At 38.4% G+C, this 72,089-nt stretch overlaps 1 protein-coding gene and 1 long non-coding RNA gene across 3 annotated transcripts in view; one reads left to right on the top strand and one right to left on the bottom strand.

Moving 5' to 3' along the window:
• Window positions 1–4,979, bottom strand: part of CA1 (carbonic anhydrase 1) — a 9,051-nt gene extending 4,072 nt beyond the window's left edge. The window contains exons 1-4 of one of the 2 annotated variants that reach the window (XM_036080480.2): window positions 4,767–4,979; window positions 3,884–4,081; window positions 2,951–3,069; window positions 984–1,079 (exon numbers count right to left, since the gene is read on the bottom strand). In XM_036080480.2, coding sequence (XP_035936373.1) covers window positions 984–1,079; window positions 2,951–3,069; window positions 3,884–4,081; window positions 4,767–4,803 — 450 coding nt within the window. In that variant the 5' untranslated portion in view covers window positions 4,804–4,979. Of the gene's footprint in view, window positions 1–983; window positions 1,080–2,950; window positions 3,070–3,883; window positions 4,082–4,766 lie in introns of those variants that run through there. The other variant, XM_036080482.2, reaches the window with a different exon arrangement.
• A 31,383-nt stretch (window positions 4,980–36,362) lies between these two features.
• LOC144381726 (uncharacterized) lies at window positions 36,363–39,593 on the top strand. The gene is made up of 3 exons (XR_013447500.1): window positions 36,363–36,473; window positions 36,721–36,833; window positions 38,602–39,593. It is a non-coding gene; the product is annotated as an uncharacterized LOC144381726 (long non-coding RNA).
• The last annotated feature ends 32,496 nt before the right edge of the window (window positions 39,594–72,089 follow it).

Raw genomic sequence — 72,089 nt, 5'->3', positions numbered from 1 at the left:
AAACCCAAAAGGACTGGGTATAGAGAGTTTCCAGATTGGTGGATTCAGGGAGATACAGGGAAAACAGTGTGTCTCCACAGGGCAAGGAAGTTCTTTGCCTTTCCCCATACCTTGCCCTATGCATCTTTTCCATCTGTCTAGCCCTGAGTTATATCCTTGTATAATTAACTGATAAGTAGAATGTTTCTCTGGGTTCTGTGAGCTATGCTAGCAAATTAATCAAACCTCTTCAAACCCAAGGAAGAGGTCAGGGGAACCTCTGATTTATAGTTAGTCAGGCAGAAGCCCAGCTAACAACCTGGGCTTGAGACTGACATCTGAAGTAGGGTGGGGGAATTGTAATCTTGCAAGTCTGAACCCTTAGACTGTGGAACCTGATGCTATCTCTGCATAAACAGTGTCAGAATTGAGGTGAATTCCTGGACACCCTGCTTGTGTTTAAGAGTTGCTTGTTAGAGGTGGGGGGGCGGGTCACTGCACATTGGAATTTGGTGGGTAGAACCCAAAAGACGCAAGTATACCCAATTTAATAATAACTTCCCTACAGAACTTTTCAGGGACACTCATAGAGGATTTAAGCAACGTCTGCCATTATAAACATTAACTGAACTTTTTTCATGGAGCAACAATCTTCTTAATATTTTTCCCTGATGATACATTAAATTGATAAATTCCTGAACCTATGAAGTAGGAAGTTTAGAGGAAAAGCAATTTGGAAGATCTGGAAAATAGAAATTCCCTCCCCCTCCAACACCTTCCCATTCTATCCCTACCTCAAACTTAATTCTCTCTTAAAAAGGGAAAAGCCTAGAGAAAACAGCAGCAAAGTACTAGGGAACTGTTTGCTCACCTGTAGCCATTAGTAGAATGGAAAATTTTCAAAAAGAAAGACTCAAATATCTTTTTGCCTTATTTTATACTATTTTGGTGTTTGATTGGTAAGAAGTAGTGTTAGCCCAGCTCTGTAACTCTCTGTAACTCACCTTCATCAAAACACCGATAATTGCCAAACCATCAGCCTGTGGGACAGCTTCAGCAAAGCTGGAGTACTTCGCAGAATTCCAGTGAACCAGGTGAAGCTGACAATGATAATGTGGTCAATTAGTTATTTATACCATTGTGAAGACAAAAAGCTATACGTTAACTTGTTAATATTAGAAGATGTATCTTGGCTTAGGTAACATTTATATGAACTTTATCCAGTGGATAAGAAAGACTATGTTCTCACTCTTAAGAAGGATTATGTACATTGGGTAGAGCAGGCCATTTGCAATTTCCATGGAACCAGTGAGTAAAATTTCTTTTCCCAAAATATCACAACTATTTAATATTACTCCTTTTTAAAAATTGCTTTGGTATGAAAAGATCAGGAATTCCAACTAACTAGTTTTCAACAAAACTGAAATAACTTCTGTCAGGTGAGGTCCTTTTTAGTAACTTTATAGGAAGGGGTTCATGGACAGTCTAGGAGTCTTGGCCAAGAACACATTTTCTCAAGCACATCTAGGCATCTGTCAAATCACTATGTCTAGCCTAATCTCCCTATGGAACTCTAGATCTGAATATCCGATATGTATGTAAGTCATCTTGATACCTTCTTGATGTCCCCACATGGATGTCTCACAGGTATCTCAAACCTAACATGGCCAAAGTACAACTCTTGATTTCCTCCTTGCCAAACCTGTTTTATTTTCCCATCTTTGGAAAAGGTACCACCATCTACCTAATTGCTCAATCAAAAAGTACAATAGTTATCATTAATTTCTTACTTTCCCCACTTATCAACAGCCATCTCTCAGCATATGTCATAGATTATACCTCCTTACTTGGTTCACAACTTCAAGTCTTTGCATTAGTTGCTGATTTTCTTTGGAATGTCCTTCCCCATAATCTGTCAATGGCAGCCTTTTGTCTTGAATTAGGGCTGAACACAAATGCCACTACAGAAAGAATACTTTTCTGACCTCCAATGTAAAGTGATCATCTGGTCAATCACATCACTTTAAAGTAATTAATTCTCTGCATACCACTTACTTAATCTCTCTTGCTTGCTCTCTCTCACTTTTCCTTCTCTCTCTTCCTCCTCCCTTCGCCCCAACTCCTGCTCTCCCCCCAATCCTCCCTCCTGTCCTCAATTGCATGTTGAACTTTGTGGCTAAGTGCCTCTCATCTCTAGCCTGGATTGTATTTATTTTTCTTAAATTAGATGAGGAGATCACTGACTTAGATTTCTTAGATGCAACAAGATCTGCCTCTAAAAAGATAGTATTAATTTAGGCTCCCAGCCCATTTGACTTTAGTCTACTTTCAATTTTTTGAGGGAGGAATGGGAAGAAACATTTAATGGGTTTCTGTAGTATTAAAAGTTATTAGCCAAGCTTTACAATGTAACATAAAGCTGATTATATTTGTGTAAAATTCCTAAATCTTCTATTAAAATAAAAAATGCACATACCCTGTAACCTAGCAGTCCCTCTTATAAAAACATCTGCCCCACTTATGTGCTTTCACTAGTGCATAAGGTGTATGTACAGATGTACTTGTTGAAGAACATTTTGGTAAAAGTAAAAAACCAATGGAACAAAAAGCAAAGGGCATTGTAATTGTCCATCAGTAGGGGCCAGTTAAATAAATTCTGATATATTCATACATTGAAATAAATTAAAAGAATGAGAATTAAAAGAATGAGGTAGAATTGATGTTAAGGTAACAGTTTTTGAGCCTTGGGCTCAAGAGCTCAACTCCAAGTTGCCTTTTTCACATGAAAAATTTCGTTCTATTACCCCACTTGGTATGTATGTGTTTGATTTTAATGGGGCCTGAGAGTTCCTTATAGGGATGAGAATGCTCATTCCTTTGGAGCCATTATAAGGGTGACTTATGTAATAAAGCAGCTGCTCCTGAAAATAATTCTCAGTGTAATTATCTCTCGCTTACTGAGTTACATTACCTCTGCAGAATATTTGACTCCATCCACTGTGTGTTCAGAACCATAGTCATTTGTGCTACCCCAGTGAAAATGGAACTGATAGAGCCTATAGCTTTCAGAAAGAGGACCACCTTTCAGCACTAGAAGAAAAAAGGAACTACTATTAGTTTTATGATCGTAAGCTCCTGCTTATCTTTGCATTTAACATAAGCCAACACTAAATTGGATTAAGTAGAACTGAAAACAAACACTAGTGCCAAAGTTTTTTTCTTGTTGGATTTCCGCCCCCACATCCCTGATGATGGTATTCATTGTATGGTGTGTCTCTGACCATTGCACTGAGTTATATACAGTTCTTAGCACATGACCTGTAATTTTATCTTTTTCTTTTTTTAAGTGGACTCCATGTCCACTGTGGAGCCCAACATGGGGCTTGAACTCACCACCCTGAGATCAAGACCTGAGCCGAAATCAAGAGTCGAATGCTTAACCGACTGTCCCACCCAGGAGCCCCTAATTTTACCTTTGCCTTTGGCTCAGGTCATGATCCCAGGGTCCTGGGATCGAGTCCTGCATGGGGCTCCTTGCTCAGCGGGGAGTCTGCTTCTCCCTCTGCCTGCCACTCCCCCTGCTTGTGCTCTCTCTCTCTCTGGTAAATAAATAAATAAATTAAATATTTAAAAAAAAAAGATATTAGAGACCAGAAGAGATAGGATGGTGTCATGGATGAGAAGGGTTGAAAAAAGACGGAGCTGGGGGTTCCAAAAATCATCTTTACCACATGGGGGCTTTCCAGAAGTCCAAGATGCTTCACCAGATTGCAGCAAATTTATACACGTGCACTACACATGTGCACAAAAGACTGAGGATGGCATTTGTGTTTCTTAAAGTCCTATTGTTTAAATTTTCCTAGTAGAGTCAAAGAAAATAAATCCAAAGGGTCTTTTGGCTCACCTGATCGGTTATCATTGTCCTCATAGTTTACATGGAAAGAATGCCCCACGTTGATAATTTCTTTGGCTGTGGCTGGATCATAGGAGACACTGATAGGTTTAAGAGAACTGTCATGTTTCGTTTCACTGGTTTTAATATCAATGGGAGATTGCTTATTTCCATTTGCAATGGGGTACAGCTTGCCCCATTGTTCAGGACCTACCAAGGCAAACACATGCATACAATCAAAACTTCATCAAATGTTTGACCCCCAGTTTTAGGAGTATAACCATCTCTTTGCTTACTAGACTATGATTTATTTAGGTATCTTAAATGGTATTCTGTTTAACTTAATGAAAATTCAGCATTTGAGAATGCACCTTTTCTATACTATCCTATAAAATAATATATTTGTCAACACAACTATAAATATTTTCTATTAGTACTAGATTTCTTATATATAACATATATATGTTATATACAAATATATATGTACATATATACATATATGTTATATACTACAGATATATATATTAGTACCCTCTCTGTATATTATATACTACATATATATCTACATATATATTTTAGTACTCTCTCTCTCTCTATATATATATAGAAACCCACACACACACACATATATATATATAGAGAGAGAGAGAGAGAGAGATTGAGAAAGAGGAAAAGACAGAGAACACATTTTGTAGACAACTGTATCCCAAAGGACAAGTGCTAAGAGTACATGCAAAGTTATTATGATTATTCAAGTCAGGCAATTCAAACCATTAACCTATGACTGTACAGTTACTCTATTTTGTTTCATTTATTTTTTAAATGCTCAATACCCCTTTTATTGGAAAAGGCAATGAGCTGTTATTTTGGTCTACACGAGCAGAAGAACTCTTACCGTTTTTGTCATCATATCCCCAGTTGGAACTTGCCATGATCTTCTACTTAGTTTTCTTTTCTACAAAGATAATACCTGGAATAACTGACTGCAAGCCAGCATGCAGTAAACAACAGAAACCGCCACTTGTGGGTTTTTATAGGAACTTCTCTGCCTTTGATAGGCCACTATTTCATCATCTCTGCCTATCAGGATGTATAGATAAGTAAAAAAAAAAAAAAAAAGCTGTTGTAAAAAAAGCCCACAAAGGCCAGTTCAGTTCCAATTGTTTTATTTTCTTATATTATAAGAGAGAAATATCAAAATTGTAGGTTTTATAAATCCAAGCCCTGTTTCTCTCATGTTAGTAGATGATATGGCTGAATATTATCGTATATAAGTCTTTGGGTTTCCTAAATTTAAAACGGATTTGTGCACTTGATATTTCCAATGTTACCCTTGCTGGAACTTAAGCAGTACTACCAACAGTATTTTAGTAAAGAGAATAATTCGTACGTTTACAGGATGATTGTAACTAGTATCATGATGTTAATTTAAAATCAGATAAACTAATTCTTTGTAATGTATGTTATCCATAAGTACATTTCATAGACACACAGAATGAGAATAAAGTCCTTCATTTTAGAGCAATATTGGAATTCATAAGTGGAGACAGTTTTATTAATATTGAAATTGAATAGAGCCCAATATTTATTTTACACATCAAGTTCAGCTCTACTGGAATAGAAACCTTTCTTTTGTACACTTCTTCATGACTTTTAAAGCAATTTCACGACCACCACACACACAAAAATCCTATCGAGTAAGAATTATCATTTTGTAGTTGAGAGATATTGAGGGACTTCTCCACAACTAGTAAGAAGTCAAGAAGCCGAGACTTCATCAGGACCTTGTCCAGTTGCTTTCTTCACTATACCCACTGTGCGAGCTATGAGCTGGTGATCCCCTAATTCTCCTCTTACACCTACAATTCTCTTGAGCCCAATTTAAGCCTGAACCAAGGTGAGAATTGCCACCTGGTGAGTGATGAGAAGATCTATCGGGCTTTCCATGTAAGCAAAGAAAACCAACCAGGATGTGTCTGACTCTGGCTAGGTCCACATATCCAAGGCTCTAAACATGCTCAAAGAAAATACGAGGAGAAAAATGTGCTTCCATACTATTGCTTTTTCATACCACGGTAGTCATTGTCTCCTTCCACGTTCTACAGTAGTCTGGGGTGCCTGGGCTCTCTGAAGGACGAGGAAGATTAGGTGCAATTTTTAGCAAGGCTGACTAGAGACACAATGTTTGTCCCTTTTTGGCTAATAATGGCCAACTGCCCCAGATACAGAGTGGACTATGGCTCATGAACTTTGTGGGGAGAGGTCCAAGCTTCCATTCTACGCTCTGGTAGGCAGAAGGAACTATTACTTAAAGGGAACTTTTTTTTAAGGTACCATTTATTGAGGGCCCAGTATGTCTCAAATGCTGTGCTGAAAACTTTACATGTATTAATTCATTTAATTCCCACAATAACCAAATTAGGCATTAAAATCTGTATTCTGCATAAGAAGAAGGCTTTATAAAGGTGAAGACACCTCCTAGGGTTACAAAGCTTGTAATTGGCTGCTTTTATCCCATAAGCCTAGAGTTTAAATCTAGACCTGTCTAACTCCAGAGCTTATCCTCTTTCTTTACCGTCCACTGTAAATTAATGCCCAATGACCTTCACTTGATTCTATTTTCTGGAGGATTGGATTAGTTGATCTGTTCTGGTCTGGCTCAAGATGACCATTAGCCAGACTTGATTGTTGGGCTTACTTCATTCCAGGCTTAGAGTCTCAGTTTAGCCAAAAGCTCATGGAGTAGAAGGTACACTTTGCTTCACACTTGCTTCCTAATATTTGCTATTTTGCTAAAGATAACTAAAAACAGAACTACTATATTGATCAACATATTTGAAAAACATATTTGAAAAAGACGACCTCTTTTCATTATATGATTATGTGATGATTCATCACAAGAATATTTTAACATTCATATGGGATGGTAATTCATTTAAAGTTTTTGGCACAAAATTACTTTGAGCCCTAACTATTATGACCTTTTATTCCAATACATACCTGGGTGTGTTTTTGTACAAGCAGAAAACTATATAGAGAAAGGATATAAAATTTAATGAATACCTATGGCTTGAGTCCTAACACCCCACCCATTTACTTTTATCCCTCTTTTTCTGCCTACAAACTTTGCCTCTTTCAGCTTAATATCCCTACTCAATCCAAGATGTCTCATTTTGCACTCACTTCACTTTCACCTACAGCCTCCCTCTCCCATGTCCCGTTTCAGGGCTGTGATCTTTGGACTGCTTTTGCATACCAAGGAGTTCAATCTACTCAGTCTCTGCTCTTCTAAACTAACACTTTATTTCCTAAGGCCATCAAATATTGATGAAGACTATTTGTTTTTCCTGATAAAATATTCCAAATAAGTCTAAACATACTTGAGAATGAATCAGAAGCAACAAGGCTGATGGAAAAATCTATTTTTTAAAAAAGTAATGCAAAAGTACATAAATAATTTTGGTAGAGAATTGCTTAACTAATAACATTAAGAAATACCAAGTTATATGTCAATTATATCTTAATAAAGCTGAGAAAAATAAAAATAAAAAAGATTTTAGCACTTTAGAGATTATTAAATGTTGAAAGTATGATGCACAGAAGGTTTAACTTTGATAATTACATTGGTTCAGTTCGAAAATTTGGTAAAAATGTACTAATGGGCCAAGGGGGAGAAAAGAAAGGTTTCCTTTGTTACCTTATGTAATGGAATCAGAGGCCAGATATTACAGAAAAAAATGTAAAGATGAAATGTTGATTATCTTAAGGAGATAGCCATTACCCTAAGGGGATCCACCCTTAAACTCTATGCCACAGTTTTGTCTCTTGACCTTCATAATAAATGAAATTCATGCAACAAACAAACAGAAATATCAAGAATGCTGAGAGATTGACTATTACTGGAAGAAGTGTTTCCCCGCGCACTCATGCTAGGGGGTGGTAGGCTGGCTAGAAAAGGCTACTGTTTATAGAGCAATTTTCTTCTGTCAAGTCTTTAAAATAATGACCTCTTTCAATCCTCACAGGGGTTAAGTAAGTCTCACCTCACTCTTTTTTTTTTTTTAAAGATTTTATTTATTTATGAGAGAAAGAGAGAGAGAGAGAACGAGAAGTGGAAGGGGCAAGGGGAGAGGGACAAGCAGAGAGCCCTACAGGGCTCGATCCCATGAGGGGCTCTATCCCAGGACCCTGAGATCATGACCTGAGCTGAAGGCAGATGCTTAACCCACTAAGCCACCCAGGCGCCCCCCGCCTCCACCTCACTCTTAAAGAGAAATAACTGAGGCTCACAAAATTCAAGAAGAACCAGGATTTTAACCCCTTTCTGGTTACCTTGAGTGCCTGTGTGTGCTTCCTCTTCTCTATACCATCATGCTTTTAAGAGGCTGTCTATAAAACATTTGCTTTAAAGTCAGCTAATATTTATTACAATTATTTATTGAGTAACATCAATTAACTTTGCTGAAGATTTTTCAGTGCCCTGAAATGTTTTCCAAAAAAGTGACATTTCCTCAGTGTTTTGCAAAATTTAGAAACCATAATTAGCTGATTTTACATTATATTTAAAAGTCTTAGCATTTCTTATTTGAACTTTTCCCTTCTAGTTTCTTAAATGAACATTATTCTCTGATTGCTCCTTTAACATTTTAAAGTTAAAAACCTGAACTCTTATGTAGATGAAGAAATTACAGGGAGTCTCGAACTTAAGGTTGTGATTAAAAAGAATTCTCTGGTGTAGAAGGATGTAAATGTGGGAAAGAGGGCTGTGCCTCGTTATGGTAGAGATCTACTAAATGCCACTGGAAAGAAATTCCAAAAGGAAATAGCTGTTCTCTAAAGCTTAGAGTTCCACAAGGACAAGTGGCTTCCCTGGGATCCATATTTTCCCCCAAATAAGGAAATCAAGTGTCATTTTTATTTTTTATTTTAAAGATTTTATTTATTTATTTTTTATTTGAGAGAGAGTGAGAGCATGGAGGGGGAGGGGATCCTGGAATCATGACCTGAGCAGAAGGCAGATGCTTAACTGACTGAACCACCCAGGCGCCCCTCAAATTTGGCATGACTTTTCACATTGCTCGCTAACTTCCCTGCCCCTCCAGAAGAGGTACTGTGCAGGGTGGCAAGATAAACCTTATATCTGGTGGAGAAGAGGGTCATGGAAAATGGTGATACTCGTTCAGACGTTTCTGCAGTAAGACAACTGGAAATTCTGATGAATTGATTTAAATGGCAGAATGGTTTATCTGGATCTCACAGCTATCATTTTCCCCAAATTGGTTTTCTCTCCTCTTATAATGAAATGTCTTACCAACTTTATTCTTTCCAGCAGATGTCTTTATTTTCATCCATATTAAGCTTGTTTGCCTGTTTAAAAATTTTTGCTTCTGCTGTCCCCTCTGGATGGCTCTGCATCTAGACTTTTGCACAAGATCATCTCCTCAGAGACAATATTTCCCGACCTCCAAATGCAACATATCTCCCCTCTTCCCAGTCACTCTGTTCTATCATTCTGTCTTCTTTCTTTCGTATTTGTTGCAGCCTGACATTGTTTGCATTCTGAAATTAATTTCTTTATGTCCCTAATGTCTATAACCATCTTTATAATGACACCTCCATTATGATAGGTCCGTTTTATTTTTTAAAACCCACTGAGTTCACTTGCAACATGCCTGGAAAACAGTGGTGCTCAATAATATTTCACTAAAGTGAGAGAGGGTGATTAAATGATCATTTTAACTTCAGTTATTGTATTTTTATAAAGACTTAGAAGGGCAGAATGCTTAGCAGGGACTGTGTCTTCCCAAATGCACAGATCTGAATTCAGGGGTGTATGCCACCCAACTCGTGTTCATATTTAGAACTAAGGGAAAGGGGCTTTTCCCCTCTCAGTTTTGTTAATAGGAGGAAGTAAGTGACTTGTCTGTGTCTGCCAGTCATTGCCGGGAGAGTGAGAATGTTGGTCTTTATAAGTGTCAAAATTTTTGACACTTTATATATGTCAAAATTTAACTCTTCAAATGTGGTTTGAACTTTTGATGTAAAAATTTCAAAGATCCATACTCTCTTGGATCTATAATTAAAGAAAATTATTACCGTAATTAAAGAAAAAACTTTCAACCTTATATTTCCTGTCTTGGAACATATTTTTGAATGCAATTTTTTAATGCACTAATGAATATTTTTTATTAACAACTAAGTCAACTCTACATAGGTAACTATTATAATTCACAGCACACAGCATTTATAGTTTCTTACAATTTCATGTTTTTAAAAACATTAAATTTTAAATACATCTAGTTGACCGTCATCCTTATTGAAATTACAGGTTGGAAAGATATACTGTATATACTAAGAACATAGGCTAGTGCATTTTTAAGCTAATGGTTAGGAAGCTCTTTTACTGGATGAGTGGGTAACCTGAGCAGGTTAATTGTACCATCCTTATATTTATTTTTATAGCTGACAAAATATTATTTGTATTTTTTTAAAAAATTTTTTATTGTTATGTTAATCACCATACATTACATCATCAGTTTTTGATGTAGTGTTCCATGATTCATTGTTTGTGCATAACACCCAGTGCTCCATGCAGAACGTGCCCTCTTTAATACCCATCACGAGGCTAACCCATCCTCCCACCCCCCTCCCTTCTAGAACCCTCAGTTTGTTTCAGAGTCCATCGTCTCTCATGGTTCATCTCCCCCTCCGATATCCCCCGCTTCATTCTTCCCCTCCTGCTATCTTCTTTTTCTTTTTTTTTTTTCTTAACATATATTGCATTATTTGTTTCAGAGGTACAGATCTGTGATTCAACAGTCTTGCACAATGCACAGCACTCACCATAGCACATACCCTCCCCAATGTCTATCACCCAGCCACCCCATCCCTCCCACCCCACCCCCCACTCCAGCAACCCTCAGTTTGTTTCCTGAGATTAAGAATTCCTCATATCAGTGAGGTCATATGATACATGTCTTTCTCTGATTGACTTATTTAATTCAGTATAACACCCTCCAGTTCCATCCAAGTCATTGCAAATGGCAAGATTTCATTCTTTTTGATGGCTGCATAATATTCCATTGTATATATATATACCACATCTTCTTTATCCATTCATCTGTCGATGGACATCTTGGCTCTTTCCACAGTTTGGCTATTGTGGACATTGCTGCTATAAACATCGGGGTGCACATACCCCTTCGGATCCTTACATTTGTAACTTTGGGGTAAATACCCAGTAGTGCAATTGCTGGATCATATGGTAGCTCTATTTTCAACTTTTTGAGGAACCTCCATACTGTTTCCAGAGTGGTTGCACCAGCTTACATTCCCACCAACAGTGTAGGAGGGTTCCCCTTCTCCGCATCCCCGCCAACATCTGTCGTTTCCTGACTTGTTAATTTTAGCCATTCTGACTGGTGTGAGGTGGTATCTCATTGACGTTTTGATTTGGATTTCCCTGATGCTGAGTGATGTTGAGCACTTTTTCATGTGTCTGTTGGCCATTTGGATGTCTTCTTTGGAAAAATGTCTGTTCATGTCTTCTGCCCATTTCTTGATTGGATTAGTTGTTCTTTGGGTGTTGAGTTTGATAAGTTCTTTATAGATTTTGGATACTAGCCCTTTATCTGATATGTCATTTGCAAATATCTTCTCCCATTCTGTCAGTTGTCTTTTGGTTTTGTTGACTGTTTCTTTTGCTGTGCAAGAGCTTTTTATCTTGATGAAGTCCCAATAGTTCATTTTTGCCCTTGCTTCCCTTGCCTTTGGTGATGTTTCTAGGAAGAAGTTGCTGCGGCTGAGGTCGAAGAGGTTGCTGCCTGTGTTCTCCTTTAGGATTTTGATGGACTCCTGCCTCACATTTAGGTCTTTCACCATTTAGAGTCTATTTTTGTGTGTGGTGTAAGGAAACGGTCCAGTTTCATTCTTCTGCATGTGGCTGTCCAATTTTCCCAACACCATTTGTTGAAGAGACTGTCTTTTTTCCATTGGACATTCTTTCCTGCTTTGTCAAAGATTGGTTGACCATAGAGTTGAGGGTCCATTTCTGGGCTCTCTGTTCTGTTCCATTGATCTATGTGTCTGTTTTTGTGCCAGTACCATACTGTCTTGATGATGACAGCTTTGTAATAGAGCTGGAAGTCCGGAATTGTGATGCCGCCAGCTTTGCTTTTCTTTTTCAACATTCCTCTGGCTATTCGGGGTCTTTTCTGGTTCCATACAAATTTTAGGATTATTTGTTCCATTTCTTTGAAAAAAGTGGATGGTATTTTGTTGGGGATTGCATTGAATGTGTAGATTGCTCTAGGTAGCATTGACATCTTCACAATATTTGTTCTTCCAATCCATGAGCATGGAACATTTTTCCATTTCTTTGTGTCTTCCTCAATTTCTTTCATGAGTATTTTATAGTTTTCTGAGTCCAGATCCTTTGCCTCTTTGGTTAGATTTATTCCTAGGTATCTTATGGTTTTGGGTGCAATTGTAAATGGGATCGACTCCTTAATTTCTCTTTCTTCTGTCTTGTTGTTGGTGTATAGGAATGCCACTGACTTCTGTGCATTGATTTTATATCCTGCCACTTTACTGAATTCCTGTATGAGTTCTAGCAGTTTTGGGGTGGAGTCTTTGGGGTTTTCCACATAAAGTATCATATCATCTGCAAAGAGTGAGAGTTTGACTTCTTCTTTGCCAATTCGGATGCCTTTTATTTCTTTTTGTTGTCTGATTGCTGTGGCTAGGACTTCTAATACTATGTTGAATAGCAGTGGTGATAGTGGACATCCCTGCCGTGTTCCTGACCTTAGGGGGAAAGCTCTCAGTTTTTCCCCATTGAGAATGATATTCACTGTAGGTTTTTCATAGATGGCTTTTACGATATTGAGGTATGTACCCTCTATGCCTATACTCTGAAGAGTTTTGATCAAGAAAGGATGCTGTACTTTGTCAAATGCTTTTTCTGCATCTATTGAGAGGATCATATGATTCTTGTTCTTTCTTTTGTTAATGTATTGTATCATGTTGATTGATTTGTGGATGTTGAACCAACCTTGCAGCCCAGGGATAAATCCCACTTGGTCGTGGTGAATAATCCTTTTAATGTACTGTTGGATCCTATTGGCTAGTATTTTGGTGAGAATTTTTGCATCCATGTTCATCAAGGATATTGGTCTGTAATTCTCCTTTTTGATGGGGTCTTTGTCTGGTTTGGGGATCAAAGTAATGGTGGCCTCATAAAACGAGTTTGGAAGTTTTCCTTCCATTTCTATTTTTTGGAACAGTTTCAGAAGAATAGGTATTAATTCTTCTTTAAATGTTTGGTAGAATTCCCCTGGGAAGCCATCTGTCCCTGGGCTTCTGTTTGTTGGGAGATCTTTGATGACTGCTTCAATTTCCTTAGTGGTTATAGGTCTGTTCAGATTTTCTATTTCTTCCTGGTTCAGTTTTAGTAGTTGATACATCTCTAGGAATGCATCCATTTCTTCCAGATTATCTAATTTGCTGGCATAGAGTTGCTCATAATATGTTCTTATAATTGTTTGTATTTCTTTGGTGTTGGTTGTGATCTCTCCTCTTTCATTCATGATTTTGTTGATTTGGGTCATTTCTCTTTTCTCTTTGATAAGTCTGGCCAGGCGCTTATCAATCTTATTAATTTTTTCAAAGAACCAGCTCCTAGTTTTGTTGATCTGTTCTACTGTTCTTTTGGTTTCTATTTCATTGATTTCTGCTCTGATCTTTATTATTTCTCTTCTCCTGCTGGGTTTAGGCTTTATTTGCTGTTCTTTCTCCAGCTCCTTTAGGTGTAGGGTTAGGTTGTGTACTTGAGGCCTTTCTTATTTCTTGAGAAAGGCTTGTATTGTTATATACTTTCCTCTTAGGACTGCCTTTGCTGCATCCCAAAGAATTTGAACCATTGTGTTTTCATTTTCATTTGTTTCCATGGATTTTTAAAAATTCTTCTTTAATTTCCTGGTTGACCCATTCATTCTTTAGTAGGATGTTCTTTAACCTCGATGTATTTGAGTTCTTTCCAAATTTCCTCTTGTGATTGAGTGCCCGTTTCAAAGCACTGTGGTCTGAAAATATACAGGGAATGATCCCAATCTTTTGGTACTGGTTGAGACCTGATTTGTGACCCAGTATGTGATCTATTCTGGAGAATGTTTCATGTGCACTCGAGAAGAATGTGTATTCTGTTGCTTTAGGATGGAATGCTCTGAATATATCTGTGAAGTCCATCTTATCCATTGTGTCATTCAAAGCCCTTGTTTCCTTGTTGATCTTCTGCTTAGATGATCTGTCCTTTCAAGTGAGTGGGGTGTTAAAATCCCCTACTATTATTGTATTATTAAAGATATGTTTCTTTAATGTTGTTATTAATTGGTTTATATAATTGGCTGCCCCCCCCGTTAGGGCATTAATGTTTACATTGTTAGAGCTACTTGTTGGATATACCCTTTAGTTATGATATAGTGTCCTTCCTCATCTCTTATTACAGTCTTTGGTTTAAAATCTAATTTGTCTGGTATAAGGATTGCTATCCCAGCTTTCTTTTGATGTCCAATAGCATGATAAGTGGTTTTCCACCACCTCATTTTAAATCTGGAGGTGTCTTTGGGTCTAAATGAGTCTTTTGCGGACAGCATATCGATGGGTCTTGCTTTTTTATCCAATCTGATACCCTGTGTCTTTTGATTGGGGCATTTAACCCATTTACATTCAGGGTAACTATTGAAAGATATGAATTTAGTGCCATTGTATTACCTGTAAAGTCACTATTTATGTATATTGTCTCTGTTTCTTTCTGGTCTACATTACTTTCAGGCTCTCTTTTTACTAAAAAGATCACCTTTAATATTTCTTGCAGGGCTGGTTTAGTGGTCACAAATTCTTTTAGGTTCTGTTTGTCCTGGAAGCTTTCTGTCTCTATTATTTTGAATGACATCCTTGCTGGATAAAGTATTCTTGGCTGCCCCTTTTTCTCATTTAGTACCCTGAATATATCATGCAAGTCCTTTATGACCTGCCAGGTCTCTGTGGATAGGTCTGCTGCCAATCTGTTTCTACCATTGTAGGCTTGTCCCGAGCTGTTTTCAGGATTTTCTCTTCGTCTCTGAGATTAGCATGTTTCACCATTATATGTTGAGGTGTTGACCTATTTTTATTGATTTTGAGGGGGGTTGTCTGTGCCTCTTGGACTTGAATGCCTGTTTACTTCCTCAGATTAGGGAAGTTCTCCACTATAATTTGTTCCAATATACCTTCTGCCCTTCTCTTTCTCTTTCCTCTTCATCTGGGATCCCAGTTATTCTAATATTGTTTCGTCTTATGGTATCACTTATCTCTCGAATTCTGCCCTTACAATCCAGTAGTTGTTTATCTCTTTTTCTCAGCTTCTTTATTCTCCATCATTTTGTCTTCTATATCACTAATTCTCTCTTTTGCCTTATTTATCCTAGCAGTTAGAGCCTCTCGTTAATAGCCTTTTTAATTTTGACTTGATTAGATTTTAGTTCTTTTATTTCTCCAGAAAGGGATTCTCTAGTGTCTTCTATGCTTTTTTCAAGCCCAGCTAGTGTCTTTATAATCGTTATTCTGAACTCTAGTTCTGACATCTTACTTACATCCATAGTCATTAGGTCACTGGCAGTCAGTACTGCCTCTTGTTCTCTTTTTTCAGGTGAGTTTTTCTGTCTTGTCATTCTGTCCAGAGAAGAACAGATGAACAAGAGAACAAAATACTAAAATAGCAACAACGATCCCAGAGAAATATACACTAAGCAAATCAGAAGAGACATGAAACCAAAAAAAAAAAAAAAAAAAAAAATTATAAAAACAAAACAACAACAACAAAAGGAATATAATCAGATAGGTGAACAGAACAGAGCAATACACTGGCTCCTGTGTGTATTTTGGTCTGTTTGTTAGAAAAGTAGATCCCAAAATTGTAAAGAAAGAAAAACCTGTATATGTACAAAAAGAAAAAATTAAATACATTGAAAGGATAGAATATAACTGTAAAAATGAAAATTAAGACAAAAAAAAGAAGGAATATAAATAGACAGGTGGACAGAACAGAGCAATACACCATATCCTGAGTGTATTTTGGTCTGTTTGTTTGAAAAAACTACATCCCCAAATCATAAGGAAAGAAAAACTCATATATATATATATATATAAACAAAAATAAAATTAAATATAGTGAGAAGATAGAATGTAACCATAAAAATGAAAATTAAAAAAGACTTCAACAAAAAAAAAAAAAAGAAGAAAAAAAAGAGAGAAAGAGAATATGATCAGACAGGTGAAGAAAAGAGAGCCATACACTAGATTCTGGGCATATTTTGGTCTTTTTGTTAGAAGAAACTGCATCCCAAAATTGTAAAGAAAGGAAAACTTATATATATACAAAAATAAAATTAAATACAATGAAAATATAGAACATAAGTGTAAAAATGAAAATTAAAAAAAATTTAAAAAAAGAGTTGATAAAATAAGAAATTGGTTGAAAAAGGAAAGAGGGGGTGCCTGGGTGGCTCAGTAGGTTAAGCAGCTGCCTTTGGCTCGGGTCATGATCCCAGGGTCCTGGGATCAAGCCCTGCATTGGCTCCTTGCTCAGCAGAGAGCCTGCTTCTCCCTCTCCCTCTGCCTGCCTGCCGCTTCTCCTGCTTGTGCACTCTCTCTATCTCTTTCTGTGTGTCAAATAAATAAATAAAATCTTTTAAAAAAAGGAAAAAAAAGGAAAGAAAAAAATTTAAATTGAAAGACTAAAGCATCGTGGGAAGAAAACCATGAATTCTCTACACTATTTTCCCCTGGCGCTGAAGTTTTGCAGTTCTCATTGATCAGCAAACTTGGTCTTGGCCAGATGTTCTTGCTGATCTTCTGGGGGAGGGGCCTGTTGCTTTGATTTTCAAGTGTCTTTGCCCCGGGTAGAATTGCACTGACCTTGCTGGGGGGGCAAGGCTACTTAAGCGGCTCCAGGTTGCTCTATATGGCTTTTGTTCCCTGAAGGCTTTCTGTGCCACTTTAGAGGATGAGAATGAAATGGTGGCCTCCGAATCTCTGGCCCTAGAGCCGAGAGCTCGGGGCCCCACTCCCCGGTGAGCCCTTAGAGAAAAGCAGTCAATCACTCCTGTCTCCCTGGTCTCTGTCCACACTCTGTGCTCACCCGGCCTGTGACCCAGCATTTCTATCTCAGGCACATGACTGCATTTAGAGTCTCCAAACTCTGTGGACTCCTGTGGTGCACACCCGTGCTGCTCCTCTTGGGAGAGGGAGGGAGGGAGGGTCTTGTTATAGTTCTGTGGATCACTGTAGTTCTGCCCTGCTTGAAGAGGAGTTGCCCAACCGTGCTATGGTTAATGGTATATGGCAAGCCCGAAGAGAAAGCTCATTCCTGGGCTTGCTGATTACAGCTGGCTTCTGAGCTCTGATGCCTGATGCCTCTGACACACTATCCCACCTGGCATTCCGCCCCATTTCAACACCTGAGCACCTTTCAGGCAGGGGTGTCCCTTACTGGACCAGACTTCTAAAAGTTCCGATTTTGTGCTCTGCTGCTACGTAACTTTCCAGTAGCTGGCTTACGGAGGATCTGTCCCCCCGTGGTGTATCTTCCCATATATTGCCTTGGATTCACTTCTCCGCACCTCCTACCTTGCAGAAAGTAGTCGCTTTTCTATTTGTAGAATTGCAGCTATTGTTTTCTTAGATCTCCGGTTGAGTTTGCAGGTGTTCAGAATGATTTGATAGCTATCTAGCTGAATTCCGGGGACCAGACAAAACTAAGGTCTCCTACTCCTCCGCCATCTTGGACTATCTCCGGAGTCTGTATTTTTAACAAAAATTCCCAGGTGATATTTTTAAACGCATTTGGATTCTTCTACAAACACTTTTTTAAGGCCCTGAATGCTGTTTTCCTGACACGCCTTCTCCTTTAGAAAAATACTGAATATTAGTGGCTACTTCAGAATATACTATTTTATGAATTAGTCTTTTTTTCCCAGCAAGATTTCTTCAATCCTTTAATGCTTTTACTAGTACCTAACTCCAGGAAAGAAATTATTTTTTTTTAAGGGACATCTGGGTTGGCTCAGTTGGTTGAGTGTCTGCCTTTGGCTCAGGTCATGATCCCATATTCCTGGGATCATGTCCCACATTGGCCTCCTTGCTCAGCGGGGAGTCTGCTTCTCCCTCTGCCTGCCCCTCCCCCCATTTGTGCACTTGCACCCTCTCTCTTGCTTTCTTTCTGGCAAATAGATAAATAAAATCTTAAAAAAAAAAAAAAAAGAAATTCTTTTTTGTTAATTCATTTTTGCAATGCCCATTTATGTGTTGGGTCAACATGCTAAATACAGAGTGGTGACCTGCTCTACAGGGCTTTTTGAATTAAACGCTCAGATCAGATCCATGGTTAAGTAGAGACAGGTACATTATTCAAAATGCCTTTTAGCAGTGGAAATATTCATTGCTGCAGGCAGGAGTTTGTTATTTTAATTCATTCTTAACTGGTCCTTGTCCTAGCAGGTCTATAAAATAAAAGTGACAAGAGCACTGACTGAACCAGTGGTTTGCAGAATGACTCATTCAAGGGCAGAGTGCACAAAAGTACATTACAGAGACCCTCTTTATTGATCTTAATAGAGTGAACAAAGACACCTAATGGGGCGAAATATCTACAAAGCTCCTTCAGTCTCTAAAGACTTTCTTTTGCTTCGTAGCTATTTTTAGGTGTTAGCATTAACTATAAAATCCTTTATCTAGGCACCCCAGTCTATTTGAGCCATGCTATTTCTTTGTTGTAAACTGGGTTAATAATAATACTCACCTTGAAGTTGTTTTTTTTTTTTAATGAGGATTAGAGATAAAGCCACATATCAGATACACAGTAACAGAGAGTTTTTCTTTTTTTTAACCTGAGTGTACTACTAATAATGGAACACTGCATGTGTGGTTAAATAGGATGGGAGAGTTAAATGCTGGGGCGAGTTGAGGACACAAGGCTGGGTCAGAGCTTCTAAGACTTTGATTGATGAAATATATTGGCTAATCATCCTTGAAACCATGAGACATATCGTCCCCAGGGCATTTTCTAAGAAATGAGTAAGGAATAAAAGGAATGATTACAGGTGCTTTTCAAGAAAGAAATTCTTTCTTTCAGAATAGCTCCCTAAAATGGGGGCTTTTATGCATATGATCTTATTTATAATTTTAAGAAGTCTGTGAGCTGGGTAGAACACATTTTAGTATCTTCACTTCAAAATGAAGAAAGAGGCTTTCATAGATGAGGAAATGAAACCATGTATCCAAACTCAGATGTGTTAGAACTGGAACATTGAGTCTTCAAACTCTGTGTCAAGTGTTCTTCCCACAATGACAAATTATAAAATCAAATTAACAGTGGCTTTCCTTCTATCACTTTTTACTTCATTATTACACGGGTTCACTGATATGGTAAGTTCCTACCTCAAAACAGTCAATGTAGTTTCCCTAAAATAGACTCAATAATGTAAGGTTTGGTTTTGTCTGAGGAGGTTCAGGGTGTGATAAGGACCATCATCTCTCCTGAATAAATGGATGCTGTCATTTTTTGCATCTCTACAGCCAGTCTGGTTAGGCCCCTGGAGCTATATACCCCTCACCCCTCCTCAGGCTCTTTCAATGCCCACCTTCCCTACATTTCCATGGGGAAGCCATGCTACCACATGATTTAAATTCCCTGGTTTCAGTATAACTGATGAATGCATATTTCCACATTTCCACAAAAATTTACTTTATTTCTTCTAGTCCTAGGGGTGAAGGATCAGAGCACAGGGCAGAACATAACAGCTCCTCCTCCCTTCTATTTCTAGAGCTGGAAGAAGAAAAAAGTAAATATATATTAGGTTCCCAACAAAAAGATTTCGGAAAAGACTCCTGTCCTTTTAACTGAAGATGAAATAGCAAGATTTTAATGAAAGTCTTTCCTAATCTTGTCTCCCTTTATACAAAAGGTTACTTGGGCAATCAATTTAGCTGGTAGAGACCGTATGTCTTATTCTGAGTTTCCTCTGTTTGTCTTTAAAATTTTTTTTTTCAAGTTGCTCCAGGCAAGTGAGAGCTACCTAAATATACAACTTATATTAAGCTGATATCTAAGATGGGTTTGGCTGTAAGAAAGTGAAGAATTTTAAGGACTCGTAAAGTCTAGTTCTCCCTTCAGCATTGACTCCATAGAGTGAATGCCCGGGGTTCTCCTGTGCTGGCTGAGGGCTCCTTTAGCTTCTGGAATCAGAAAGGTGTGGAGAGGCTGATCGAACTGTGACTTAAAAGGCCTCGGGTCTCAAAACACCAGGGTTAAGAGTGAAAAGCTATTGAATGAAAGCCTTCTGATCGCATTCCCTTATACCTAGTTTCTCTGGACCCATGGTGGAATTCCTTAATATGCAATATTTGGACATTGCAGTAATAGTCCTAAATCCTTTAAGACTGCCCCTGCCTCTGCCTCTCACTAGTTGGTAAAGTTCCACACAACCTTTGTGCAAGTGCCCAAGGATTACAAAATGAGAGGTTGGCATGTTGGCAAGTGCCTTAGTTTTCCATCATCACCCAGGAGGCAGCCGGAACCAGTCTGGTGAGAAAGAACTCCAGGAAAAACACCTCCCCAGGTTCGTGTCACTAATGCTTTCAAAAAATGGAGACCCATAGAATCCAAAGGAGTCCTTAAGAGCCCTCGTGTCTAAGAACCAAGCTCCAGTTAGAATGAAGCTTATCCATTTGGACTTCCTAAAACAAACAGCGCTGGTTTTATGCAGTGATTTGATCTGCGGAAGATGAATTCCTGGCAGTGTTATCAATTCCTCCTGTTGGTAATTCCTGGGGGCGCTAGCTCGCCAGGTTTACATACAACGTTCCTACAATGTGGTCTTTTGTTGCTCCTGTCCAGGCTCCAGGGGTTCTCCTGGCCCGCCCCCCGCAGAGTGGGACAAGAGTCTACTGTGTGGCTGCTTGCCGCTGGTGCCTGCTGGACCTTAATTTTCTATCTTAATTTTGCTTTTTGGTTTAAGATTGTGTCTTCTAGTCCTCCATCAACTTTTGATACCACACACACAATGCCCAGCTCTTTGCTGGTGAACATGGTATTATTAATAATGTCCTGTGGCTTCTTCTAAAAGAGCCTCGACTGTAATATAAAGTCACTCCTGGGCATGGGGCTGACTGTCATTGGTTTTGGATACTATAATGGCTTCAAAGGAATCATTGTCACTTTAAAAATAAAAGGTGACAAATAACACCTTAAGGTTTCAAGTCCTTAAAGCATAAAGTTGGGAGTGGTGAGGAAGAAATGAATCATCTTTTAGCAGCAGCTCAACATAATCAAGTTTGAAGACAAGAAAGATAGGGTATCTTTTATTAGATCAGATATTAGCAGCAGTGTTCTGGCCTGATGAACATAGCTTCTGTATGAGATGAGTATGACATACGCTCAAAAAACAGCCCAGAGAGGAGAGAAATGCCAACAATAATAGATGTGACCTTTCAGTGCTTGGCCACTGGCATTGTGCGAAGGTAATCCTAGATCCCCCATTTTTCCATTTGGATGTAGCAGAGACTGACAGGGCAGGTGTCCTGCCTCAGGCAATGATGTATGATTTGCTTTCAGTCTCCTTCCTATTTGCCTCTTCCAAAGTGAGCTTGAAAATCCAGTCCCTTCACTAGTTCCTCAGAGAGCCTAGAGGCGAGGACCTGGTATATTATTTGTTTCTTGTAAGGCTGTTCTTGTACCAACAAAAAGGTCGATGATAAATGGACTCACCTTAGAGGTTTTTATACTGTTATTCAATTCTGAAGGATTGAAATGCAGCTATGACAGAGGACTTGAACTGCATGTCTAGATGAAGCTAAATTGAGCACAACTTAATCCCTTCATCATAATATGAACAAGGAACAAAACAAATGGCGCCATGGCAGGCAGGCACCGCCTCAGGCACCACAAGTGTGGTTGTTGAAATTAGCTGTGAATTTATTTTGTAACTCACAGTTATTCACCCGCCGCCATTGATGTCACCAGCTTGCCTCATTAAACCTCAGGGCTGCCGTGAAAATTATTCAACCCCACTCCATGTATGGATGGGAAAAGTTTGCTGGGAACTCAGTGACCCATGGCTTCTTAGGGGATAAAATTGGGATAAACAGCACTGAATGCGGGAGGGGAGAGCACCACATTCTGCCCTACTATATGTTACCAAGCAGCACTTGTAGAATCTTCCCCCTCTCTCTTATTTTAAGCAGAAAAAATGCTTAAAAGCAGTCCAGGGGGAGTGTCATCCTTCCATTCTGCAGTGGTTGTGGGTGAACCTATCTTTTTTGGAAGCTGGATTCTGTGTCTGGTGCCTAGCTTGAGTCAGACATACACCTGCATGCTTGGTTTCAGTTCTGTCTCATCTGGAGCAGCTTTGCTCCCTGGACCTCAGCCCCAGTCCTCCCACCCGGACTCTGACCTTGCCTTTGACTTGGGGTTGATGTTCCACCATGGGCACCGACTGAGACCTGCCTCGGGACTCATGCTCCTGCCCTACCCATCCCTGCTTGCCGGTTCAGCCCCCTTCCAGCCCAAGATCCTCTTCTGTGACTTGATAGCAACCATTAGTTGAGTTCAGGTTCAGGTGACCAGAGGCCGAGAGTTTAGGCCAGGGAAGAATAGTGTCTAGGGAGCTAAGAAACAGGAGAAAGCACAGGTTGCCATGAGGCAGGAACAGAGGCCAGTGTGAGCTCTCCAGTGATTAAAAGTGTGAGGAAAAACATCTTGCCTAAATGAGAAAAAAGTGCAGGTAAGAAGAACATGGGCCATTAATTATGTGCCACAATAATGACTAACATGAGGCTATTCCCTTGTAACTCAGCTGACTTGGGGAGCATTTGTGTTTTGAGTTTCTCCACATTGTGAAAAATCATTTATGAATATTGTTATTTATAACTTTCATTTTAGGGGGTAATATGTTCATGTGGTTCTAAATTCAAAGATAAAAAGAGTACAACATAAAAAAAAAAATCCCCTTCCCATTCTCTATCCCAGAGAGAACCAAAGCTATCAATTTTTTTCATACTCTTCTAGAGATATTTATTACGGATATGTGGAAATAATTGCATATGTTTTCTCTTTTTAAAGAATACAAAGCAAAGGAAACAGTCAACAAAACCAAAAGACAACTGACAGAATGGGAGAAGATATTTGCAAATGACATATCAGATAAAGGGCTAGTATCCAAAATCTATAAAGAACTCATCAAACTCAACACCAAAAGAACAAATGATCTAATCAAGAACTGGGCAGAAGACATGAACAGACATTTTTCCAAAGAAGACATCCAAATGGCCAACAGACACATGAAAAAGTGCTCAATATCGCTCGGCATCAGGGAAATCCAAATCAAAACCTCAATGAGATACCACCTCACACCAGTCAGAATGGCTAAAATTAACAAGTCAGGAAATGACAGATGTTGGTGGGGATGCGGAGAAAGGGGAACCCTCCTACACTGTTGGTGGGAATGCAAGCTGGTGCAGCCACTCTGGAAAACAGTATGGAGGTTCCTCAAAAAGTTGAAAATAGAGCTACCATATGATCCAGCAATTGCCCTACTGGGTATTTACCCCAAAGATACAAAAATAGGGATCCAAAAGGGTACGTGCACCCCGATGTTTATAGCAGCAATGTCCACAATAGCCAAACTGTGGAAAGAGCCAAGATGTCCACCAACAGACGAATGGATAAAGAAGATGTGGTATATATATACAATGGAATATTATGCAGCCATCAAAAGGAATGAGATCTTGCCATTTGCAACGACGTGGATGGAACTGGAGGGTATTATGCTGAGCGAAATAAGTCAAACAGAGAAAGACATGTATCATATGACCTCACTGATATGAGGAATTCTTAATCTCAGGAAATAAACTGAGGGTTGCTGGAGTGGGGGGTGGGGTGGGAGGGATGGGGTGACTGGGTGATGGACACTGGGGAGGGTATGTGCTCTGGTAAGCGCTATGAATTGTGCAAGACTGTTGAATCTCAGATCTGTACCTCTGAAACAAATAATGCAATATATGTTAAGAAAGAAAAAAAGAAAGAAGAAGAATGTAGCAGGAGGGGAAGAATGAAGGGGGGGAAATCGGAGGGGTAGACGGACCATGAGAGACGATGGACTCTGAAAAACAAACTGAGGGTTCTAGAGGGGAGGGGTGTGGGAGGATGGGTTAGCCAGGTGATGGGTATTGAGGAGGGCACGTTCTGCATGGAGCACTGGGTGTTATGCACAAACAATGAATCATGGAACACTATATCTAAAACTCATGATGTAATGTATGGGGATTAACATAACAATAAAAAAATTTAAAAAAAAAGAATACAAATACTGTTATACTATATGTACATTTTTGGCCCCTTTTCCACTTACCGTGTTGGAATTTGGCCACATCACTATACAAAGAACGTTTTCTTTGGGCTTTACAATATTCTGTTGCATGGACTGCCATTGTTTAGTTAGCCATTCCCTAATTGAGAGACATGTAGATTACTTCTAGTCATTGTGAACTGGTTGTATAATTACCTTATAACTGTATAAAGTCATTCACAAATATAACTTATTACAGATTCCCAGTTGCTTATCTGAAACCCCTGGGGCCACATGTGCTTTGGAATTCACCCTGTAATTTAACACATTACAATTTTTCCAGCAAAATGTATGAATAGTCATAGTAAGTGGAATAAATAAGGACTATAAATAGCTTCATATCAGTTCAGGTCAAGTTTTGCTCACACATGAGTTCTGGTCAAGTCAGGTCAGGTTTTTTGCAGAAAAATTTTTGGTTCTCAGGAAGTTTTGGATTTTAGGGATGAAGCGAGGCATAGTGGACCTGTATTTCCCTCCCTTATGTTGAGTGTGTCAACACAATGGCAACATGGGTGTAGGAAGACCATCAGGTTGAGACTTGGGGAGCCTGCACTTGGGGACCATTTACTCCTTGTGTGACATTGTAGAAGTTGCTTGTATCTCTGTAAGTCTCTGTTTCCTCATCTGAAAAATGGGGACAAGAAATCCTACCCAGTAGGACTGTAGTGAGGGTTAATGATATTACGTTTCATGTGTCTGGTACCTGGGATGCACACTATGATTGGTGGCTGCTATCCTTGTTCACGGGAGGGCGTGTCTAATATGACAGAGTTAAGTCATTTTTTTCCATGAAAATTTGAAGATAGCAGGAGAAAGAGACAGGAATTTTGTGTAAGAATCCTAGGAGAGTTTTTAAGGAAAAAGGACCAATACCCAAAGCTTTGTCTCTGGGGTTTAAATTTATTAAAAGCTATTAGACTGGACAGGGCAGTGCTGACCTAAGCTCAGAGCCAGGGAAGTTCCAAAGACCCCTTGAAAATGAAACCCCCAGAAAGAACCTGCGCAGTGGACTGGTCCCAAATCCAACCTGGAGAGAGAAGGGCAACAGTAGTCTGGGCCCATCAAGAACTGGACGTAGGAACTTATCCTGCTCCAGGCGTCTTGTGGTCACACTTACAGCCTATGGGACTTACTATGTTAATTCATTTATTTAGTCACTTAACAATTATTGTTGAATGTTGAATAATCATAGTTGTATGAGATTATTAAAAAAATTGACAGACATGGCCATATCTTCGTAGGTATTATAGTTTATTGGGCACTTAAATAAATAAACAACAAGCAAATCACTAAAAATTGTAAATTGTAAACCAGGTGGGGAGTGGTAGGGACAGGAATGGGCTACTGTAGATTAGGCAGACCGAGAAAGCCTACAGAAAGAAGTGCTCTTCAAGCCGAGAGGAGAAGCCACCAGCTATGCATAGAGGAAACCAAGGAGGAGGAGGAGGTGTTGAGGGCAGTGGTAGAGGTGTGTGAGCCATTTCTTCTGTCTGGAACACTCCTTGCCTATAATGTCACATGACTGGCTCTTCTCATCTTTCCAGTTTCAGATCCAGTGCCATCCCCTCAGAAGGCCTTCCTGTCCTCCCTAAACTTAACTTTTCTTCTTTTGCTAGTCACTTGCTACCCGCCATCCTGATTTATTTCTTCAGAGTTCTACTCACCATAAAAATTTTCTTGTTTAGTTTTTCACTTGCTTATTGTGTGTTTCTTCCCTTTAGAAGGAAAGCTGCATGGAAGCCCTGAGCATTTTGCCCAGTATCTGTGGGTGTCTAAATAGTTGTTGAATAAATAAAGGAAGAAACTATGCAAAGATGCTAAGGTAGAAAAAAAATCTCAGTACATTCTAGGAAACAAAATCAGGCCATTGGGTCTTGTCACATGCATGGCGCCCATTAAACTCTGCTTCCTGATGTCCATGCCCGAATGTAGCCCCCTCCCATTATTGACTTTGGGCTTAGCCTTGTGACTTTTTTGTCCAATGGGACATCAACACAGCACAAGCACAGGCTTGATAAGTGCTTGTTTAGAACATAGATGGGCCATGAGAAAAGCCCTGCCTGGTCTTGTCTCCTCTAAATGGAAATACCACTTGGAGAGCAAAACCTGGTCATCCCAGAGTCCCAACTGAACTTAGCTCCCTGCCAATCCTCTAATTAAATACAGCTGCATGAGTGAGTCCAGGCAAAACCAGTAAACCAACCCTCCTATTCCCTTTACCCATCACTCCCACTCCATAGAATTGCGATAATTAAAAAATCGTTATTTTAAGTCACAGAGTTTCTGGAAGTCCGCTACATGCAAAAGAGCTGAAGCAGAGCTGAGACATAGGAAGTTGGGGGAAAGTGATTTGAGGTGAGTTTAGAAAAGAAGACGGGAAACCATTACTCAGGGTCTTCCATGTGTAAAGTTAACTTATGTTAAATACAATGGGAAATTGTTAATAGTCTGAAGGAAGAAATTATTTCTGAAGAGATGAGTTAGGAGGTTATCTACTGCTGCTTCAACAAACAGAAAAGGCTCTGCACCAATTGCCAGCCTCAGGCCTTGAAACGGACAACTTGTATTTCTTTTCTCTGGAAACACTAGGAGACCTGTGCCCGCATTTAAAAAGCTGATTGCCTTGCTGGAGAAATGTGGAAAGCTCGAAGTCACAGAGCCCCCGGGGGGTTTTGACAGGAGGCGACACACAACATCTCTCTATAAGAGTCCAGTCTGCTCTAAGTCCTCCCACCCCATTATCTCTTACTCCTCACAATAACACTATAGAGTCATTAATAACATTCTAATTTTAATAGATGAGAAAAATGAAGTTTAGATGGATTATACAACTTTGTTCACGTTTTCATAGAGGTAGAGGCATTATTTTTACTCAGATCTGCTTAATCCCAAAAGCAGACTATTTTCACTGTAAGAGATTGGATGGGCTCTGGATTGACAATATAGGAGAGTTTTGGTGGCAGAAAAAGAGGAAGCAAAAAGTTGTGAGAGTTAGGGAGACGATAAGAAGAAAGGAAGGGATATTCTAGGAAAGCAACTCTGTCTTCCTACTACCCTTTTCCCAAACTCTACCTAAGTACTGTGACCTTGAGTGACAATTCTATGATCTCTGAAGAGATCATACTTCCTCATTCTAAATTTTTCACACTTACAATTGCTTCAGATCCCTTTAGAAGGAAAAAGAAAAATTATAGAAGTATTTTTGTAGTAGTTAATAGCTAAAAGTTTTCTGGAAATAAATATCAACCAGTAGGAGAATAGACAAATACATTGTGACATTGTCATATGATGGAATTTAAATAGAACTATGTGTATCAACACATAAATCTCAAAAACATCATCATGTTTTGCATAATTATGCAAAAAAAAGTTAAATTGAAGAAGAATGCACATAGTATAATACCAATTATATGAAGTTTAAAGCATGCATAACAATGCAACATATAATTTATGGATCTGTACTATGTAGTAATCACAAAGAATATACTTGAGAAAAATATACATCAATTTCAGGTGATTGTGGTCACCTTTAGGAAGGAAACCAGGGAGAGGGAATGGGACGTGTAGATTAAAGGCTATTACTATATCAACAAGTTCTTATTGTCCTAAATAAAAAAACATACAAAAAGCTAATATGGCAGGTAAAATCAAAGGGACTATCTTCAAGATGGATTTTGTGAGATCCACAGGCCAAAGCAAAGTTATTTAAGGGCCCAGTTGACAGACTGCAACAATCTGGGGGACATCTAGCCCATCATGTCACAAAACACCACACGGGTAACTTGAACACAGTGAGAACTGAAAGAACTGAAGTGTCCCTTGATACCTTGAAGATATGAAGTTGGGAAAGAACCCCCAATTGTACCCTAGTCAGGGAAGTAGCCTTCCCAGGGGGGTTGCCAGCAGCCAAGGTAGTAGGGTGGCCCCTCTTTCAAATTGCTTTTGAGGTAAGTAAGGCCATAATAGAAAGGCCAGATGAAAGAACAAGAGCAGACTTGTTTCAGAGCATCCGAAACATCTTGAAAGATGCCAAGAATGAACTGGGGTAAGGTTTCAATTGGTGCGGAAGTATGGAGGGTCTAGTCCAGCAAGTCAGAGCAAAGAATCAGTGACTTAATTTGTCCTTATAGGTTGGTGGGTGGAGCCTGGGGAAATTCAAGTTACACTTAAAAATAGAAAGACCTGGAATAGCTAACCCATGAACAAAATGAAGTTCAACCAAATGCAAATGATGACATGACATCAGGATCTTTCTTATTTTCATTGGTGGAAAGGGTTTGAAAGGAGAAAGACACTACTTGGAAAGAGAAGTGAAGCAGAGAGGAAAGCTGGAGAAACAGAAGAGCAATTTTTTAAAGGGTTGTTTTCTGTTTCTCTTCATCTGTGCAAAACCGCCATCAAAGCTGCTTGCAGTGGTACTTCACATCTTGTGGACAACTTAGCGGGAGTTGCCACAAAGCTCATTCCACCAAGGCCTATGATAATGCGGACACAGATAGGATCTCTGAGCCCTGGCCTCTTTTAGATACCCTGGAACATCCAGATTCTTGAAAAAACGAGTTCCAAGATAAACATAGCTGGCTCAAAACCCATTACTGGTACTATATATGGTACACCAATGAGGACACCAAATTCCTCGGAAGAATGTGGAGAGCGTGTGCTGATGTTACATACAGATTATGTTTCCTGGTTGTAACATTTGGTTAAAAGGAAGAAATTAAAAAACAAAACAAGAGATAAAGATACAGAAAGAACAGATTAAGTCCCGTGAAATCTTTGTCAACTAGTATTGGGAGACAAATTCCATAGCCCTTCTTTCATAAATCCTTCCAGAAAGATAAAAAAAAAATATGGGATTTTGCAATCTTTTTATCTTCTTTAATCCTATAGTAATTCTGAGGCTTGGGCCACTGGAATCTGAACCCATGATTCTCCTGCTAAGCCAAGACTCTCAAGGGAACTGAACTGTTTGGTGATGGCCACTGGCTACTGACCTCTCTAAAGGAAAGATGGTGCAATTTAGAATTTAAGACTTCCACAAATAATGATCAAATAATGAGCTTACAATTAAAGACCATCAATACTCATGAAGACAAGCAGTGGATACCTCAAAGATATTTTAAAAAGATAATAAAGAGAAGAAGTTAAAGAGATAACATGTGTAAAGCATTCAGCACAATATCTGAAACGCAGTGGGAGCTCACTACTAGAAGCTCCATTTGGATTCCACTTCATCCTTTCTTCTCCGAACCTGTGCCCTCAGCACATGTTCTCCAGCTACTGTCACCCTGAGGTGTGCATTGATCATACAAGTTAACTCTGAACAGCTCTGTGGTCCAGGGTTTATGGCAAATGATACATAGAGGTAACCTAGAAGTTTCTTATTGCTGCTGCAACACATACCAAAATTTATTGACTTGTGTGTGTCACTCCAGCTTCATCACTCACCTTGACCGGTCCAAGGATGGGAGTTTCATCATGTCCAATTCTGGGGACTATGCGATACTTTACGTAGTTGGAGGCTGCTAGCTGCTGAGGAATTGCTATGACAGCCTAGACCGGGAGTGGGCCACCTATACCTGCGTGCTGGGCTTCCATGTCTGTGGCGTGTGGCCAGACCGCTCAGATGGCACCGACGTCAACTCCCTGTGCCACTCCCACAACGAGCGCGTGCTGGCCGTGGCCAGCGACTTCTGCAAAGTGCACCTGTTCCAGTACCCGTGCGCGCGCGCTAAGGCGCCGAGCCTCGTGTACGGCGGCCATGGCAGCCATGTGACCAGAATCCGGTTCACGCACAACGACTCGCACCTCATCTCGCTGGGCCGCACGGACGCCAGCATCTACCAGTGACGGATGCTGGGCGCTAGGGGCGTGGGGCCGGCGCCTGCCACGCCCCCTCAAGCCCCCTCCCTCTCCCCCCGCCTCCTCTTCCGACGTCTGACCGCTGCGGGAGGGGACCCACCGGCCCTGCGGCGCGGCTCCGCCCCACCCGAAACCCCCAGGACCAGGGGCCGACCTTTCCTGGACTTCGAGACATTCCTGATGGCTCGTTTCCCTGCAGGGGGCGAGTGGCACCCCCGCACACATTGTAGAGACCCGCTGGCTGAGCCAGGCAGCCCCAGCCTGGGCCCTGACTCCCGCCGCCTGCTGAGGGGCAATAAGACAAAAGCAAAGTCGCAAAAATAAATAAATAAATAAATAAATAAATAAATAAATAAATAAATAAAATAATTGGCTTAAATCAAAGCAAGGGATGGACTTTTATTCTCTTAACAGTTCTGATGGTCAGAAGACTGAAATGAGTCTTGGGGCTAAAATCAAGGTGTTGGCAGGGCTGTAATCCTGCTGGGGGCTCTGTGGCCATCTGGTTCCTTGCCTTTTCTAGCTTCTAGAAACTGCCTGCATTTCTTGGCTTGTGACCCCTTCTCCACCTTTAAAGCCAGCAGCTTAGCACCTTCTCTCTCTCTGCTCTTCCCTCTTACATGGAATCTTGTGATTATATCAGGCCAACCTGGATAATCCAAAATAAATTTCCCATCTCAGGATCCTTAATTTATTATCACTTCTGCAAACTCTCTTTTGCCTTGTAAGATCACAAATTCATGGGTTCTGAGAATTAGGGCATAAGCATCTTTGGAGGCCATTATTCAGCCCACAATAGGTAGGAGGCAGAGAGCACTTTTCAAAGAGTCATTAAGTAGTGGTGGAGATTGGTGGTGGTAGATGGGGTACTGAGGAGGAAACTGGCTAAATGGGAATGAATTTCAGCCGTGGGCATAACTGAATTGACACATTCAGGAAAAAAGTTTCAGAGAAATTAGCTTTTTATTGAGCTGAAAAAGATCTAGGGATGTTGCTTTTTAAAATGCAGGTATAAGTGTGTGTGTGTGTGTGTGTGTGTGTGTGTGGTAGGGGCAGCAAGGGAAGTAGAGGTGGTTGAAATAATATGATAAACTAATAGTTTTATTACTACTGTAAGGTGTATTGCTCTTTGAATATTTTTCAATTGACTATGGTTGATGTAACTGAAAGGAGTGGATTTTTCTACACTGTTATTTTATCTGGTGATCTTACTGAATTTTCTAAGTTCTGACTGGTCACCCACTGATTCTACTGGATTTTCTAGGCAGATAACATGTCGTATATTATTTTGAAGAAAATGTCAATGCTGATGTCAATAATAGACACACGAGACAGTGATTAAGAAGAGTTAAGAATGTGTGCTTTGGCAAAATGATTACCAATAAAATCATTCATGTGCACAGTTCACCTTTAATTCCCTGGTAGCACAATAGCATGAAGGTGAGTCAGACTGATTTTGATGTGAGTTTTATTTTATAAGAGCTATTAAGTCTATATAGATTTGCTAAGTCGTCATGGTTGGTACTTTGTCGCATGTCTATTCACTCACAATTAGGAAAAAAGTAAAGGGAACATTTTTCTTTCTCAACACTTTTGCTGCAAGTAGTCCCTTGTTGCCTTTACGACTAATGAGAAAAACTCCAGTTTCTTAATTCAAAAACTAACCTTTGCCCATATTTTTCCAGCCCCTGGTAGAATGCTATGCACAAATGCACAGCACAATAAATATTTCTGTTCATGCAGATAATAGATGCTGTCAAGTATTCTATCAGCTAGTCATTTAAGAAATGCAGATTTACATACTTTCAAGTCACATCTGTGAAAATGTTACTGTTTTAACTAAAAACTCATCTCTTCAGTTTCTCTGCTAAAGTACCGGCACTGAGTGACTTGCTGGTACTCTGAGCTCTTCCTGCCTTTCAATGAACTCATGATTGTTCTCCTCCTGCCTCCAATATGGCAGTTAATATTGCCGCCATCACCACGGGGCAGGGTCTAAGCCCACTAGTGTCTGTCCACTAAATGATAAGATTCTAGGAATCTTCCGCTACCTTTAGCAGATACTCAATCATCCTCGATAAATATTTGTTAAGTGTTGGGATGGATAAACAAATGAGTTGAGTTTATTAATTTATTTCCATGGGACATTTATGATACTGTGAACAAGGAATTCGAGCCCACCGAATAAGCCCCACCTGGAACTAGAATAACAGAATTTTCAATCAAGTAAGCCTGCTCTAATACGCACTGAGCTATGAGACATCTCCTCTCTGGAAAATGTGCCAGAATCTAAGTACACCATTTTCGGGAAGAGATATCATCTCCCTACCCAAGACTTGGTCTAATCTTAGCACCGGAAACTTGAAACCTTCTAACTGGAGAATAAATAAGTTCAATTTTTAATAGACCATAAACTGTGACAGAGAGTATCAAATTAGCCCAAGCCTTAGCCACCCCTGCTAGAGAAGGCTGGGAAGGGGGCGGGTGCTCAGTTCCTGCTCATGGTACTGGCAGTGACAGCTGCTGTTGAGCTTTGAAGGCAGCCCTCTGCCCTCCTCCATGGCCAAGAGATGGGTGAGAAAAGCTCCAACAGCTAAGAGATCGAAGTAAGATGGGGGGCGGGAGGGCAGATGAGGCAGGGGCTTAGGAGGAAGACTGGTCTTGGAAATGCAGCTGAGCTGTGTGGAGCAGGATGATTAGATCATCATCAGTCTATAAAATGGTGGGGATCGGGCGCCTGGGTGGCTCAGTTGGTTAAGCGACTGCCTTCGGCTCAGGTCATGATCCTGGAGTCCCTGGATCGAGTCCCGCGTCGGGCTCCCTGCTCGGCGGGGAGTCTGCTTCTCCCTCTGACTCTCTCCCCTCTCATGTGCTCTCTCTCTCAAATAAATAAATAAATAAATAAATCTTTAAAAAAAAAAAGTGGTGGGGATCTCTGAATTGAGTTATCATATCTGCCCGAGAGGCTAAAAGACATCAGTAATGAGAAAGGCTAACTTCTATTATCTGGGGAGTACACTTGCTGGTGCCTCATTTCAGAGCAACACGAAAACATTACAGGCACATAAATCTAGAATCAGATACCTTCAGCTCTACCATAATGGATGATGAAAGGTGAGATTAAGTGATTCTGAAACTTTGCCTGACCTGATAAACCTCCATGACTTAAGAAATTGAACCCTGCTTGGCTGGACACAGCCGCCCTCATATTATTATGTAAAAGGAATTTCTCACATTGCAGCCTGGGGGAGCCAAATATGGTCTTCATGCCACAGTGTTCTGCACCCATCTGCACACAGAACTTTTACTTTAAGATTCACAGTTGGAAGAATTGGTACATCGCTTAGTAGAGTTGCAGGTGTTTTATTCTAAATAAATGTATAAGGGTTGATCCACTTTTCATATTTAAAAAAAATTTCTCCCCTTTATCTTCAATATAGCCCGGACTTGTTAATTTATTTTTGAGTTCATGGAGAACAACTGTGACTATAATCTCTGAGCACACAGATGAAGAAAACACAGATATTGGGAAAGATGACAATCTGATTGCACATCCATGACTCTTCTCCAGTTAAGCGCAGTAGATCTCCCTTGGTCTTTGGAGAGAATTTGCCTCTGCCAGCTTCCATTGTGCAGCCTGTCAACTGCATCAGGCCCAGGGAAGGACTGCAACTCTGAGCAACACTTGTTAATCCACACAGCAGAGGAGGGGAGAACCCCACCATCCCTTTGTTCCCCTGGAACATTTCTCCTTTGCCTCCAAAAGGGGACTTTTTAGACCCTTTGCTCACCAATGGCCCCTAGTGTGTGAAAAGATGTTCTATGTGATCATTGTGTGGGAAAATGAAAGTCAAAACAATGGCAGACCCCTGTGATAGGGGGCAAAATTAAAAACATAGATATTATTCTTTAAATACTAAAAATGAAGTGCTACCATCATTGGTTTATAGTATTTATTTACATGATAAATGGACATGGAATTGGGCCCCCACATCTCATCTTTAGAACTCCAGGCTACTGAAAACTTAACAAGAGTAATTTGAAATATACATACAGGGATGTTAATTGAATCAGGGTTTGTAAAGGCAGGCATTTTGAAATAACCTTAAGGCAGATGGATGAAATAATGACACTGGGCAATTGTGTTTGTATTATTTTAGGTGTTAAAAAACGAATGGCGGAGCCGCAGCCTAATATGATCCTGATTTTGTATTTAATTTTTTTTGCATATACACATGCATTCAGTGAAGAGTGAGAGGAAGGATAAATCCCAGTCTCATATCATTTGTTGTCTTGAAAGGGATATGATTGAAGGGGGGAGAGATGAGAGAGACAATGAACTTTTACTTGATTTACATGTGTATTGTGTATATGAACATATATTATTTTTGTAATAAAATTATTTAATAATTTTTTTTACTAAAAACATCATATTTAAAAATTCACAAAAGGAACAAGAACCATTTCTGCAGTTTTCATGCGTCCACAGACACATCATGTGAATTCAGCCAATGTGCTTCCTTCTGAATATTATTTTATCACCTTAAAAAATGGGAAATCTCCTCACCAGATGAACACATGGAAAAGTTATTTTATTTCATGTGATCGACATGACAATTATACTCTTACGTGAGAAAAAAGGTCTTTGTTTGAAAAAACCAAGGTGAAAAAAATCCCACCAAACTCCATGGCATAAGAAGAGAAAACAGGGCGCCTGGGTGGCTCAGATGGTTAAGCGTCTGCCTTCAGCTCAGGTCATGATCCCAGGGTCCTGGGATCGAGTCCCGCATCGGGCTCCCTGCTCAGCGGGAGCCTGCTTCTCCCTCTCTCTCTCTCTCTCTGTCTCTTATGAATAAATAAATAAAATCTTTAAAAAAAAAAGAGAGAGAAGAGAAAACATACATATTTAGCAATTAGAAAAAGAAAAAAAAAGGAGTCATAGTTCTGCAACACATAAAATCTTCATTCCACGCTTCCTTTATGCCATTGGTTCTCAAAGGTTAGCATGCATCAGAATCACCTGGAGGATTTATTAGGGCCACAGATTGCCTGGCCTCACCTTCAGAGTTTCTGATTCAATAGGTCTGGGATGGAAGCTGAGAATTTGCATTTCTAACGAGTCCGCAAGTGATGTTGATGCTGCTCTTCTGAGAATTACACTTGGAGAACCGCTGCTTTAAAAATATCCCTTTTATGCCCTTTGTCAAAAATGGCTGAGATTTCCAGAAGCAAAAATAGAAATAAAGGCAAGAGACAGACAAGTGCTATCTGATACTAGAGTGGAAAATAGGTATTACCCACAGTTTAAGAGAAAGCAAGACTACTGCTAAGCTCTCGGTTACACTGCATATGTTGTGATACTACAAACCACCAAACAAATCCGAAGAATGTAGGCATAATAGATAATTACTTATATGTCATCAATTTTCATTTATTTTCTCTTCGTTGCTTATAAGAGAATATGAACTGTATAGTTTCCAGCTAGTCACATTAGAAAATAAAAACAGAGGGGCGCCTGGGTGGCTCAGCCGGTTAAGTGACTGCCTTCAGCTCAGGTCATGATCCTGTAGTCCCAGGATCGAGTCCCGCACGGGCTCCCGATGGGGGAGCCTGCTTCTCCCTCCGACCCTCCCCCCCATGCTGTCTCTCTCTCTCAAATAAATAAATAAAATCTTAAAAAAAAAAGAAAAGAAAAACAGAATATTGGAAGAAAAGGAAAGGCAGAATATTTGTAAATTGCACTTGTAATTAAAAAAACTTCTGTCTTTCGTTGTGGTACTTAATTGTTCTAAGCATATGGAAGTATATTTTCCCATTTTCTTTGTATAAAGCAAACTATAAATGCCTTTTTGATTATTGCATTTCATTGTGCCTGAGACAGCTGACATGCACAGTGTGCTCTCTTGGGTTTCTCTATAACTTTTTCAAGACTAACCCTTTGTCTTTCTTAAAATTAAACTGTTTTGAAAAAAAGAAAAGCATGTTAAATGTAATTTTGTAATCTTTGGGGCTGCAGCACCCCATCTCTAAGGTGTTGTGAGAGCTATGCATCCAAGCCCAGAGGTTCCAGACTTGTCACCATCATGTCCATCTTACAACTTTCCCAACAAGGTCCTGCCTCCCAGAAACGAAATCAGACTTTCTCCTTGGACCAATACCAAGTCTCTGGACAGAACTTCAACGGGAGGGTTTGGGGTCATGGGTTTTTTCCAAGGAGGCTCAGAAAATGCTTCCCTTGCAAGTTGGAATCTGAAGCGTGCAGCTCAGTGGCAGACCAGGACACCTACGAACATTTTCAAGCAAGTAGCCACTTCCCTTCTCCTTTCAGAGCCTTGTACTCTGATCTCGGGCCCTTCTCCCTGAGTTTCTGCCCTGCTGAATTAAATTGTACATAAAAATTGCATGGCCATCTTAGATATTACTTTAAAATAACTTACTTTCTGAAAGCTCTTACTCATTTTAGGGAAAGCAGAGGTCAAGATTGCAGTTTGTTAACAGATCTGTGAAATATACATTTTATCTTTCATGGTATTCTCTCTTTTTCAGGTTTGCAGATTCCTAATGCTACCACTTGGCTACCCTACTTTGGAGATGCCCCCAGACTGCCTATAATATATCTCTTCCAACTTCCAACCCATGTCCAAATTTTTCTAACCTTGGTTAGTTAACCATCTTTAAACAAATTCACAAATTCTGTATTAATGGCAGAAAATCATTTAATAACCATAATTAACTTCTTCTGGTCACATCTGTGTTTTACATGATGATTTTAAAGTGAAGAAATACATTTAAACAACAGAATGTCATGAAATAGTACAGGACAGCAAAGGAGAGATTTTTGGCCCGAGCAGCTTCCCAGGATCCCTACTCCAACTTGACATGCTGTAAGAGTTGTACTTAATAAGAAACAAATGAACAATGTTCTTTTTAAAAAGTATACTCTTAGTCTCTACCTGAAGGGGAGATGAATGGGCACCCTGAACTACAATAGATTGAACTTTTTTTAAAAATAGATTTTATATTGGGGCGCCTGGGTGGCTCAGTTGGTTAAGCGACTGCCTTCGGCTCAGGTCATGATCCTGGAGTCCCGGGATCGAGTCCCACATCGGGCTCCCTGCTCAGCAAGGAGTCTGCTTCTCCCTCTGACCCTCCTCTCTCTCATGCTCTCTGTCTCTCATTCTCTCTCTCTCAAATAAATAAAATCTTTAAAAAAAATAGATTTTATTTATAGAGAGCATGAGCAGTGCGGAGGGGCAGAGGGAGAGGGAGAAGGAATCCCTGCTGAGCAGGGAACCCAACACAGGGCTCCGTCCCAGGGCCCCAAGATCATGACTTGAGCTGAAGGCAGATGCTTAACCGACTGAGCCACCCAGGCACCTCATGTGACGGATTGATCGTGATGTCTTCCATTCATCCCCAACTCCTGTAACTCATGTTAGTATATTCCTTACTGATTGCAAATTATGTTTGCTTATGATTAAGAAACTGTTATAGTCTTAGACCTGTATGTAGAGGTCAAGATAACAATTCTATATAAGTAGCTTTATATGACCAACTAAGTTAAGATCTCTGGGCTTTGGCTGCATAGAGGTTGAGGTATGCATTTCCTGTGTGGTGAGAAATCACATGCACTGACCCTTTTGGAATTAGGCTGAGAACTGAAAGGCAAGGGAGTTGAACCAGGTGCCTCTGATGCACCTTCCTTAGGGCTAGATGGTATGTAGAAGGGGTGAAGACTATTCTACAGAATGAGGGATGGTTGTATGTAAAACCTGTCATTTATAAGCCCATCAGGACTTGTGTTTCTTGTGTTTCATGTTCATTTATATTTTTTCCCCCTTCACTTTGAAAATCCTTGCCTATCTCAGTTCTGCAGGGGAATAAGTTGGAAGTAAGCTTTGTTCAGACTTCATTCAGATTTCTGGGGAAAAGAATCACAGTGAGAGTGTTACCATAGGAAGAGTGAAAATCAGAGGAACCAAGTCAAAGTCCTCCAGGCTTAGAAATTTCCCTTCTAGGACAAAAACCTCAGAAGTTCTCTAAAATCTAAAAAAAAAAAAAAAAAAAAAAATTTGAAGTTTTTTTTTTTCTGTTTTATTTTAATTTTTAAAATAAGGCTTATGGGATCCTTGTGGTCACTTTGGCTGATTTTACTGTAGTTAGAGAGTGAAACATCCTAGCTTATTTCTATAAGCATGGAACTCAGAAACCATCTCTCAGTCTGTTTATTTGGTTTGGCTTGTTTATAAAAATAGAGATGTCTATTACTTATACAGACTAAATAGAAAGTAACTTCAACTCTCTAAAAATGTTAAGTACTGTCTCTATAGTATGTACAGATACACTATTTTTTATTTAAGTCTTAGTTTTTCTTCCTTTTTTAGTCAATATTTATTTTTTGCCTTTTTCCATGAATTATTTTATCAGTCCTGTATTAAAGACGCACAATTTCAAAGATCAATGGAACAGAATAGAAAACCTGGAAATGGACCCACAACTCTATGGTCAACTAATTTTCAACAAAGCAGGAAAGAATATCCAACGGAAAAAAGAAAGTCTCTTCAACAAATGATGTTGGGAAAATTGGACAGCCACTTGTAGAAGAATGAAACTGGACCACTTTCTTACTTTGAATAAGTTCAAAGATGAAAGACCTAAATGTGAGACAGGAAACCATCAAACTCCTAGAGGAGAACACAGGCAGTAACCTCTTCGACCTCAACTATAGCAACTCCTTACTAAACATGTCACCGGAGGCAAGGGGAACAAAAGCAGGAATGAACCATTGGGACTTCATCAAGATAAAATGCTTCTGCACAGCAAAGGTGACAATCAGCAAAACTAAAAGGCAGCCTAAGGAATGGGAGAAGATATTTGCAAATGACATATCTGATGATGAAGGATTACTATCCAAAATCTATAAAGAACTTATCAAACTCAACACCCAAAAAACAAATGATCCAGTTAAGAAATGGGCACAAGGCATGAATAGACATTTTTTCCAAAGAAGACATCCAGATGGCTAACAGACACATGAAAAGATGCTCAACATCATTCATCATCAGGGAAATATGAATCAGAACTACAATATCACCTCGCATCAGTCAGAATAGCTAAAATTAACAACACAAGAAACAACAGGTGTTGGTGAGGATGCAGAAAAAGGGGAACCCTCTTGCACTGTTGGTGGGAATGCAAACTGGTACAGTCACTCTGGAAAACAGTATGGAGCTTCCTCAAAAAGTTACAAATAGAACTACCCTACAGTACAGCAATTACACTACTAGGTATTTACCCAAAGGATACAAAACTACTGATTCGAAGGGGTACATGCACCCCGATGTTTATAGCATTATTAATGATAGTCAAAATATGGAAAGAGCCCAAATGTCCATTGACTGAAGAGTGAATAAAGAATGTATGGTGTATATATATATATAGTACACACACACACTGGAATATTACTCAGCCATCAAAAAGAATGAAATCTTGCCATTTGCAATGATGTGGATGGAGCTAGAGTGTATTTTGCTAAGTGAAGTAAGTCAGTGGGGGAAAGACAAATACCATATTATTTCACTCATATGTGGAATTTGAGAAACAAAATAGATGAACATATGCAAAGGGGAAAAAAACAAAGGGGGAAACCTACCATAAGAGACTCTTAATGATAGAGAAAAAGCTGAAGGTTGATGGAGGGAGGTGAGTGGGGGATGGGCTAGATGGGTGTTGGGTATTAAGGAGGGCACTTGCTATGATGAACACTGGGTGTTGTATGTAAGTGATGAATCAATGAATTCTACCTTTGAAACCAATATTGCACTGTATGTTAACTAACTAGAATTTAAATAAAAAATTGAAAAGAAAAAAATAAAGATGAACGATTTCTAATTTTATCTTATCTGATCAAAACACAAAAATAGGTTAAGGCTTGAATGATATATACAAATAAAAGCCTTTTTTACTTAAATGGATCTTAGAGGTGTTAAATTTATGTTTTCATACTATTTTGGATACTTTTTGGAATTTTTAATTTGAGGTCATAATTCTATCATGTTTGGTTTTCTGCATCTAACATATAAGATCTCAGGTGAGTGTGATTCCTGCATGCCTCTTTGTATGGCTCCCAGCTATTATGACCTGACTACCATCTTTAAGATTGATCTACAGGCTATGGATCAAACTTGTGTGTAGGTAGAGGGAGTTGAAAGGAGATTTAAATTATCCTGCCAGTTTAAATGACACTTAGCTAATTCTATGGTTTAGTCCTAGTAATTGGGGTTCTATCTTGCCTAAGACCTGAACCTATGTCACAATTTGTATAAAGATCTTGCTTTCTCTCCCTAAACTTAAGGCTCTGGCTTGATAATGGGTCCAGTGCTCCAGGGCGTCTAGATCTGTCATTCTTAGTCCTTTTTTGGTCATACACTCCTTTAAGATTGTAGTAGAAGTTGGATCTTTGCCCCCTGAAAATACGTGTATTCGCAGATACACAGACACAGACAGACACACAGACACACACACACACCAATTTCAGATACCATTTTAGGCTTTTTATTAACCTAAGGCCCACCTAGGAACGGGGTATTTGAATACTGCAGGCTTTAATGTCCCATGTAGTATACCCAAGCAGAGATCAGCCCAGCTGAGGCAGGATCTTAAAACACATACCATTAATTCCATCTTGCACTTTGAACACCAAAATCTTGTCAGCAATAGTCAGGTAGAGTCCACCCAGTACAAATATTTGCCTAAAGCAATACCCAGAAAGAGTCCTTGATTTACAACTTTATGAGAAAAATAAAATCATTTACCGAGCATGAGTGAGCATTAAAGGAGAACAATAAAGACTGTACTATATTGATAAGAACTTAATTGCACTCAGTGAGTAACAGAGCAACAAAGTTCTGATATGTGCATTCAATTCTTCTAGACTAAGGAATTTTGAATGCCTATATTCACAGTGGCTGAAAGAACTGTATACTGTGGTCTACAGATTATTTTAAGCTCAACCATCAAATATCTATTAAACACTGACTGTGTGCCAGGCCTCAAGCTAGGTTTTGTTGATAAAAATGTGAGTGAGGAGCTCAAAATATAGTATGGAAGAAATATATGTAAATAAATAATAATAAAGTTACTTCTACTTTCTAGGTGCATACACCATGTTTAAGGCTTTCACATATATTATTTCACCAAATTTTCAAAATAATTCTAGAGACAAGCTTATTATTACCCTATTTTACAAATGAGGAAACAAAAAGCATAGAGAAATTGAGTAAATTGATCATATAAGATGGTGGAGCTGAAGTTCAGACCTGAGTCCAGGGAAGACCCTGGTTTTGGGGGTTCTTATTTGAAAAAAAAGAATACACTTTGCCACCCATTAGGTGGATATTATTTTTTTTAAAGATTTATTTATTTGAGAGAGAGAGAGCATGAGCAGGGAGAGGGGCTGAGGAAGAGGAAGAGAAGCAGACTCCCCACTGAGTGGGTGGCCTGACTTGGGGCTTGATCTCAAGACTCTGAGATCATTACCTGAACCGAAACCAAAAGTAAGATTCTTAATTGACTGAGCCACCCAACCATCCCTAGATGGGTATTATTAAAAGCAAAGCAAAGCAAAACAAAACAAAATACACACCGCCCCAAAACAGAAAATAACAAGTGTCGACAATGATGTGGGAATATTAGAACCCCCTTGTACATTGTTTGTGGGAATATAAAATGGTGCAGCCACTGTGGAAAATGGTATGGTGATTCCTAAAAATTACACATAGAACTACCATATGATCCAGCAATTCCACTTCTGGGTATATACCTTAAATAGTTGAAAGTAGGGACTTGAAAAGATATTTGTACACCCATGTTCCTAGTAGCATTATTCACAATAGCCAAAAGGTGGAAACAATGCACGTGTCCTTTGACAGATTAATGGATAAACAAAATGTGGCATGTACATACATGTACATACATGAATTCTGTGTTCATGTACATACAATGAAGTATTATTTAGCCTTCAAATGGAATGATACATGCTGCAACATGGGTGAACCTTGAAGACTCCGGTAAGTGAAAAAAGCCAGTCTCAAAAAGCTAATACAAATATGATTCCACTTATACGAGGCACCTTAGAAACGTTAAACTCACAGAGGTGCCTAGAAGTAGAAGAGTGGTGACCAGGGGCTGGGGAAATTATTTGGAAATCTGTAAGTACTCTGAAAGACTGATGTTATTGTCACATTTATTCACTCAATTATTTTATTAAGCACTTACTATGTACCTGAGTGCTTACATGTGCAATTAAGGTTCAGATGGTTTGTGTTTTGCCTAAGATCAAAGGTAACATAAGAGTTGAATGAGTTAGAGTCAGGATTCAGGCCAAGACCTTTTGATTTCACAAATACCATGCTCTTTCCCTCTTACCTCCTTCCACAAATGGTAGAGAAGGAATTCTTCAATTAGACAGAGTTGGACTTGATGACCTACAAGCTTTGGGATTGTGTCCTGTGAATAACATCACTGACATGCTTTGACTTTAAACAATGCTTTAATGCCTTCTGACCCTCTTGGATGCTCCATCCATGACACCTGTCTGCAAACACTTTAAAGATGGAACAGTTGTTCTAAAAATTTCTGAAATAACTGAGCAGTGAGTATCAACTTTAAACATGCACAGAGAATGTTTTAATATTCTGTTCTATGTAAATGCCAGGACCAGCCTAGCTGAAGGTCACTTGAGAGGACACATAGCTGGGCTGAGAGAATCTGACCTGGGCAATATTTGAGAGCCATAGAGAACCTGCACTACTATAATGGGAATGCATTGGCTTGGAATTGAGGCAGACACTCAAAGAAAAACGATCCAAGGTCAAGACACTAGGAGTCAGCAGAGGATGAACTCCAAATTTACTTTAACAGATCTACAGATTGACATTTTTGTGTGTGTGTGACAAACTAGATTACTGATCAGCTTATCACCAAAAATGAAAAAGAGGACACTCTCCCATTGATTTTACCCATATTTTTTCTTTAGTCATTTTCATTTTTATTTTTTGAAGGGGAAATGTGTGCTCACTAAAACCCATCTTTATATGACTTTATTTAAATTTTAGAACACAAATTTAAATATATGCTTAAAGAAGAAACCTCTCTAAACTTTTTTATCAGAGGATAACAAGCATAGGTAACAAACACGAAAACTTTATTATAAATAACTAGAGTGCAATCATGTTAATTTCAAGATCTTTTCTTTTTAAAAATCATATGCAGATTTTTTCCCCCATTACCTCATTCCTCATGGAGCTTTTAATAACTGGCCAACAGGTTTATAGGAGAGACACAGAATCTAGATAATTTGTAAATTCTGTGTTCAGCTTTTACTTTAGTTTAGAATTGGTTATGAATGGTTTAGAGGTGACTTATTCTACATTTTTTTATAATATCTTAAGTATGCATTACTATGGAAAAATATTAAACTCTTCAGTGTTCAGAAAAGCTTCTGAATCAGTCCTGAAGTTAGAGTGACACTAAAGCTGAACATCATTTCTCTATAAGTAAGAAAACTCCTCAAAAAATAAAAGTATTTTCTATAAATCTCAAAGGAAGGAGAGATGAAAATTGATTATCCTGTCATCATTGTGAAAACAGCCAAGTCTGCAAATGTATAATCAGTCAGTCTGGCTCTTAGGTTCAGTGCCATGACTCTAGAATTCAGAATTCTAGAATTCTTTCTGATCTCAGAGTTTAATTGGCCATTTGGAACTGTCACTCAGGATCCAAGACTCTGAAGCTAGAGTCTGAAAATCCTTATTGGTGTCAGCAGACAAGTGACTCCACCTGAAATTCAAGTCTGGCTTAAGGCTATGTTTAATGTGCAGTATCATATCATTGCTGCCTTTCTCTGACTGCCTTGCCTTTTGGAAATGTAATTATGTATTTATATAACACTGAGTTTGCTTCTGTCAAAAGAGAGACAGGTGAAAAAAGATCAGCCAAATATCTTAGGAGATAAATGATTACATAAACAATCTAAGATAAATATTGTGGTAAATTGTCCTCCTTTTGTATATATAACTTTACATTGTTACTTTATTCGTGTCATGCACTAATACCATGTTGGCAAGTATTAATTATTAGAAGCCCCGCTGTGTGAAGACTAGTTAGCTGTCAGAGGCATGGGTTCCACCATGAACTAGTCATGACTGTGGGCCCTTGACAAAATTCCCAATATCTCATAGATTAGTTTCCTTATCTGTAAAATAGTGGTTATAAATACCAACTGCATAGGATGCTTATAAAGCTAAATAAGATAATGTCTTAAAGTACCAAGGCAGTGCCTAGAATCTAGCAAGTTCTCAATAAGCTGTAGCTACTATTACTTCAAAAAATATGAAAATTTTGTATATTTGTATGCATAACTTTTGAGCTAAACTAGATTTTCTATCTAAAATGTTTGATTAATAATAGCCCTTTTTCATGAATAATCACAACTCTGAGGCTGGAGTCCGTTTAAAGATTAAAGACCTCCTACATTTTGATTTGTTCATTTATAAATGTAGTGATTCTCACTCAATTTTTTCTTTACCTTCACCAAATCTTCTGAAATCTAATATGCTACACGTAAACAGGATATTATATATTTCCAGTATAAGTAATTTATAAGAATTGAATTTTAGTTATAATCCTAAAATATGTGTATTATGCAATATTCATGTTAAATTCTTTTATAACTCTTTCTATAAGATTTCTTTTAAACTTTTAAGATGTTAGTGACAGAAAAAACAAACAAACACAACTTTGTGTCCCCCACCGAACTGGTAAACTTTCTCCTTTCTGAAAATTGGAACTGTGCAACAGATCATGATTTTCTTTCTGGCCCTGGCTTCCATATGCCCATCCCACTATTCCTTAATCTAGATTTCCTAAGTCTATTTTCTTAAATTCATTTCCGTATAGTTTAATGTGAGCAATTTTCAAAGTATGAAGAATTTTATAGTTATTATTAATTCAATAATATAATATGGACTTTTAGGGCTTCCAGGAAATTTTCAAGGCTTTTAGGACATTTGGGAGAAGTCCTACTGACTTCCTCCTCCTCTTTCTCTTCCTTCTTCTTTTAAAAACAGCTTCATTGGATATAATTAGCACAGTGTGGTACTGGCACATGAATAGGCAGTTTAGTGAAATCAAATAGAAAATCCAGAAATAGACCCAAATACAAATTTAGTATATAATTAAGATGACATCTTAAATCACCCAGAGAAAAGATCTACTTTTAAATAAATTTCTGGGGAAAGAGGAAAATCTTTGAAAAAAAAATATAGTCAGATTAATACCTCATTCTTCACATAAGAAAAAACATCAAATTGATCAAAAATTTAAGAGAAAGAAAGAGAGAGAGAAAGGAAGAAAGAAAGAGAGAGAGAGGAAAGAAATGAAGACATTATCTTTAATTTTTCTCACAGATACTCTTCTTTGCTTCATAGGACTCTCCCTCAGGAGAACTGCTTTTGTAATAATTAAAAATTAATAGTTGGACAATAGTTGGAGGATAGAACACAAGAGATCATTAGCAATATGTATCACTTCCTTCCACTTCATAACATATTCATATTCAGAATATTGCAACAATGGATAAAAATGTTCTTTCCCTAACACTGTATTTTTGTCTCAACAGAAATATATTTACAGAAAGGAAAACTACAAAGCCCCACTGTGCTGTCTGAGGTGTTGGTATAATGGAGGTTTGAATGATACCAATATTTTGGGTTGTCCTTTTTTTTACATGGGCTAATGCATAATAAAATTGAGAAGGGTGAGAAAGATACTTTTCTTTTATAAAGTGAGAGATGGTCAATTATGAAAGTGGAAATGAGAAAGGATATCAGAGGCTTCAACAACATTCTTAGACAAATGAATATTAGAAAAAGCACGTATTGAATGTAAGGATCTGGAGACTGAGTTTCTTAAAACTCTTATGTCCTTGTACTTACTCCTTGAATTGTTTTCATGTACTCCTAAGTGCTGTGTACTCCAGCTTGAAGACATGAAGCCATAATACAATTTGATTAATTTTTCATGTAAATTAAAAAAAAACTTACAATAAGAAGAACATAGATTGGAAATATTGCCTCTGCCAGTAAATTACTCAGACTTTGGACAAGTGACTCTACCTTCTTAGGCCATGATAGCTCATCTTTAATAAAGCTGCAGGTGAGATCCCTAAGTCCCTTCCAGGTATGACATAGTTATATACATATTTCTGCATGGGCAAATTGGGTTCATTTAAGAGGACTGAAAGGAATCAACTCTTTTAAACAGAGGCATCGCCAGCATATGAGGTGAAAAGGTAAAACTGAAAACCTCAATAGATTTATAAAGAATCAAGAATGAGGATGGGTACATCATCAGAGAGATTATAGACGTGCCAGGTGGGCACAGAGTGGTAGATAATGCATTATACTCAAGAGCCTTTCATGTATGCACAGTCATCAAAAGCATTTGGGAAACTGAAGGAAAATAGTATCTAGGCCCAAAGTTGAGACAGTAGACGTATGGATATCAATAAAAACAGCAATTTAGGAGGGAAGATGCGAAGACAAATTCTTATTTTACTTATTGTACGTCTGACCTCTTCCGTAGTTTTGTCTACGTTTGGCTCAGCTCAAGATGATTACTCTGATACAGGTTTGTAGTATTTGTATGTCAGTTCATTTTACACGACCACAGGAATTTATATCTGACCTTTGTTCTCTCTTAAAGCTGAATTAGGAACCAACACTATGCCTCTCCAATAAGACACTGAAAGTATCAATCCAACTAGTTCTTTCCTTCTTACCCATCAGGTTTCTTCTCTTTATGAAAATCCATCATTCTTTCCCATTTTCTAATACTTTCTTCTCATATAATCTTTATTCAGAAAAAAAAGAGAAAGTGCTACATTTCCTCATTTAATTCACTATAATTATGAAAACAGAACTGTAATAAGGTAATAATATTCTATTTTTAAATTATGAATAATAAAATGTATTCCTTAATCAATTGAATAGAAATCAAATTGAGAAATGATTAAGTAAGTCCCAGGAATTAAAACTGTTTTTTCAAATGGTGAATTCAATTTTTAAAAATATATGTGGAGAAAAATGACTTTATTATTTTCCAGAAGTTTTTAGATTGCATAGCAGTTCATTTTTATGTTTTTCATTTTTTGATAAGGAAATGGAACTTCATTGTATTCATTATGGATAGTTGCTAAAATGGTTAAATTATTTGCCTTACCCAAACAAGTTATGCTTTGGCCTTAGTTTTCAAAATATACATCACTCACTAGGTATTTCAGTGGCAGGTTACTGAAGATAAGACATATTAGTTCAAAGGTTTCAGTCTGTTTGCTCCTCTGAAAGTGAAATGCTATTGAAACAATGATTTCCAGGCTTACCTCATACTCTTCAAAATAGTAATGTGAATTCTAGAACCTAGGCATATATGAAAATCTTGTTATTCGAAATGTGTTTAGGTCAGAAACTAACACTTCAGTTTATAACTTCTATTCAGGGGATTACAGCAATATAGATTTTTCACAGAAAGGCACCTCCTGGTCCCTCTTTTTCCTTTCCCTTCCTCTCTTCCTCCTTTCCTTCCCTCCTTACTTCCTTCCCATTTTCCTTCATCCTTCTGTCCTTCTGTCCCTCCCTTCCTTTTGAAATTTGTTTCCCAGAGTAGAGCTCTACTAATTAGACTTTGATACTTGGATAAGATCATATGTTCCAAGTGTTTCCAAAAATAACACATCCTAATATCATCAGAATATACACATTTGTGAAACAGAAGTCCTTTTCCCCCCTCAAATTTAGTGTAGCTCATACCCCAGTGCCTGCTGAATTCTTCCAAAGTATCACTTTCTTGTCCATTCATCTCTTAAGAATTTATAGATTTTTATTTGCCTATTAAATTAAGTCCTAATTCCTCAGTCTCATTAATTCTGGGTTGATTAATTTGAAAGACCTTAAATATAGGGCAACACAACTTTAGTACTTGTGGGACATACTTCTACATTTTAGTAGTGAAAGAACTAGAAACTGAAGTTGAATATACATATTATGTTCATTTCTCCTGACCACCAGTACCTGTGAAGCAAGTTAAACAACATTTCTTATTGAAAAGTATGTAGAGAGCAGGTTGGAAATTGAAAGACCAAGAATGTGGGGGAAGTCAGTATGGCAAAGTTAATGGCTTAAGTGGCTTTTGGAGATAGTCATAATTCTTGGAGCACTGTTTCAGCAAACTGGAAGAGAGGCAGAAAATCACTTCTTTCTGCCATCTTCTGGGAATCCATGTGCTAAATTCTTCATGAATTATCTCTTTTAATCCTCACAACAAGCTTATGGAAGAGATACTCTTACAGCCCTATATAGTGTATGGTGAAAGCAAGGTTAAACAACTTGCCATGGCCAAACAGTTAGAAAATTGAATTCAAAGCAAGGCAATCTGAGATGAGAGACTAAATGAATACTTTGTGTAACTAGAGAAGTCTACAAAAGATTTGCCCAGCCTGGATAGGACATGGATTGGATTATAAAGTGTTTATGTGTTTTGGAAACTGATAGGATTTGGAAGCTTTTTCTGGTATTTTTCACTTGTGCTACTAAAAGGCCCAAAGGAAAAACTTTAGATTCTTATATCTGGAAAAGGCCTTAGAAATTATTCAGGAAACTGAGCACAGAGAGGAATAATGATTAGCCAAAGTCACCAAACCAGTAGGTTGAAGAGCTAATACTAATGAAATATTCATTTTTTGGACCCTCTTTCCACTACTTTCACCTACTTAAATGTAGTATACTTTAAGTGCCAGATGGCACAGGGAAAGAATGTAAAGGAAAAAGTTATTAGAAGGGTGCAAGATTAGGGCTGGCTCAGTTGGGGAAGGGAAGTGAGTTATGAACATAGCCTTGAAGGACAGGTGGAATATATATTATAAAAAGGGGGGAAATAGGGGCGCCTGGGTGGCTCAGTCATTAAGCATCTGCCTTCGGCTCAGGTCATGATCACAGGGTCCTGGGATTGAGCCCCGCATCAGGCTCCCTGCTCAGCGGGAAGCCTGCTTCTCCCTCTCCCACTCCCTCTGCTTGTGTTCCCTCTCTCACTGTGTCTCTCTCTGTCAAATAAATAAATAAAATCTTTTTTTTTAAAAAAAGAACTACTTTAAAAAAAAAGTTAAAAAGGGGGGGAAATAGAAGGGATTTCCAAGCAAGAGAAAGTTCCTTTTCCTCACTACTCTGTACAATGGACTTATAATACAATCATTAATATTCTCTATAAATTTCCATTTCCATAACCTTGTTTAGTTTCTGGTCACTACCTGGAAAGCTCTTACTCTTTTTGTTAATTCAAATCCTGTCTCTAAATTCCACTTCAATACTCTACACCACAAGACCCTGCCCAGGCCAGTTTAACCCCAAAATGGTTCTTCCCCTTCTCTGGAATTCCTTAATCCTCATAGTCAAAATTGACAGAATACTACTGTCATTACTACTTGCCTTACAGTAACTTCCCAATTATGCAATGCATATGATTCTTCTCTACTCAGACTTGAAGGCAAGAGTTCTCTTGTCTACCTCTCTTGTTTCTTCAGTAATTTTTATTTAAATGTTCACAAATCATTTATTGAGTGGCTTCTAGAAGTCAGGCAATAGGCTGGGTGCTGAATACACAAAGATGAATAAGCTCCAAGCTGGGCCTCAGTGAGGGTGCAGAGCAATGGAAGGGACAAGAATGCAAACAAATTCGTATAATTCAATCATGAAAATTTTATTATGGACATATGTTCCAGATACAGCAAAAAGAACAAATGAGAATATAGTCAATCCTATTATTTTCTGTAACTCTATCATTCAAGATGTGTTGGGACACAATAAATAAAATAAGCCGGATGCAAATGATTTACATTGTGATTATGACTATGTGTGGCTCCATATCAACTCAACAAAGTATAATATTGGAAGACTTTCTGAATAGAGCTCATAAAATTACAAAATTTGTACTCTAAGTCCAGCCAAAACTAATAAATTTTTTTCATTTCTCTAGTTTCAGTCCTCTTGAGCCTTTCTCTGGCTGACAAGGTCCCAATCTGTTTTTCAAAGGTTCATTCATTTAAATATAGTTCCATGGTTGGAAAAGGCTCTGAGAGTGAACCCCACCTCACTTCTATCCAGAAAATATAGATCTATTTGCTTTTCCTATAGTACACTAGGGTAGTGAGAAGAGGATAATGAATCCATTCAGGCATACTTGGGCTCAAACTTGAAAGCAGGGGCAAAGTTCTGGGCACATAGTAAATGTTTAATAAACTTTTGGTCAGTGAATGCCCTTAAAGCACATGCCCCTGAGAACTCTCTCCCTCTAGATTATAATTTTTTAAAAAGGCTATCAGTTCTCTTAACTCTCTGGTTTAGGAGTGCCAATGCTTGTATGTTTAAGTTCTATTCTAAAGTAGCTTGCAGAACATGCTCAAATGTATTGGCACAAGGATCAGCTTTGTACTCTAGGAACTGTCTGCACTGAGTGTCGTAGGGGTTGGAGAAATCAGATTTGTAAAAGGGAAAAGGAAGGTGCCAGCCCTGGAGAGGTTTCAGAACCACCCATAGTTGGCTGCCAATGGCTGTATAGGGCATTGCAAGGGTAAGGAGGGACAGAGAAATATCATCTAACTACACAGAACATGTCCATAAATGGCCCATGGAGCAGACTCTTTCCTCTACTCTGGGATTATTGAGGCTAACAGAAAAGGAAAAAGTCATGCCAGATCCCTGTATTATTAGTTTTTAAAAGAACCATCAGCATGGATGCAGTGTATAAATATCATAATTATGGATAAATGGTAATGCACAGGACGTTGTGAAAAGAAGTCGTTTCTGCATTTCTTATAGTTTTTCTGAACTCAATATTTTGATTAATAAACATAGCTGCCATGGAAATATGTGAATATATTAACCTAATGTGTATACTGAAAGAGGATATAAACAAGATTAAGATCTGAAAGAAACACTTGCAAACTTTCTAAATGTTATATATTGAAATTTGGGGGTAGCTTGGCCCCGAAGGATGAGTTTGACTACTGATTGTTATGATTCATGTTATACAAGAAAATATCTAGACATTTACAACTAAACATGAGCAATGCCAATGAATTTAAAGCCATTTGTTCATTAATTCAAGTTTACCACTAGAGGAGAAAACATGCTAACATATGATAGGAGTGCACGATGAGCTCTTCTGTTGAAAAGACATGCCCTCTTTGCAACCGAAGTACCTGTATCTGTTTGGGAACAGAGGAGGTAGCACCTGGAAGATAAGTAAGAGGAAAATGAAAATGAGAACTCTCATAAATGGCAAAAATGGTAAAGGCATGAGATATGAGAGAGCATGTTGGGTATACCAGGCAGGCTACTTTTTTGCAAGCAATAGAAACTGATGTCAGTTAGCTCAAGCAGAAAAGTAATGAATTGAAAGTATACTTGCGTAGCTTCCAGAATCCTCAAGAAGTCTAAAGTCCTAAGCTCAGAATAGAGGAAAAACCAAGGGAGACTGGGTGGTTAGAGCTGGCACTGGTGGCCCTGGACACCCCCACCAGCAGTCCTGCCATTCCTGGACCTGTCATTGGTCACCATTACTCCTTCCTCTAGGATCACTCACTGCCTCTTGACACCACTGCCAGAGCCACAGCTGAAATGAATTCTGTACTGTCCCCTCTTCTGCCTCTCATTCCAGGGATAAACTTGCTGGAGGAAGATTCATTTGGATGAGCAGAGGTGCTCCAGTTGCAGGGAGCTCTGGGAGAGATGAGCTCTCTGCCCCCTTCATCCTTCAGAATAAGAAGCAGGGCCCCGTTTCTCATCAGTCTTGGCATTTCCTCAAGTAGGGACATTGTCTGGATGCTGATTATTCAGCTATTGTCCTTCCATTCTTTGCTTAGTGGTGCTGGGGCTGGGACTCTGCAAACCACATTTCTCCATTGCCAGCTGGACTCCTGATAGATTAGAAGGCTAAGAGAGGGAGAAAGGGCTCTTCCCTCCTCTTTTGCTCCATACTCATGTTGAAGTCACCCCAGAAATGGTTATTAAAACTGATAGGGACAGTCGATTCCAGTCTTGAGTTTTCTCCCATGCTCTAGGAATCAGCCTCATGACCGCCTGCCTCCTGCCCTGAGATGCCAGCTCTAATCAGCCAGTGTCTTCTCTTTAGAAATCTGGGACTTCGCTTAGTGGAGACTCACTTCTGAGCTACCAAAGCACCAGGGGGGCTGGATCTCCTGCTAAAATATCTGGATTTCAATTCTCAAGACCCTTTCACTGAGCTTCTAGTTACCATGAACCCAACCTCTTCTCTTTGTTCCCCCAGGTGCAGGGCTGGCAGCTGTCTCCTGCAGCTACCATGTCTGTGTTGCCCAGTTGTCTCCTCTGCCTTTTCAGTTGCCTGGTAACTGTTCAACTGATTCCCCATTTCCTCACATTAAATTCTTTCTATTAACAAAACTATCATGGTCTTGCTTTGTTTTCTTGTTGTTTTCAAGATCCTGGTTTTTGGATCCTGACCACTCTAGCATCCAAAATGACAAATGTCCTTTGGAGCACATCTGTGTAAGTATTTTGGTATTTCTGGAGCATAAAGTATGAGAGTGGGCACAGCAAGAGATGAAGCTGGAGACTCAGGGAAGGGTCAGGTGATGGAGAAATTATTTGATCTCTAAGAAGTTTGTACTTCATTCTATAGGTAACAGAGGGCTAGCAAACATTTCTAAATAGAGAAATGGCAATGGGATTTGTTTGTTAGCATAACAACTCTGGTAGTGCATGATGGAATGCATTGGGGAGGATTGATTTTAAAGAGAATGGTAAGAGAGTATTGCAGAAGTACTAAAACTATTGAAACAAAAACATAACTGGTTTGGATGACCAGAAATTCATTCATCAAGAAAGGGAATATTGGAGGAGGAACAGATTTGAAGGTTAAAATCAGATGATCGGTTTTGGACATGTCGAGTTTGAGGTGCTTGTGGGAGACCCTGGTGGATGCTTCTGAGAATTGGAGATATAAATTTGTGAGTCTCTAGCTTATAAGTGGGAGTTGAAGTAACTTAGTGAGATGATAGAGAGTAGAAATAGCCTGCTACTCCTCGGTAGGACCAGGGTGTGCTAGATTGGAGTGTCATCCATGCAGGTCAATACTATAGGACTTGAGCTAGGTCTAAGCAGCCTTCCCAAGGCCTTGAGGAGAAGAAAGAGCAAGAGAAGAGTTTGTAACAGAGACTTCTATGAGCCAGCAGAGCCAAGTCACTGGATGAGACCAAAGGGTAAGGGTGGGGGATAAAAATTGGGAAAGAAGTTAAGACCCAGCACTAGAAGCAACTGGAATAGAGCCAGAACAAGGCTGAAAAGTATTCACTGGATTTTGAATCCAGTGATTCAATTATCCACCAATTATCCACCAATTAGTGGATAATTGTTGACCTTAAAGAACACAGATTCAGAGGAGTAGGCATGCAAAATTCAGTGAGTGGAAGACTGAATGGTGAGAGAGCAAGTTGAGTTAAGGGGGTAGACCAACTGCTCCTAGGGGAGAAACTGTGAGGGCAAGAGAGAGTTAGGGCAGGGTAATCAGAAGCTTTGTTTTGTATGTTGTCAGATGTGAGTGAATCAAGCTTATTTATCTGCTGAGAAGAAATAGGTGAAGAGGAAAATGTTGAAGACCTAAAAGGAAAACTGAGAAAAATATGTGGATAGAGCTGCGGTTCAGAGCTCAGATAAATGTAGTGTGTGTGTGTGTGTGTGTGTGTGTGTGTGTGTGTGTGTGTGTGTGACAAAGGGAAAGACGATAAGGATGGAAAAACAGGGCAGGTAATTTCACAGCTAGGAAGTGGCAAGTAGTTGAAGAGGCTCAAGCCTGATACCCTCATCTCTGAAACTGCAATCTTGGATGGAGATGGGTAATGGCCAAGGTATGGCAATTGCAACAATGTTGTAAAGAAGAAAAGAAAGGCAAAAGAAAAGGATTTTTATATAGTGATTAGAGCACAGTTGAGTCATTAAAAAAAAAAGTCTATCTAGCAAAAACAACAACAACAACAACAACAACAAAAAAGTCAACCAATCAGGATCTTAAAAGTTCCTGTTCTCTTTGAAACAAAGGTTAAGTTAATGAGTATGTAAAGCCCCAGTGGACATGTAAATTTCATCCTTCAGTCTTATGCTGACACAACATTCTTTTCCAAAAGAGTGAGGTAGCCAATATCAGGGCTGGCCCATAGCTTTGGAGGAGACCTGCTGTGGAAAGCTCTAGACAAATGTGAATTTGAATTCAGAAAAATGATGCATATCTGTACACTGACAGAGGGGAATAGAAGTTGACTGGCTACTCTGAGAGATGCCATGAAGGAGTCAGACCAAAGTCATGAAAATTTTAATTTCGATGTAAGCAGAGACCTCAGGGCAGAGAAGAATAGAGTAAGTAGTAGTAGACAGCACCAGGGTCGGTAACTGAAAAGGGGTTAATGGCAGAACATATGGACTTCTGTTGCGGATGGGACAGATCATATCATTATCACCCTTCCAGTTCTCTTCTCTGTAGCTGTCCTGTGGTTCTTGTCCTCACAATTTTTCAAATAAGGATCCTGTTGGCTTTAGTCTTAATATCCTTACACAATTATCCTCCATTGCTTGAGCTGTATGGATGGTCTTTATTCTATACATCCAAAAGAACCTGCTTTACATGGGTGTCTTACAAAAGGAGAGAACACTGGGGCACCTGGGTGCCTCAGTCAGTTGAACATCTGACTCTTGTTTTCAGCTCAAGTTATGATCTCATGGTTGTGGGATTGAGCTCATGTGGGTCCATGCCCAGCAGGCAGTCTGCTTGAAGATTCTCTCCCTCTGCCTCTCTCCCCACTCATGTGCATGCAGCCTCTAAAATAAATAAATAAATCTTTTTTTTTAAAAAAAAAGGAAGGAACACATAGCAAATTTAAGCCACTGCATAAATTTATCAAGTCATCTCTCCTAGCTAGAAAATATGCTCTTTGAGCAGGATTTTATATAGTAAATTTGTTTGCCAAGACAGAATTGCTATTCAATAAAATATTTTCTGCCTCATATCCTCCTTCTTAAATGTATTTGTTCCAATAAGAATAGACCTTCTGGATTTTGAACAAAATAAAAATTTGATAAATCAGATCATTTGGGGGTTGCCTCTCCCACAAATCTTTATGATGACCTTAACCCATCTCTTTTATAAGCTCAATTATGACCAACTTTGTTTCCTTAATGCTAGCATAGTGCTAACACATGATTGAAAATTAACTTAAATATTGTCCTCACTTGTATTGTGTAACATTTCCATATCTTTATTTTAATAAGAAACAAACGCTTAGTAGAAAATAAATATTAAAAAAAAAGAAAAGAAAAGAAAGAAAAATACAGTCATGCAACTAAAATTTGTGGACCTGTCTTCGGTCTTGGCTACTGTAGAATGAATGGAAAACTCTCCCCTCTCAAGGAGATTTACAGTCTAGTGGAGGAAACAAAAATGCAGAATATGTTCAATATAATGTGACAACTGCTAGAAGATAGATAGGGGCAAAATGCTAAGAAGCATGGAGGAGAGAGTAACTGAGGTAAGAGAGAGGAGGAGAGATAAAGGAGATTGTAATCTACCACACTATTGCTGAATTCGACAGGGGTGTTTTGAGTTGCAAGATGTTGAAAAGTAAGTAGGATTGTCCCTAGCTGACAAAGACAGGGAGATGAATGCTGGGGAATGGGGTGGCCTATACTGACTATGGACTAAATTCATACTTACTCTAAACAGAGGGAATAGCGTCTTTAAAATAGTGAAGGCATTAAAAAACATTTCTGTTCAGGAACTAGAAGTAGTTTGGTATGTGTATCAGTTATCTTTGGTCACACTAAAGCTGTGTAACAAATCATCCCCAATCCAGTGGCTTAAACAACAACCATTTATTATTTCTCATGAATCTATGGGTAGGCTGGGTGGATCTGGCTGCATTCTGCCCATCTAAGCAGGGTTCCCCCTTATATCTGTGATTGACTGTCTTGTAGCTAGGAGCTAACTGGTCTAAGAGGGCCTCAGCCAGGATGACATGTCTGCACTATGTGGAATCTCATCCTCAACCAAACTGGCCTGGGTTTGTTTTTGTGACAGAAGCAGTGTTAGGGCAAAAAGCACATAAAGCCTTTTGAGAACTACACATGGAACCAGCACACCATCCACGTTCTATAAGGCATCGCAAGTCACCAGGCCAGTGCAAATTCAAAGAGTGAGAATGTCAGTAGGTACTACGTAGTCACATAGCAGAGTGTGGAGAGGCAGGAAATGAGGGTCATGTTTGCTATCAATCTATGTCATTGTGTAGGAACGGAAGGGTGGTGGGAGGTGAGTCTGGGAAGCTTATATACCCCAGGCCTTGTAAATGGAGATAAGAAATGTGAACTGGAGGGTCAAGCGCGAGTTGGAAGGATTAGAGACCGAGCAGCGATAGGATCACGGTCTCACTTTAGGAAAATATCTCTGGCAGCAATAAAGAGGATGGATTGGAGAGATCAGACCTTTTCCTTGTAAACAAATATCTGAGATGGAACTCTGCATAGTTCTCTCTTTATTTATATCCCACCACATTCCAAAGAAGATACGACGCCACAACTCTTCCATAGTTGCCATCAAAAATATATGAATTTATGCCCTGTCTACTTCCAGAAAGAATTTGAAGCAGCTCTAGTTGAATTCTGCCCAAAGGCTATCTTAGAAGTGTGTCGCTGTCTGTATTAACTAAGCTACCAGCAAATGAAGCCTCAGAGCTTCTAGCCAAAGAATATTCCTGGAGGTGAAATAAACAGAGGTGAATTTGGCTGCTTGAAAACACATGTAAGCTCTCGATTTAGAACTCTGATTCCATGATGGCTGATGAGAAAGAAAGGTATGGCAGGCAGGGCGAGTTCAAAAAGAATAGATACCATTCCAGTCATCTTAGGAAACGCCACAATAATTTCTGCTTAGCAGACACAAAAATAGGCTGGTAAAACTGATAGCCTGCCTGTAGGACGAAGCTGAAAGAACCAAAAAGACTGCAGAGATTAAACGAGTAACTGGCAAAGTTAAAGTTGCTTTTCAGCCTGTTGTTAATGTTGGAACTTGAAAAAAATCTATTTTGCATATGAAAGCAAAATAAAGTAGCCATGAGGGTGAGGGGCACGGACTTGCATAGGAGGTTCTTTCTGAATTGATTTTAGTAGCCAAGAGGGAAAATTCATTTACATTCAGTGTTTGTCAATGAGTAAATCCTTTCGTTTCAGGATTAAGAACCTAGATCCCACTCTTTCCGTTCACCTGATTTACGTTAATTGAAGACGCGCTGTGCAGCTGTGTGCTAAATACTGGGGCTACAGAGATGAGTTAGATACGATCCTTGTTCTTCAGTTGCTCATGGAGAGACACGGAATAAGACAAAGAGCCACAGGTCTTGTTACGTGCTAGTACCTAAAAACCCTGTGAGGCCTTACAAAAGAGGGCAAAAGGCTTGTTTCTCTGCATTCTTGCCGTTTTGTCTCCCGTTTGTGTTCTTGGGACAAGAGGCCAAGGAGAACTGTGTTGTTGCTTCCTATACACGAACATGTCCAGAGGTTCATGAACCTCTGTTACCTAGAAGCTATGCTTCTAACTGGCACTAACAGGTAGACTTCTTTCATCCAATGTTCCCAGAGAGCTTGCAACACCACACGGTGCAGATACACAGTTCAGACGTCTGTCCTCTTATTCATAGAGATGATGTTGACAGTTACGATCACGGAAGTCCCCCACGACGTGCAACCCCAGTTCATGCCTGCTATCCCAGAGGACTTATAATCACAGCCCCCCTCAAAAGAGTACTAGTTTGGATGATAAATTATAGGGTCACCATATTAATTCTAACAACAGATCCTCAGTTAAACCTGAGCAACCGAGCTGGTTTTTTCCAGAAGTGATTCTTTTTTGTGGGTTTCAAGTTATGCACCTCTCCTGCGCAATGCCTTTTTTGGTCAGGGATGTGAACTTTCATGATGTCTGGCCTAGTTTAAGAGTGTTGTTTGTGCAACCAGGTTTTCCTCAGGGCAGAGGTGGCTACTCTGTGTGGAGATCTTGACCATGGGGGACCCATCACGCCCCTGCAAGGGGAAAGCTGGCTCCAGCAACTGCCTGGTAATTGTAACCTTGACAAATGAGACACTCCCTCAGTACACTTTGCACCTGCATGAAAATTCACACACCAATCTTAAAATTTCACCACTATGTTATTTTAATACATTGCATATTTGTTAAATACTTGTCACACATCCTAAAATATGCTGAAAATAAAGATTTCTAAAGAGAATTTTAAAAGGCACTAGGACAAAACCTTTTCTGCTGTGTGTGTGGGCGGGGGGGGGGGAGCACGGGCAGGGATTTTGACCTCTGTTTTCTTTTTCTGTCACAAATTATTTTTTCATGGCAATTAATGGCTCAATAGTGAACTATTTTGGGGCACTTTACAAATTGGATGTGATGCAACCATTTTTTTTTTTGTCTAGTAAGCTTTTATGGTTGGAATTTCTATAATAATTACTATTTGGTATGAGCCTTGCTTGAGTTCTACTATTACATGAACTACTGGAAAAACAGACTCTGGCCTTTAGACCAGTTCAAGTCAGAGCTTAGCCAATCTATAACTGTGTGACCCAGAGTAAGGGATATTAGGGTCTAGCTGCTTTGTTGTTGGGAGGACCATAATAGGGTTTTACATCTAGTAGATGCTCAACAAATGCTAATTTCTTTCTCTTTGCACCCTACTAAAGAAAATATCTCTCCCAACTTTTGACTCTACAATTTTATTGATTTTTTTCTTACCCCTATGAAACTACTATATTTATATATATTTAACTATAATTAAAAAAATTCTTAGGGCGCCTGGGTGGTTCAGTCGGTGAAGCATCTGCCTTCGGCTCAGGTCATGATCTCAGGGTCCTGGGATTGAGCCCCACATCTGGCTCTCTGCTCAGTGGGGAGTCTGATTCTCCCTTTCACTCTCCCTCTGTGCTCTCTCTCTCTTAAAAAAAAATAAATAAAAATAAAAATAATTTTTGACTATAAATATCCTTAGATAAAATGAATATCCTTGGAGAAATGACACCAATGTTTCTTCAGGCTTCAGATTTTGAGGATGCTTTTGCTAATGCAAATGAAGATGTCTATCTTTTTTTTAAAGATTTATGAATTAATTTTAGAGAGAGAATGCATGAGCAGGGGGAGGGGCAGAGGAAGAGAGAATGGGAGAGAAGCGGACTCCCTGTTGAGCACAGAGCCCAGTGCAAGGCTGGATCTCAGGACCTGAGATTATGACCTGAGCTGAAATCGAGGGTCAGATGCTTAACCGACTGAGCCACCCAGGCGCCCCTGAAGATGTCTATCTTAAGGAAATAAAAAATTGGTAGGCTACTTTCTATTTGTATATATAAAGTATTGAATTTAACATTTTTAAATTAACTTAAACATAACTTCCTAAAATTAACTGAAATTATTTTTTTTGTGAAAATTTCTAAAACACATAAAAAGGTTGCTCTAGTAATAAAGAATCATGATCCTATGCAAATAAGAGAAATTGGCACCTTGTTCTGGAAAAAATACATGGCAGCATGTGAGGAGGATTTAGAAGGGTGAACTTGGAGAACATGTCTAAAAGGGGAAATTCTTTAGAGGACATATATCTATTATAAGACACTCATGATAAAAGTCAAATGCTTTTTGAAAATGCCATTTAGAGGAACAAATATCTCTCCTGCTGGGAGGACACACCCTCCATTGTAAGCACATTGGAAAGATATTTGATGAGGGCTGGAGAAGGGACAAGTATGCATGAAGGTGTTAGAGTTGGAAGAGCAGGACACACGAAAACAGTGGGATGTTTTCCATGGGATAGAAAGGTAGGGCTCCATGTCAAAGGGAGGTTTTGAAGGAGGACATATATGATGATACCAATTTGAACAGGGAAACTATATCATGAAAATATCTTCTAGTTGTTTGTGCACGTCACCCTTGCAGGGAAGAAAATGAGCACCCGTTGTGAAATCATATCCTCACACCTCTGTATGTTTAGCCTCGCACCTTTTTCATTTTTCTCCAAAGTACTCATTGCATTTTAAAATGCTATACAATTTGAGTAATTTTGTGTATTATCTATCTCCCCTTGCTAAAAAGAATGAGGGCAGGTACATCTACGTAAAGAACAACATATTAGCTATTCTGTCTGACATATCAAATGCAATTATAATAAGCCGTGTTTCTTTATGATTTTTACTAATCTAGGTATTTTGCAAAGACTTTGACAATTTCTTAGAGTAGATGTTAAAGTTTTAAGGGGATAAAAGGAAAATGATCAGCTTCTGTTTTCCAGCAAGGAGAGTAATCTTCAAAACGTAAAGGGTAGAACAAAGAAAAGGATTATGAAGGAATACAATGAACAATAGAATGCCAACCAATTAAATAACCTAGAAGAAATGGACACATTCTTAGAAAGAAATAAACTACCAAAACTAACTAAAAAAGAAATATAAAATCTGAATAAATTCATAACAAATAAATAGATTAAATCAGTACTTGGTAAAATTCCAACAAAGAAAAGTTCAGGATCAGTTGGCTTCACTGGTGAATTCTACCATTTGAAGAATAATTAACACTAATCTTTTTCAAATTCTTCAAAAAGTGAAATCCTTTTCAAACTCTTCCAAGAACTTCCAAACTCATTCCATAAGACTGGTATTACCATGATACCAAAGCCACAAAAACAAATCACAAGAAAACTTCAGACCAATATCCCTCGTGAATAAAGATGCACATCAAAACCAAAATGAGATACTGCTTCACACCCACTACGGTGGCTATAATAATTTTAAAAGAGGGGAGGTGGTGTGGCTGTTCCTTAAAAAGTTAAAGATAAAATTACCATATGACCCAGCAATCCTACTTCTAGGTGTACACCCAAGAAAACTGAGAAAAGACTCAAACAGATAGTTGTACACCAAAGTTATTTATTTATTTATTTATTTATTTATTTATTTATTTATTTATAATTTCTTTTCACCAATGTGGTTTTTTTAAAAAAGATTTTATTTACTTATTAGAGAGAGAGAGAGAGAACATGAGCAGGGAGAGGGGCAGAGGGAAAGGGAGAAGCAGACTCCCCTCTGAGCAGGAAGCCTGATGCAGGGTTCAGTCCCAGGACCCTGGGATCATGACCTGAGCCGAAGGCAGATGCTTAACTGACTGAGCCACCCAGGCACCCCAACACCAATGTTTTTTAAAGCATTGTTCATAATAGTCAAAAATAGAAACAACCCAAATGTCAATCAACTGATAGACAATAATGGCTAAATGAAATGTCATATATTCATACAATGAAATATTATTCTGTCATAAAAAGGAATGGAGTACTGACACATGCTACAACATGGATGAACCTGAAAACATTATGTTAAGTGAAAGAAGCTGGACACAAAAGGCCACATACAGTTGTAAAATTGTACAATTCCACTTATATGAAATATTCAGAATAAGCATATCCAGAGAAAGCAGATTAGTGATGACCAATGTTGGTAGGGAAGAAGAACAGGAAGTGACTTCTTAATAGGTATGGGGTTTCTTTTGGGGATGATGAGAACGTTCTGGAATTAGATGGTGGTGACAGTGCCACATGTTGTGAATGTACTAAAAGCCACTAGATTGTACACTTTGAAATGGTTACAATGGTGAATTTTATGTTAAGTGAACTTTACCTCAATAAAAAATCCCAAAAGGCTGATAGGGAAATAGAATTAGGGATACAACACTCATAAACTTCTCAGTGACCCATAAAAACAGGTGGGAATATAATTTTAAAAAACAGAAAATAATCCAACAGAATTGGTATTACAGCTTTACACATGGTAAATGATTAAGAAATGAATAAATACCATAATACATATGGTACTTTACCTTGATAAATATCTGAAGTTTGCTTGTAGGAGTGAGTGCTTACACTCCCACTAGGCTTGCCTGCTTTGGCTCCATACCCACTACCATCTACCTACTAGAGGAAGTAAACAAAAGAATAAGAGACAAAAAAGATGAAGAGAGAAAAGAAAAAGGATGAAAAAATACAAAACAAGCTGAGAGAAATGGGTATATTAAAGGAAGTTTAGGGCAGGAGTCCATCAGAAGGCTTATAGCTTGAGAGTTTTTGTGTATTGGTGACAGGGGAATCATTTGAAATAAAAAGAACCTTATAACACCAGATGTGGATGGATGGATGTGGTGGCCCAATATACTTATGAGGTATACATTTTACATATTCCTACATTCCTACATATTCCTGGATACATTTTACATATTCCTACACAGCTCCATTCAGCTGGGTGCGGTTTTCTGCATTCACAAATTTAGACTTTCAAAACATGCACTAAAGTAGAACTGACTACATTATAATAGCCTTTTCATATAATTATGAAGTTTTTAAAAATATTTTCCTAAAACTCAACAAATTCTTAAAGATTAGTCTCAGTGTAGAATCTTAAACTATATTAATAAGCTTTTCACACTCTGTTACATTAAAATTCAGGGCCTATCTTTGTATTTTGGATTTTTTTTTTTTAAATTTATTTGACATAGAGAGAGGGAACACAAGGAGGGGGAGTAGGAGAGGGAGAAGCAGGCTTCCAGCTGAGCAGGGAGCCCGATGCGGGGCTGGATCCCAGGACGCTGGGATCATGACCCGAGCTGAAGGCAGAAGCTTAACCATCTGAGCCACCCAGGCGCCCCCTATCTTTGTATTTTGAATAGATTGTTTTTGTAATATCATCCTTTGGCCACTTGGAAAGTATTGGTTCATTGAGTTACTAGCAAACCAAATCCAACCACATTTTTTTTTAAAGGATTATATTCCATGACTAAGCGGAATTTATCCTAGGATGCAAGGTTGTTTCAACATATGAAAATCAATCAATGTAACATACCATATTAAAAGAATAAAGGACAAAAACTACATGATCATTTCAATAGATGCAGAAAAGCATTTGACAAAATCTGATACCCTTTCATGATAAAATAACATTCAACAACAAATCAGAAAAAGAAGGATACTTTTGCAACTTGATAGAGGACATCTACAAAAACCCACAGCTAATATTATACTTACTGGTAAAAAACTGAAAACTTTCCCCCAAATCAGGAAAAGAGCAAATCTGTTTACTCTCGCCACTTCAGCATTCAACATACTACTCAACATTATACTGGAGATTCAGCTACCATAATTAAGCAAGAAAGGGAATAAAGGGTATCCAAAATGGAAGGCCAGAGTAAAACTATCTGTATTTGTAGAGGACATCATTTTACGTATGGAAAATCCTAGGAAAATACAAAAGAAAAAAACTGTTAGAGCTAATAAACAAGTTCAACAAGGTTCCAGGATACAAAATAATTATGCAAAAATTAGTTATATTTCTATACACTAGCAATGAACAATCTGAAATAAAATTTTTAAAAATTCCATTTACAATATTATCAAAAAGAATAAAATTGTTACAAAGAAAATCAACCAAAGGAGTTCAAGATTTGTACTCTGATAACTACAAAACATTATCAAAAGAGTTAAAGATTTAATAAATGGAAAGACATCCTATGTTCATGTATTGAAAGACTTGATATTGTTAATTTAAAAGGCAATACTCCCCAAATTGATCTTCATAGTCAATGCAATTTCAGCTACCTTTTTTTTTCAGAAATGGACAAACTGATCCAAAAATTCAGATAGAAATGGAAGAGACCCAGATAGCCTAAACAACCTTAAAAAAGAACAAAGATGGAGGACTTACACTTACCAAATTTCAAAACTTACTACAAAGCTATAATATTCAGAACAATGTAGTAGTGGTATAAGGATAGTATAGAGCACAGGAAGAGAATTGAAAGTGCAAGAATAAACCTCACATTTGCAGTCAATTGATTTTCAACAAGGGTTCCAAGAATATCCAATGCAGAGAAGAATAGCCTTTTTAACAAATCGTGCTGGTACTATTAGCTATCCATATGCAAAAGAATGAAGTTGAAACCCTACCTCACACCATACACAAAAATTAACTCCAAATGGATAAAAGATTTAAATTTAAGGGCAAAACTGTAAAACTCTTAGAAGAAAATATAGGTATAAGCCTTTGTAATCTTGGATTAGGCAACAGTTTCTTACATATGACACCAAAAGCATAAGAACAACAAAAATAAATAAATAGATAAAGAAATAAATAAATAGAAATTCATCAAGTGTAAAAATTTTGTGTTTCAAAAGAAACTATCAAAAAAATTAAAAGACAATCCACAGAACAGGAGAAAATATTTGCAAATCATACATGTGATAAAGAACTAGTATCCAGAATATAAAAGACCTCTTGTGACTCAACAATAAAAACACCAATAACGCAATTGAAAAATGGGCAAATACTTTGGATAGTCATTCTTCAGAGATATAAATGGCTAATAAGCACATGAAAAGTTGCTCAACAGCATTAGTCATTACTGAAATGCAAATCAAAACCACAATGAGATACCACTACACACCAATAAAAGGGCTATGATAAAAAAGTTGAAAAATAACAAGTGTTGGCTAAAATGTGGAGAAATTGGAACCTTCTTCCCACTGCTGGTAAGAATGTAAAATGGTGCAACTGCCTTTGAAAACAACTCTTCAAAATATTAAACAGAGTAACCCTGTGACCCATCAATTCTACTCATATGTATACATCCAAGAAAAATGAAAACATATGTCCATACAAAAACTTGCATGCAAATGCTCATAGCAGCATTATTTGTAATGGTCAAAAAATGGAAACAACCCAAATGTCTGTCAACTGATGAGTGGATAAATAATACATGGTACCTCTATACAATATTATTTGGCACTAAAAAAGAATGAAATAATGATACATGCTACAACCTGGATGAGCATTGAAAAGATTATGCTAAGTAAAAGAATACAATCACAGAAGACAAACTATTATATGATTCTGTTTATACAAAATGTTCAGAATAGGCAAATCTGTAGAAATAGAAAGTAGATTAATGGTTGCCTAGGATTGAAGGTTTAAGAGGAAATGGGGCGTGAATGTTAATTGGTACAGGATTTCTTTTCTGGGTGATGAAAATGTTCTGAAATTAGATTCTGAGGTTTGCACAACTCTGTAAATATACTAAAAGCCACCAGATTGTACACTTTAAAAGAGTGAATTTTATACTTAAATCATATCTCAATAAACAATAAAGACTATAGTGATTTAGGAGTTAGCAATGGGTCATTTGAGAATAAATAGTACTTTACTAATCTCATTTATTATCACGTTTTCATAGGTGGACTAGACAAATAGATCAGAGAAATAACATAGACATAAACCATGTACCTTGATTTAAATATGTAATTTAACTTCATCATTGCTCATTTATTTATTCAGTAATTTATTTTTTGTTGCAAATTTACTAAGAATGTGCCTGAATTATGCTAGCTATTCCAGACCTGTTGATCCATATGACACAACTCATTGTGGAATGAGCCTATTACAAAAAAACCATTTTGTAAATTAGGAAAGAGAAGCACAGAGAGGTTAAATAACTGGCCCAATATCACACTGGTAGTAAGTAACAAAGCAAGGATTTGAACCCAGTTATATTGTTCCATTACATTACACTTCCAACAGCAGAATGCTTATAGGTAAGAGTAGTTAACACTGTAATTAGGGAGATTCACAAAGGGTTGAATTAAGTGTATGCAAAGAATATTAATCCATAGACTGATCTCAACCTGGAGGAACATCCCCAGAGTGGTCAAAGGGTTCTTTCCACAGCCAAATTCCATTTGATAGCCTTATCAACAACATAAATGAAGACACAAAAGGCAAGCTGACCACAATTGCCTTTGACATAAAGCTGGAAGTGATAGTTGATATGCTCAAAGAAAGAATCAGGATTCAAAAAGGTTTCATCAGACTGGAACTATGGGCTGATATCAATACGGGATGCAGGGAGAACTGGCTTAACAGAAATTCACATGAAAAAGACTTGGATGTTTAATTGAGAGCAAGCTCACTATGATCCAAAGGGGTGAGCCAAAAAAGCTAAGGCATTCTTATCCTGCATTAAAAGAAATGTAGTGTCCAGGAAAAGGATTAGAATTGTACTTCTGGTCACTGCTCTTGTCAGACAAATCCTGACGTATTTTCTTCAGCTGTTGTTAAGGAGAATATTGACAAAGTGGAGTATGTTCAGAGGAGAGAGATCAGGAGAGTGACACTGGCTCATGAGAAGAACTGGAGATGTTTAGCTTAATCTGAAGACTTGGACAGCGCAGTGGAGGTGAGAGAAGAAAAGTGAAATAGCTATTTTCAAAGATTTGAAGGGATATCTTCGGGCCGATGGTTTAATCTAATGCTGTTTACTCTAACAGAATTTGGACTCAATGAGACAAGAAAATTTCATTAACTATTTGCAAATAATTGGAGTTGAGGAAAATAAAATAATCTACCTTGTAATTTAGCGAGCAGTTGCTCATGGGACTCATTCAAGAAGAGTCTGGATGACCACTTGTAAATTAGAGATTCTTGGAATTTCACTGAAGTTTGGACTCAAGGACCCATAAGATCCATTTGAACTCAAAAAGCCGATAATATGTATTAAGAAAGCTACTATAGTAAATATTCTACATGCATTATCATATTTAGCCCTAATAAGATCTTAATGAAATATTTTATTATTCCCATTTTATCACCAAGGAAACTGGGGCCTTAGACAGGTAAAGTCATTTCACCAAAGATAAATGGCTTGTAAGTTCAAGAGCTTGCACTCAAACTAAGAGTGCGGTGATTTCAGAGCCTCAGATCTTAAATGCTCTCCTAAAAACTCTTAATCTCTATGTTATTTAATGAATTATAATCGATTGTGATTGTGAGATAGTTTGGTTCACATTCTATTAGTTCAGAGTGACTACATATTGAAGGGTGTTGTATTGTTAGACATTTGAATAATTCAAGGTCAATAGGAACTCTTACCTTTGTGGAGAGTAAATGCTTGTCCAGTGGAATTTCAGGATTGACACGTTCAATGTTTAAAAAAGCAAACAGCTTAGCTCATATTTTCATTCTTGGATTATTTTAAATAACGCAGTGCCAGAGTACACAAAAGCAGATAGCTTGGTTTCAGATTTTCATTCCTGAATTGGGACTCCAATATGCATGCCATGCTGGCAGATGCCTACCAAAGAATGGAAGGAGTAAGGGATGGAAATTACCGTATTTACTCTTGTGTTAGGCAGATGACTTTCCTGCAACTTGCATAACAGGTGCTCTCTAACATGCTGTTTGGAAAAATATGTGCCTAACTTCAACTTATAGGTCCCACCACAATGTTTAAGTCTTTAGAAGGGAGAAAGGTCAGTAGTGGTTTGCTTCAATAAACTATTGTCTAGTTCAGAGTAACTGTGGGACAGTCAAATCAGAAATAAATTCATTCATTAATTCTTTAAAAAAAAAGATTTTATTTATTTATTTGAGAGTGAGAGGGTGCACAAGTGGGGAGAGGGGCAGAGGGAGAGGGAGAAGCAGACTCCCCACTGAGCAGGGAGCCAGATGCTGGGCTCGATCCCAGGACCCTGAGATCATGACCTGAGCTCAAGGCAGCCACTTAACCAACTGTGTCCCATTCATTCATTCTTCATTCATTTAGGAAACAAACAGATGAATGAAATTATTATAGATTTTGATAAGTAGAAGAAAGAATATACATCTGGTGCTCTCATAAAAATTAAGGCGAATCTGCTTAGATGGGGTGGCCCAAGAAAGGGCACTCTGAATTGGTGACCTTTCTGCTGAAGCTTGAATGATGAGAAAGAGCCCAGGGGAAGAGTACTCTCTCTATAAGACACAGAAGCTGAAAGGCCCTGTGGCTGGAAGGGGTTTAGCATATTCCAGGCACACACAGAAGAGAGCAGTAGTTCAGATGAGAGATGTCTATGGTGGAAATGGAGACAAGTGGATAAAGTGGAGGCATATTTTGGAAGTTGAAATCAAACACTAGAATGCACTCTATACGTATATGAAATATCCTCGGTGCATTACACACAGACACATATCACACACACACATACACACACGTATTACACACACACACACACACACACAGCTCTAGTTCTATATAATCTCAAGAAATCTTCAATATGTTTCAGTCTTGTATCAAATAGTTTTGAATAAAAGCAATTCCTTTTTCTTAATGGGAAAGACAGACAATTCACTTTCCATTAGAAACTCCCTCTCTCTCTCCTTCCTCCTTCCCTTCTTCCCTCCCTGAATTCCTTCCTTCTTGCCTGCCTGCCTGCCTTCTTTCAATGATATTTATTACATGGCTACTTGATGTTAAGCACTGAGCTTGGTATTGGGCCTATTGTTATAAGCCCAATATATATGTAAAACAGTCCTAGTTTCTGCCTTCATGAAGTTTCAGTTAATTGGAAGTGAATTAACCTAGGACAAAATTTTATCTACTTTAGGTTTCTATGTTTTTTAAGTTAGTTACTGAATGCTTATTAACACCAGCCAGTATTTCTAAGTACTCTACATGTGTAATCTTAATTAATCTGTAAAACAAACACATTCCCATTCTACTAGTTCTGCTAATGAGGAAGCTGATGCTCAGGGAAGCTACTGGCTCTAAGTATGTGGCAGAGCTGGAGTTGGCGCCCAGGTCCGTGGAACTCTCAGCTCCAGCTCTGAATTGCAATGCTTTGTGGTATCTTTCATTCTACTTCAAAGCTAATGAACCAAATATGTAAATAAAAGCAATCCAATGAACAAACAAACAAAAACTTGCATTAGCTGTTTCCTGCTACAGCTACGCTTGTGGTCTTCCTTTAGGTGAGAGCAGACTGGAGAACTTCTAGCTCCCTTCCTCAGGCTCCTCTGGGCTACTCGCATTTTAGGTATTTTTTAAGAGAAGTCATAAAATGGAGGTCACCAAGGCCAAGACTACTGATCTATTAGGTACCCTGAATCTCTAACTGATGACCACTCCTTATCTCTTAATGTTGAGGAAAGCCCTCACTGTTCTGTATTTTCATGGTGATCCTGTTGAATTACAGAACGGAGTTTTGTGTCTTGTTTCTTCCTCCATGTGCAGCCATACACATTTCACTAATGGTATTATGAACTCGATTTGAGATTCATAGATTCATCACTTGAAGAAAATGTTTTACTAGAATCCTAACAATGCAAATTAGTATCCCCGCTTGCTTTCTGCATTCACTTCCACTTCAAGTCAGTGACATGCAAAGGCAAATCTGGTCATATCCCTCATCAGCGTTACACTCTCCAATAACTTGCCATTGCACCAAAGGAAAAGATCCACTCTTCACTGTGTCTTCTGTGGCCTGGCCTCTACCAGCCTTTGCTACCCCACTTTGCAACATCCTCTCCTGGGATTACTACCCTCCAGCTATCGTGTTCTTAGAGTTCCCTCCACCTGACGTGCTCTTTCTTGAATTCGTCCAATGGTTAATGCCCTTTCAGGCTTTAGTTCTTTAATTTCACCTCCTCAGGAAACTCTTCTATAATTATCATATCTACAGAAGATGCCTCTTGTCCAGTCTCTCCGGTAGATTATTCCTTCAAGTCACGTGGTTAGTGTCTCCTTGCTTTTTGCCAGGACCACCAACAAGATTGTAAATTCAATGAGGGCACTCTCTCTCTCTGCTTCCTTAATATATCTCCAGTGCCTAGACCACATAGAGGGCATTAAATATCTGTGTTGAATACGTGAGTAAGTGATATTTTTTCAATTAAATTCTTTTGATATATTTAAAAAACTTATTGGATTTTGATAAAATATTATTCCATTTGGAATTTCTTTGATTTGATATGTCAAATGTACTAATAGGAACTTCAGAAGTAATATGATTAGTCACCTGTATCACAGTCTGGAGAAAGAGTTGGACCAGTCATTGAACGAAATAAATATACTTCTGCAATGCAATGACTTAGAAATTATGGCGTGGGATGTAGTAACCTCAGAGTTTCTATCTGGTGTTTGGCAAAGAAACCATTTCTGAGAGACAGGAGTTATGCTAAGATTTGTGACATGTCACTTATCTATACCTGTAGTAAAATCTAAATTGAAGATATATGCTCAAGTCAAAGTATATTAAATTTATGAAATATATTATTATAATTTATATTTTCCATGCAGTTCTACATTTCTATTTAGTAACTTTTATTACTCTATCCTTGTTAAAAGAACAATAAAATTCTTTACAGGGCAAGTAATAATGAACAACTCTTTCTAGTTTACCACTGCCAAAGAAAGATCCTTCTTTATTTCCTTAAATAATATACCTTTAAAAAACCAACATAGATTTAGTAACACAACATTGCAAAAATGTGAAAGTGTGAAGAAATGATTTTTCCTGATTCAGAACTGAGGAATTCATTTTTTTAAGTTCAGTTTTGAGCTCATGCCATATTTAATTATGGCAAGGGGAGAGCTTGTATAATACCAGACATGCTAGGCTGCCATTTGTTTCTCTCATCACCCTGTACCAGATGAGGCAGTGTTGCTGGTTGCAATCTGAGTACCGAGCCCCAGGCAACAATGCCCATTACTCATCCTCTCAATCAAATATCAATGTGGGAAGTTTGTGACTTAGGCCAAAGATGAAAAGATCTGACCAGCTGTTCCTCTCAGGTTCAGTTCTGATCCCTGTGTGAAAAAAAAATACCTTGGAAAAATAATTGTGAGTCTGAATACAATGGTTGCCAAACAAAGACTCTAGTTCTGTTTATTTAGAAGAGCCATGTGCATCAATCTGGCTGTGAGCAAGGTATTCATGTGTGTGTTTCTGCCCAAGAGGGACAGCAAGATTCATCCATCTCCCTTGAATGGAGATTTCTCTGCGTGAATTGTTTGTCTTCTCTACCCCTTTCTTGGTATTTTCTGAAAAGAAGAACGTCTTTAAGGTCAATAATAAATGATTACTAACTGTGAAACAGAAAACCAAAAATCTGGTCAGAATGGTCACCCTTGAGGATTGAAGCTCTGAGAGTACAGAAGGATAAACTGTCCTAAGAGTTAATGTCAGTAGAACATTGGAGTTTAATGAGGGATTAACTGCAGAGGTGGCAGGAGGGATCTTCCCCAAGCAGGAGCAGGACACTCCTCATCTCTGATCATATTATTCCCCATCCAACCCATTGTTTTCCCACTGGTTTTTGTCTGTCCTTCTTATGTATCAAGTTTAGATTGAAACTTTCTTGGCCCTGAAGTCTGGATATGTTTTCCAATTTTTCCATGATCTTGACATTCATAAATATTAACCGGCAATAATTAGGTTCTCTTTCTAAAGAGTGAGACATATGCCTTCATTGCCCTAAGAAAGAAGCTCTGGCCCTTCCATACACTGCAATTCACTTTTACATGTCATACAAATACTTTTCATTCAGTTATATTCCATTTTCAATAGGATAGTCTGAAAAATTAAAATTATGAAGACTAGTTCTGATTTCTGTTAAGTAATATTTTATTTCAAGGTTAAAATATATTGGATCTTACAGAATAATTTACTTTAGGGATATAAATAAAGAATATAAATTCCTTAAAGTCTTTTTACTTCACATGATACTTCTGATGTATGAAGAAAAACACATTTTACCACAGCTAATTCTGACAGGAAACTAGAATTCCAAAATTTTCAATTCTAGTTACACACTCAATTGGTTTAGAATAAAGAGAAATATTTATTCTAGCATGGAACAAAATGCATTTGTTTTAGACATCAATATTTA

This window comes from Halichoerus grypus, chromosome 5 (genome assembly GCF_964656455.1).
Source record: "Halichoerus grypus chromosome 5, mHalGry1.hap1.1, whole genome shotgun sequence".
NCBI classification, from domain to species: domain Eukaryota; kingdom Metazoa; phylum Chordata; class Mammalia; order Carnivora; family Phocidae; genus Halichoerus; species Halichoerus grypus.
Note: the sequence above shows the minus strand (reverse complement) of the source record. Positions and strands in the feature narration are given on the sequence as shown.